Below are 72,089 nucleotides of genomic sequence, written 5' to 3' on the forward strand. Positions count from 1 at the left end.
TACACCCTGCTGGTCATTCTACCATCCACCAGGACATGGTATTCTGCGTTAGACTTCAATGGTGCCTTCTTCTGTGTTACATTCGTCCCACAAATGCTCTGCTGCCCTGGTAACCATATTTGGGAATGGAGAAATGCTGCCGCCTTGTGGCCGTTTCCCACAACAGCAGCTTTAAACCCAGTGCTAATGGTCACTAAATATTCACACTCATTTCAGCCTGTAGATGACACCTGCCCTCAAAAACAATCCTGGGGTCGAAAATTGACCAAAAAATGCAAAAGAGGGCAACCATCCAAGAAGACAATTTCAAGAGGTTAATTGTACTCTCCGTTTTTTTCTGTTTTTCTGTACCAGAAATTTAAAATGGCATGGAAAAATGCTGAACATTAAGAATAATTAAATATATGCAAATAAAAATTACAAAAACCTATCAGCTCACACCAGTCAGAATGGCCAGCGGCAAAAATTCTGCAAACAATAAATGCTGAAGGGGTTTTGGAGAAATGCCTACCCTTGGTTCAACGTGGGACATGGTAAGAGCCAGTAATGAAAACAAAAATGAGGTGCCTTGTAAAGGTAAATACTGAGCTACCATTCAATCAAGCATACCCGCTGCTGGGCCTTTCACCTGAGGGGATGAGAATCAAAAGGACACAGGCTGGGCCTCACTGGTGGCGCAGTGGTTGAGAGTCCGCCTGCCAATGCAGGGGACACGGGTTCATGCACCGGGTCGGGAAGATGCCACATGCCATGGAGCGGCTGGTCCCGTGAGCTATGGCTGCTGGGACTGCGCATCCGGAGCCTGTGTCCTGCAATGGGAGCGTCCACGGCAGTGAGAGGTCCATGTACCGCAAAATAAAAAAAGGACACCGGCTGGCAATCCTGTACTCCAGAAATATTTACCATAGCCAACATTTGGAAGCTACGAAAATCTCCATCAACCCAGGAATGCACAAAGAAGAAGTGGTCCATGTACACAATGGAATATGACTCCAATAAAAAAATATAAATTCAATTTTTAAAACAAACATAAGTAAGGAGACATTGGCTTTGGTGGGCACATTCCACTCTAATATATAACTGAGGAACACCACTACCAGGATGGTCTGTTTCCCTAGTTACCAGATTGGGAAAAGCAGAAATGCTGCCGCCCTCTGGTCGTTACCTGCAACAGCAGCTTTAAAACCTGTGCTAAGGGTCACTTCATATGCACCAGTACTGGAGGGCTGTAAATGAAACGTGCCCTCAAAATGTCTTAAGGGAGGTAACGGCCAAAATATCTCTAAATGTCACACATACTTCACGAAAACAATTTGAAGAGGTAAGCTGTACTCACAGTTTGAAGAAAAAAAGGACATGCCAGAAAGCTCAATTTCAAGGGATTATGAGACACATGCAAATCCAACCACAAAGTGGTATCAGCTCACAATACTCAGAATAAACTTCAGCACATAAAACTACAAACAAAAAATGCTGAAGCTGTTGTGGAGAACTGCATACCATCAACTTTAAGTGCGACGTAACCTGGTAAGAGCCACTAATGAGAACAGAATGGAGGTGCATCTACAAGGTAAACATTTTGCTACAATATGATTCAGGAGGGCCACTCCTGGGTCTATAAACTAAGAAGTCAGAATTGGAAAGACAGAGGCAGGCAAATGTGCATTGCTGCAGCATTACAATAGCCATGACATGGAAACAACCAAAGAGTCCATCAACAGATGAGTGGACAAAGAAGAACTGGTACGTGTACAGACAGAATATTAGCCAAGGATTAAAAGGACGCAATGCCATTTGCAGAACCGTAGATGAGTCTAGAGGTAATCACGTGACTTGTAGTAAGTCAGAAAGAGACAGACACATATCGTATGATATCACTTATTGGTGTTACCTAAACATTGATACCAGTTCAGATATTTGCACAGGGAAGGGCAATGACAGATTCATTAAACAAACTTATGGCTCACCAATGGAAAGGTGTGAGGATTGGATCCATTAGGATATTGGGGTTAACAGACATATACAAACACAGGTGAAATATATAATCACCAAAGACCTACGGAATACCACGAGAAGACTACTCAACATTCCGTCATAACGTACATGGGAAAAGGATCCCAGGAAGAACAGGCATATGTATATGTGTAAAGGAACCACATCTTGCACACCTACAGCAAGCCAAACATTGGAATCAAACTTGCTGTGATAAAAAATAAAAAATTAAATTTAAAAAACGAACAAGTAGTGAGACAAACTTAAGGGGCTTTCTCCTGGCACATTCCATTCTAAATGACAACCTAGAACACGACTTCCATTGAGGCTCTGTTCTCCTAGTAACCAGATTTGGTAAGGGAGAACTGCTGCCACCTTGTGGCCGTTTCACACAACAGCAGCTTTAACCCCAACGCTAATGGTCAGTGGATATTCAAAATCATTGCAGGCCTGTAAATGAGACCTACCCTGAAAACAAATCCTGGGATCATATATCGACCAAAAAATTCAAAAGACGTCCATATTTCAAAACGACAGTTTCAAGAGGCATATTTTACGCCCATTAGTGTTCTGCCTCTTTTTCTTTCTTTTTTGTTAAAAAAACGGGAATGGAAAAAGGCAACCCTCAGAATGGGCGAAAATATTTGCAAACGAATCAATGGACAAAGGTTTAATCTCCAATATATATAAACAGCTCATGCAGCTTAATATTAAAAAAAAACAAACAACCCAATACAAAACTGGGCAGAAGATCTAAATAGACGTTTCTTCAAAGAAGACACAGAGATGGTCAAGACACACATGAAAAGCTGCTCAACATCACTAATTATTACAGAAATGCAAATCAAAACTACAATGAGGTATCACCTCACACCTGTTAGAATCGGCATCATCAGAAAATCTACAAACAACAAATTCTGCGGAGGGTGTGGACCAAAGGATCCCTCTTCCACTCTTGGTGGGAATGAAAATGGATACAGTCTCTATGGAGAACAGTATGGAGGTTCCTTATAAAACTAAAAATAGAATTACCATATGATCCAGCAATCCCACTTCTTGGCATATACCCAGAGAAAACCATAAATCAAAAAGACACATTCACCACAATGTTCATTGCAGCCACTATTTACGATAGCCAGGTAATGGAAGCAACCTAAGTGCCCACAGACAGACGAATGGATAAAGATGTGGTACATATATAAAATGGAATATTACTCAGCCATAAAAAGGAATGAACCTGGGTCATTTGTAGAGACGTCGATGGATCTCCAGACTGTCATACAGAGTGAAGTAAGTCAGAAAGAGAAAAACAAATATTGTATATTAATGCATATATGTGGAACCTAGAAAAATGGTACAGATGAACCAGTTTGCAGGGCAGAAATAGAGACACAGAGGTAGAGAACAAACGTATGGACACCAAGTGGGGGAAGACATGGGGTGGTGGTGGTGGGATGAGTTGGGTGATCGGGATTGACCTGTATACAAGTATATGCATAAAATAGATAACTAATAATAACCTGCTGTATAAAAAAATAAAATTAAATTTCAAAATTTTTAAAAATAAAATTTAAAAATGAAACAGAAAAAATGTCTTCCCTTCACACAGATGTATTTATATGAATGAATTGTTTCCATCCTTATATCTATAAATACATAAAAGAGGAATAAAATCTAACTTGAATCAAAAAAAAAAAAACCTGAACCCAACAGTTATACAATGGAAAACCCTATCAGGGATCTTGTTCCAGAGGTAAACAATTCTGAAATTGGTCAGAGGTGGGGAATCATCTCCCATACAGCCAGCAGCACCCCCCCCCAACCCCCGCGAGGAGTGTCCTCATTGCAAAGCTAGGGGACCGTGCCGAGGCGTCTGTGAGTAAACGTGAGCTGAGCCCCAGGCCAGCTGCTGCTGGACCGTTCCCACCCTTCCCAGGTAAAACACCTGAATATGTACAAGGACTTGAAAGCCTAGAGGAAGGGCCGTGGAGCCACACCAGCGACAGCATGCAGGCCAACTTGGTGCCTGCAGGCCAGCCAGGATGGTCATGGCCCCGGGCGTTTTACTGGAAGCTTTCCATTTCCCTGCCTGAGACACCCCTCCTGTCCCGGCCCCCACTGCTTTTTTCCTTCCTCACCTCTGCCCAGAGAGAAATTCCAGCGGAAGTCATGGGTGACGCAGCCTCTTCTTTAGCAGGTGGCAGGCTGGCAACTACTGCAGAAAGTCCAGCAGAGCCCCACTCACACCGGGCCACCCACAAAGCCGTGGCCCCACACTCCCTCCCACCCGCACAGCCCCGAGACTGCTGATGGGGCAGAGAATATGGCGTCAGGCACAGCTGCAGGGGCTCTTGCTGCCTGGAGCGCTGTTTATATTGACCTCAACCCAGGCACACATGGGGAGGGCTGGCCGGCATGGTCAGGCTGCCGAGTTCAGCCAATCCTCACCCCTCAGGAACTCACATTGCAGAAAATGGACCTCGCTGAACCGGCCAGGTCCAAGGAACAGGTGTGGGCTCCTGAGAGTCAGGATAGTCAAGGGGCTGCAGCTCCGGCTTGTTTTCTAAACATTTTATCTGGCCCATGAGTGGGAGACAACTTCAAGAAGACCCTCTCCTAATGAGAGGAAGCCAGGAGTCAGGGAGAGGAGGGGTGATGGGTGGAGACACAGGCCTGGTGCCCCGGCTGCAGTGGAAGTCTCTGGAAGACCAGGCAGAGGGAGACTGCACAGAGTGATGCACAGGGTCACAGACCTGTCGGAGCTGCTGTTTGTTAGTTCAAGTCCTGCTCGGAGGTGCTCTGTGTCAGCTCTGAGTGACAGGAGATCTGGGGTGCTCTGAAATGAGGGCTATGTGCACGGTTCCTGTGTGCCCAGCCCTGCAGGGGTACCTGTCCAGGGGGACCTCCGTATCCCGGGAGGGGCCTGACCACGAGAGCCCCATGGGCTGCTGGGTAGTTGCACAGGTGAGCTCCATATCCTGGGAGTGGCCTGACCACGAGAGCCCCGTGGGCTGCTGGGGACCTGGTAAAGGATGTCAGGACAGTCAGTGAAGCCACCAAGGATATACATCCAGTAGTTCCTAATTCCTACACCCTGCTGGTCATTCTACCATCCACCAGGACATGGTATTCTGTGTTAGACTTCAATGGTGCCTTCTTCTGTATTCCATTCGTCCCACAAATGCTCTGCTTCCCTGGTAACCATATTTGGGAATGGAGAAATGCTGCCGCCTTGCGGCCGTTTCCCACAACAGCAGCTTTAAACCCAGTGCTAATGGTCACTAAATATTCACACTCATTTCAGCCTGTAGATGACACCTGCCCTCAAAAACAATCCTGGGGTCGAAAATTGACCAAAAAATTCAAAAGAGGGCAACCATCCAAGAAGACAATTTCAAGAGGTTAATTGTACTCTCCCTTTTTTTCTGTTTTTCTGTACCAGAAATTTAAAATGGCATGGAAAAATGCTGAACATTAAGAATAATTAAAGAGATGCAAATCCAAATTACAAAAACCTATCAGCTCACACCAGTCAGAATGGCCAGCGGCAAAAATTCTGCAAACAATAAATGCTGAAGGGGTTTTGGAGAAATGCCTACCCTTGGTTCAACGTGGGACATGGTAAGAGCCAGTAATGAAAACATAAATGAGGTGCCTTGTAAAGGTAAATACTGAGCTACCATTCAATCAAGCATACCCGCTGCTGGGCTTTTCACCTGAGGGGATGAGAATCAAAAGGACACAGGCTGGGCCTCACTGGTGGCGCAGTGGTTGAGAGTCCGCCTGCCAATGCAGGGGACACGGGTTCATGCACCGGGTCGGGAAGATGCCACATGCCATGGAGCGGCTGGTCCCGTGAGCTATGGCTGCTGGGACTGCGCATCCGGAGCCTGTGTCCTGCAATGGGAGAGTCCACGGCAGTGAGAGGTCCATGTACCGCAAAAAAAAAAAGGACACCGGCTGGCAATCCTGTACTCCAGAAATATTTACCATAGCCAACACTTGGAAGCTACGAAAATCTCCATCAACCCAGGAATGCACAAAGAAGAAGTGGTCCATGTACACAATGGAATATGACTCCAATAATAAAATATAAATTCAATTTATAAAACAAACATAAGTAAGGACACATTGGCTTTGGTGGGCACATTCCACTCTAATATATAACTGAGGAACACCACTACCAGGATGGTCTGTTTCCCTAGTCACCAGATTGGGAAAAGCAGAAATGCTGCCGCCCTCTGGTCGTTACCTGCAACAGCAGCTTTAAAACCTGTGCTAAGGGTCACTTCATATGCACCAGTACTGGAGGGCTGTAAATGAAACGTGCCCTCAAAATGTCTTAAGGGAGGTAACGGCCAAAATATCTCTAAATGTCACACATACTTCACGAAAACAGTTTGAAGAGGTAAGCTGTACTCACAGTTTGAAGAAAAAAAGGACATGCCAGAAAGCTCAATTTCAAGGGATTATGAGACACATGCAAATCCAACCACAAAGTGGTATCAGCTCACAATACTCAGAATAAACTTCAGCACATAAAACTACAAACAAAAAATGCTGAAGGTGTTGTGGAGAACTGCATACCGTCAACTTTAAGTGGGACGTAACCTGGTAAGAGCCACTAATGAGAACAGAATGGAGGTGCATCTACAAGGTAAACATTTTGCTACAATATGATTCAGGAGGGCCACTCCTGGGTCTATAAACTAAGAAGTCAGAATTGGAAAGACAGAGGCAGGCAAATGTGCATTGCCGCAGCATTACAGTAGCCATGACATGGAAACAACCAAAGAGTCCATCAACAGATGAGTGGACAAAGAAGAACTGGTACGTGTACAGACAGAATATTAGCCAAGGATTAAAAGGACGCAATGCCATTTGCAGAACCGTAGATGAGTCTAGAGGTAATCACGTGACTTGTAGTAAGTCAGAAAGAGGGCTTCCCTGGTGGCGCAGTGGTTGAGAGTCCGCCTGCCGATGCAGGGGACGCGGGTTCGTGCCCCGGTCTGGGAGGATCCCACATGCCGCGGAGCGGCTGGGCCCGTGAGCCGTGGCCGCTGAGCCTGTGCTCCGGAGCCTGTGCTCCGCAAGGGGAGAGGCCACAACAGTGAGAGGCCCGCCTACCGCAAAAAAAAAAAAAAAAAAAAAAAAAAAAAAAAAAAAAAAAAAAAAAAAGAAAGAGACAGACACATATCGTATGATATCACTTATAGGTGTTACCTAAACATTGATACCAGTTCAGATATTTGCACAGGGAAGGGCAATGACAGATTCATTAAACAAACTTATGGCTCACCAATGGAAAGGTGTGAGGATTGGATCCATTAGGATATTGGGGTTAACAGACATATACAAACACAGGTGAAATATATAATCACCAAAGACCTACGGAATACCACGAGAAGACTACTCAACATTCCGTCATAACGTACATGGGAAAAGGATCCCAGGAAGAACAGACATATGTATATGTGTAAAGGAACCACATCTTGCACACCTACAGCAAGCCAAACATTGGAATCAAACTTGCTGTGATAAAAAATAAAAAATTAAATTTAAAAAATGAACAAGTAGTGAGACAAACTTAAGGGGCTTTCTCCTGGCACATTCCATTCTAAATGACAACCTAGAACACGACTTCCATTGAGGCTCTGTTCTCCTAGTAACCAGATTTGGTAAGGGAGAACTGCTGCCACCTTGTGGCCGTTTCACACAACAGCAGCTTTAACCCCAGCGCTAATGGTCAGTGGATATTCAAAATCATTGCAGGCCTGTAAATGACACCTGCCCTGAAAACAAATCCTGGGGTCATATATCGACCAAAAAATTCAAAAGACGTCCATATTTCAAAACGACAGTTTCAAGAGGCATATTTTACGCCCATTAGTGTTCTGCCTCTTTTTCTTTCTTTTTTGTTAAAAAAACGGGAATGGAAAAAGGCAACCCTCAGAATGGGCGAAAATATTTGCAAACGAATCAATGGACAAAGGTTTAATCTCCAATATATATAAACAGCTCATGCAGCTTAATATTAAAAAAAAACAAACAACCCAATACAAAACTGGGCAGAAGATCTAAATAGACGTTTCTTCAAAGAAGACACAGAGATGGTCAAGACGCACATGAAAAGCTGCTCAACATCACTAATTATTACAGAAATGCAAATCAAAACTACAATGAGGTATCACCTCACACCTGTTAGAATCGGCATCATCAGAAAATCTACAAACAACAAATTCTGCGGAGGGTGTGGACAAAAGGAACCCTCTTCCACTCTTGGTGGGAATGAAAATGGATACAGTCACTATGGAGAACAGTATGGAGGCTCCTTAAAAAACTAAAAATAGAATTACCATATGATCCAGCAATCCCACTTCTGGGCATATACCCAGAGAAAACCATAAATCAAAAAGACACATTCACCACAATGTTCATTGCAGCCCCTATTTACGATAGCCAGGTAATGGAAGCAACCTAAGTGCCCACAGAGAGACGAATGGATAAAGATGTGCTACATATATAAAATGGAATATTACTCAGCCATAAAAAGGAATGAAACTGGGTCATTTGTAGAGACGTCGATGGATCTCGAGACTGTCATACAGAGTGAAGTAAGTCAGAAAGAGAAAAACAAATATTGGATATTAATGCATATATGTGGAACCTAGAAAAATGGTACAGATGAACCAGTTTGCAGGGCAGAAATAGAGACACAGAGGTAGAGAACAAACGTATGGACACCAAGTGGGGGAAGACATGGGGTGGTGGTGGTGGGATGAGTTGGGTGATTGGGATTGATCTGTATAAAAGTATATGCATAAAATAGATAACTAATAATAACCTGCTGTATAAAAAAATAAAATTAAATTTCAAAATTTTTAAAAATAAAATTTAAAAATGAAACAGAAAAAATGTCTTCCCTTCACACAGATGTATTTATATGAATGAATTGTTTCCATGCTTATATCTATAAATACATAAAAGAGGAATAAAATCTAACTTGAACCAAAAAAAAAAAAAAAAAACCTGAACCCACCAGTTATACAATGGAAAACCCTATCAGGGAACTTGTTCCAGCGGTAAACAATTCTGAAATTGGTCAGAGGTGGGGAATCATCTCCCATACAGCCAGCAGCGACCCCCCAACCCCCGCGAGGAGTGTCCTCATTGCAAAGCTAGGGGACCGTGCCGAGGCGTCTGTGAGTAAACGTGAGCTGAGCCCCAGGCCAGCTGCTGCTGGACCGTTCCCACCCTTCCCAGGTAAAACACCTGAATATGTACAAGGACTTGAAAGCCTAGAGGAAGGGCCGTGGAGCCACACCAGCGACAGCATGCAGGCCAACTTGGTGCCTGCAGGCCAGCCAGGATGGTCATGGCCCCGGGCGTTTTACTGGAAGCTTTCCATTTCCCTGCCTGAGACACCCCTCCTGTCCCGGCCCCCACTGCTTTTTTCCTTCCTCACCTCTGCCCAGAGAGAAATTCCAGCGGAAGGTATGGGTGACACATCCTCTTCTTTAGCAGGTGGCAGCCTGGCAACTCCTGCAGAAAGTCCAGCAGAGCCCCACTCACACCGGGCCACCCACAAAGCCGTGGCCCCACACTCCCTCCCACCCGCACAGCCCCGAGACTGCTGATGGGGCAGAGAATATGGCGTCAGGCACAGCTGCAGGGGCTCTTGCTGCCTGGAGCGCTGTTTATATTGACCTCAACCCAGGCACACATGGGGAGGGCTGGCCGGCATGGTCAGGCTGCCGAGTTCAGCCAATCCTCACCCCTCAGGAACTCACATTGCAGAAAATGGACCTCGCTGAACCGGCCAGGTCCAAGGAACAGGTGTGGGCTCCTGAGAGTCAGGATAGTCAAGGGGCTGCAGCTCCGGCTTGTTTTCTAAACATTTTATCTGGCCCATGAGTGGGAGACAACTTCAAGAAGACCCTCTCCTAATGAGAGGAAGCCAGGAGTCAGGGAGAGGAGGGGTGATGGGTGGAGACACAGGCCTGGTGCCCCGGCTGCAGTGGAAGTCTCTGGAAGACCAGGCAGAGGGAGGCTGCACAGAGTGATGCACAGGGTCACAGACCTGTCGGAGCTACTGTTTGTTAGCTCAAGTCCTGCTCGGAGGTGCTCTGTGTCAGCTCTGAGTGACAGGAGATCTGGGGTGCTCTGAAATGAGGGCTATGTGCACGGTTCCTGTGTGCCCAGCCCTGCAGGAGTACCTGTCCAGGGGAGCTCCATATCCTGGGAGGGGCCTGACCACGAGAGCCCCATGGGCTGCTGGGTAGTTGCACAGGTGAGCTCCATATCCTGGGTGTGGCTTGACCACGAGAGCCCCGTGGGCTGCTGGGGACCTGGTAAAGGATGTCAGGACAGTCAGTGAAGCCACCAAGGATATACATCCAGTAGTTCCTAATTCCTACACCCTGCTGGTCATTCTACCATCCACCAGGACATGGTATTCTGTGTTAGACTTCAATGGTGCCTTCTTCTGTATTCCATTCGTCCCACAAATGCTCTGCTGCCCTGGTAACCATATTTGGGAATGGAGAAATGCTGCCGCCTTGTGGCCGTTTCCCACAACAGCAGCTTTAAACCCAGTGCTAATGGTCACTAAATATTCACACTCATTTCAGCCTGTAGATGACACCTGCCCTCAAAAACAATCCTGGGGTCGAAAATTGACCAAAAAATGCAAAAGAGGGCAACCATCCAAGAAGACAATTTCAAGAGGTTAATTGTACTCTCCGTTTTTTTCTGTTTTTCTGTACCAGAAATTTAAAATGGCATGGAAAAATGCTGAACATTAAGAATAATTAAATATATGCAAATAAAAATTACAAAAACCTATCAGCTCACACCAGTCAGAATGGCCAGCGGCAAAAATTCTGCAAACAATAAATGCTGAAGGGGTTTTGGAGAAATGCCTACCCTTGGTTCAACGTGGGACATGGTAAGAGCCAGTAATGAAAACAAAAATGAGGTGCCTTGTAAAGGTAAATACTGAGCTACCATTCAATCAAGCATACCCGCTGCTGGGCCTTTCACCTGAGGGGATGAGAATCAAAAGGACACAGGCTGGGCCTCACTGGTGGCGCAGTGGTTGAGAGTCCGCCTGCCAATGCAGGGGACACGGGTTCATGCACCGGGTCGGGAAGATGCCACATGCCATGGAGCGGCTGGTCCCGTGAGCTAAGGCTGCTGGGACTGCGCATCCGGAGCCTGTGTCCTGCAATGGGAGCGTCCACGGCAGTGAGAGGTCCATGTACCGCAAAATAAAAAAAGGACACCGGCTGGCAATCCTGTACTCCAGAAATATTTACCATAGCCAACATTTGGAAGCTACGAAAATCTCCATCAACCCAGGAATGCACAAAGAAGAAGTGGTCCATGTACACAATGGAATATGACTCCAATAAAATAATATAAATTCAATTTTTAAAACAAACATAAGTAAGGAGACATTGGCTTTGGTGGGCACATTCCACTCTAATATATAACTGAGGAACACCACTACCAGGATGGTCTGTTTCCCTAGTTACCAGATTGGGAAAAGCAGAAATGCTGCCGCCCTCTGGTCGTTACCTGCAACAGCAGCTTTCAAACCTGTGCTAAGGGTCACTTCATATGCACCAGTACTGGAGGGCTGTAAATGAAACGTGCCCTCAAAATGTCTTAAGGGAGGTAACAGCCAAAATATCTCTAAATGTCACACATACTTCACGAAAACAATTTGAAGAGGTAAGCTGTACTCACAGTTTGAAGAAAAAAAGGACATGCCAGAAAGCTCAATTTCAAGGGATTATGAGACACATGCAAATCCAACCACAAAGTGGTATCAGCTCACAATACTCAGAATAAACTTCAGCACATAAAACTACAAACAAAAAATGCTGAAGCTGTTGTGGAGAACTGCATACCATCAACTTTAAGTGCGACGTAACCTGGTAAGAGCCACTAATGAGAACAGAATGGAGGTGCATCTACAAGGTAAACATTTTGCTACAATATGATTCAGGAGGGCCACTCCTGGGTCTATAAACTAAGAAGTCAGAATTGGAAAGACAGAGGCAGGCAAATGTGCATTGCCGCAGCATTACAATAGCCATGACATGGAAACAACCAAAGAGTCCATCAACAGATGAGTGGACAAAGAAGAACTGGTACGTGTACAGACAGAATATTAGCCAAGGATTAAAAGGACGCAATGCCATTTGCAGAACCGTAGATGAGTCTAGAGGTAATCACGTGACTTGTAGTAAGTCAGAAAGAGACAGACACATATCGTATGATATCACTTATTGGTGTTACCTAAACATTGATACCAGTTCAGATATTTGCACAGGGAAGGGCAATGACAGATTCATTAAACAAACTTATGGCTCACCAATGGAAAGGTGTGAGGATTGGATCCATTAGGATATTGGGGTTAACAGACATATACAAACACAGGTGAAATATATAATCACCAAAGACCTACGGAATACCACGAGAAGACTACTCAACATTCCGTCATAACGTACATGGGAAAAGGATCCCAGGAAGAACAGACATATGTATATGTGTAAAGGAACCACATCTTGCACACCTACAGCAAGCCAAACATTGGAATCAAACTTGCTGTGATAAAAAATAAAAAATTAAATTTAAAAAACGAACAAGTAGTGAGACAAACTTAAGGGGCTTTCTCCTGGCACATTCCATTCTAAATGACAACCTAGAACACGACTTCCATTGAGGCTCTGTTCTCCTAGTAACCAGATTTGGTAAGGGAGAACTGCTGCCACCTTGTGGCCGTTTCACACAACAGCAGCTTTAACCCCAGCGCTAATGGTCAGTGGATATTCAAAATCATTGCAGGCCTGTAAATGACACCTGCCCTGAAAACAAATCCTGGGGTCATATATCGACCAAAAAATTCAAAAGACGTCCATATTTCAAAACGACAGTTTCAAGAGGCATATTTTACGCCCATTAGTGTTCTGCCTCTTTTTCTTTCTTTTTTGTTAAAAAAACGGGAATGGAAAAAGGCAACCCTCGGAATGGGCGAAAATATTTGCAAACGAATCAATGGACAAAGGTTTAATCTCCAATATATATAAACAGCTCATGCAGCTTAATATTAAAAAAAAACAAACAACCCAATACAAAACTGGGCAGAAGATCTAAATAGACGTTTCTTCAAAGAAGACACAGAGATGGTCAAGACACACATGAAAAGCTGCTCAACATCACTAATTATTACAGAAATGCAAATCAAAACTACAATGAGGTATCACCTCACACCTGTTAGAATCGGCATCATCAGAAAATCTACAAACAACAAATTCTGCGGAGGGTGTGGACCAAAGGATCCCTCTTCCACTCTTGGTGGGAATGAAAATGGATACAGTCTCTATGGAGAACAGTATGGAGGTTCCTTATAAAACTAAAAATAGAATTACCATATGATCCAGCAATCCCACTTCTTGGCATATACCCAGAGAAAACCATAAATCAAAAAGACACATTCACCACAATGTTCATTGCAGCCACTATTTACGATAGCCAGGTAATGGAAGCAACCTAAGTGCCCACAGACAGACGAATGGATAAAGATGTGGTACATATATAAAATGGAATATTACTCAGCCATAAAAAGGAATGAACCTGGGTCATTTGTAGAGACGTCGATGGATCTCCAGACTGTCATACAGAGTGAAGTAAGTCAGAAAGAGAAAAACAAATATTGTATATTAATGCATATATGTGGAACCTAGAAAAATGGTACAGATGAACCAGTTTGCAGGGCAGAAATAGAGACACAGAGGTAGAGAACAAACGTATGGACACCAAGTGGGGGAAGACATGGGGTGGTGGTGGTGGGATGAGTTGGGTGATTGGGATTGACCTGTATACAAGTATATGCATAAAATAGATAACTAATAATAACCTGCTGTATAAAAAAATAAAATTAAATTTCAAAATTTTTAAAAATAAAATTTAAAAATGAAACAGAAAAAATGTCTTCCCTTCACACAGATGTATTTATATGAATGAATTGTTTCCATCCTTATATCTATAAATACATAAAAGAGGAATAAAATCTAACTTGAATCAAAAAAAAAAAAACCTGAACCCAACAGTTATACAATGGAAAACCCTATCAGGGATCTTGTTCCAGAGGTAAACAATTCTGAAATTGGTCAGAGGTGGGGAATCATCTCCCATACAGCCAGCAGCACCCCCCCAACCCCCGCGAGGAGTGTCCTCATTGCAAAGCTAGGGGACCGTGCCGAGGCGTCTGTGAGTAAACGTGAGCTGAGCCCCAGGCCAGCTGCTGCTGGACCGTTCCCACCCTTCCCAGGTAAAACACCTGAATATGTACAAGGACTTGAAAGCCTAGAGGAAGGGCCGTGGAGCCACACCAGCGACAGCATGCAGGCCAACTTGGTGCCTGCAGGCCAGCCAGGATGGTCATGGCCCCGGGCGTTTTACTGGAAGCTTTCCATTTCCCTGCCTGAGACACCCCTCCTGTCCCGGCCCCCACTGCTTTTTTCCTTCCACACCTCTGCCCAGAGAGAAATTCCAGCGGAAGTCATGGGTGACGCAGCCTCTTCTTTAGCAGGTGGCAGGCTGGCAACTACTGCAGAAAGTCCAGCAGAGCCCCACTCACACCGGGCCACCCACAAAGCCGTGGCCCCACACTCCCTCCCACCCGCACAGCCCCGAAACTGCTGATGGGGCAGAGAATATGGCGTCAGGCACAGCTGCAGGGGCTCTTGCTGCCTGGAGCGCTGTTTATATTGACCTCAACCCAGGCACACATGGGGAGGGCTGGCCGGCATGGTCAGGCTGCCGAGTTCAGCCAATCCTCACCCCTCAGGAACTCACATTGCAGAAAATGGACCTCGCTGAACCGGCCAGGTCCAAGGAACAGGTGTGGGCTCCTGAGAGTCAGGATAGTCAAGGGGCTGCAGCTCCGGCTTGTTTTCTAAACATTTTATCTGGCCCATGAGTGGGAGACAACTTCAAGAAGACCCTCTCCTAATGAGAGGAAGCCAGGAGTCAGGGAGAGGAGGGGTGATGGGTGGAGACACAGGCCTGGTGCCCCGGCTGCAGTGGAAGTCTCTGGAAGACCAGGCAGAGGGAGGCTGCACAGAGTGATGCACAGGGTCACAGACTTGTCGGAGCTGCTGTTTGTTAGTTCAAGTCCTGCTCGGAGGTGCTCTGTGTCAGCTCTGAGTGACAGGAGATCTGGGGTGCTCTGAAATGAGGGCTATGTGCACGGTTCCTGTGTGCCCAGCCCTGCAGGAGTACCTGTACAGGGGGACCTCCGTATCCCGGGAGGGGCCTGACCACGAGAGCCCCATGGGCTGCTGGGTAGTTGCACAGGTGAGCTCCATATCCTGGGAGTGGCCTGACCACGAGAGCCCCGTGGGCTGCTGGGGACCTGGTAAAGGATGTCAGGACAGTCAGTGAAGCCACCAAGGATATACATCCAGTAGTTCCTAATTCCTACACCCTGCTGGTCATTCTACCATCCACCAGGACATGGTATTCTGTGTTAGACTTCAATGGTGCCTTCTTCTGTATTCCATTCGTCCCACAAATGCTCTGCTGCCCTGGTAACCATATTTGGGAATGGAGAAATGCTGCCGCCTTGTGGCCGTTTCCCACAACAGCAGCTTTAAACCCAGTGCTAATGGTCACTAAATATTCACACTCATTTCAGCCTGTAGATGACACCTGCCCTCAAAAACAATCCTGGGGTCGAAAATTGACCAAAAAATTCAAAAGAGGGCAACCATCCAAGAAGACAATTTCAAGAGGTTAATTGTACACTCCGTTTTTTTCTGTTTTTCTGTACCAGAAATTTAAAATGGCATGGAAAATTGCTGAACATTAAGAATAATTAAAGATATGCAAATCCAAATTACAAAAACCTATCAGCTCACACCAGTCAGAATGGCCAGCGGCAAAAATTCTGCAAACAATAAATGCTGAAGGGGTTTTGGAGACATGCATACCCTTGGTTCTACGTGGGACATGGTAAGAGCCAGTAATGAAAACAAAAATGAGGTGCCTTGTAAAGGTAAATACTGAGCTACCATTCAATCAAGCATACCCGCTGCTGGGCCTTTCACCTGAGGGGATGAGAATCAAAAGGACACAGGCTGGGCCTCACTGGTGGCGCAGTGGTTGAGAGTCCGCCTGCCAATGCAGGGGACACGGGTTCATGCACCGGGTCGGGAAGATGCCACATGCCATGGAGCGGCTGGTCCCGTGAGCTATGGCTGCTGGGACTGCGCATCCGGAGGCTGTGTCCTGCAATGGGAGAGTTCACGGCAGTGAGAGGTCCATGTACCGCAAAAAAAAAAGACACCGGCTGGCAATCCTGTACTCCAGAAATATTTACCATAGCCAACACTTGGAAGCTACGAAAATCTCCATCAACCCAGGAATGCACAAAGAAGAAGTGGTCCATGTACACAATGGAATATGACTCCAATAAAATAATATAAATTCAATTTATAAAACAAACATAAGTAAGGAGACATTGGCTTTGGTGGGCACATTCCACTCTAATATATAACTGAGGAACACCACTACCAGGATGGTCTGTTTCCCTAGTTACCAGATTGGGAAAAGCAGAAATGCTGCCGCCCTCTGGTCGTTACCTGCAACAGCAGCTTTCAAACCTGTGCTAAGGGTCACTTCATATGCACCAGTACTGGAGGGCTGTAAATGAAACGTGCCCTCAAAATGTCTTAAGGGAGGTAACGGCCAAAATATCTCTAAATGTCACACATACTTCACGAAAACAATTTGAAGAGGTAAGCTGTACTCACAGTTTGAAGAAAAAAAGGACATGCCAGAAAGCTCAATTTCAAGGGATTATGAGACACATGCAAATCCAACCACAAAGTGGTATCAGCTCACAATACTCAGAATAAACTTCAGCACATAAAACTACAAACAAAAAATGCTGAAGGTGTTGTGGAGAACTGCATACCGTCAACTTTAAGTGGGACGTAACCTGGTAAGAGCCACTAATGAGAACAGAATGGAGGTGCATCTACAAGGTAAACATTTTGCTACAATATGATTCAGGAGGGCCACTCCTGGGTCTATAAACTAAGAAGTCAGAATTGGAAAGACAGAGGCAGGCAAATGTGCATTGCTGCAGCATTACAGTAGCCATGACATGGAAACAACCAAAAAGTCCATCAACAGATGAGTGGACAAAGAAGAACTGGTACATGTACAGACAGAATATTAGCCAAGGATTAAAAGGACGCAATGCCATTTGCAGAACCGTAGATGAGTCTAGAGGTAATCACGTGACTTGTAGTAAGTCAGAAAGAGACAGACACATATCGTATGATATCACTTATAGGTGTTACCTAAACATTGATACCAGTTCAGATATTTGCACAGGGAAGGGCAATGACAGATTCATTAAACAAACTTATGGCTCACCAATGGAAAGGTGTGAGGATTGGATCCATTAGGATATTGGGGTTAACAGACATATACAAACACAGGTGAAATATATAATCACCAAAGACCTACGGAATACCACGAGAAGACTGCTCAACATTCCGTCATGACGTACATGGGAAAAGGATCCCAGGAAGAACAGACATATGTATATGTGTAAAGGAACCACATCTTGCACACCTACAGCAAGCCAAACATTGGAATCAAACTTGCTGTGATAAAAAATAAAAAATTAAATTTAAAAAACGAACAAGTAGTGAGACAAACTTAAGGGGCTTTCTCCTGGCACATTCCATTCTAAATGACAACCTAGAACACGACTTCCATTGAGGCTCTGTTCTCCTAGTAACCAGATTTGGTAAGGGAGAACTGCTGCCACCTTGTGGCCGTTTCACACAACAGCAGCTTTAACCCCAGCGCTAATGGTCAGTGGATATTCAAAATCATTGCAGGCCTGTAAATGACACCTGCCCTGAAAACAAATCCTGGGGTCATATATCGACCAAAAAATTCAAAAGACGTCCATATTTCAAAACGACAGTTTCAAGAGGCATATTTTATGCCCATTAGTGTTCTGCATCTTTTTCTTTCTTTTTTGTTAAAAAAACGGGAATGGAAAAAGGCAACCCTCGGAATGGGCGATAATATTTGCAAACGAATCAATGGACAAAGGTTTAATCTCCAATATATATAAACAGCTCATGCAGCTTAATATTAAAAAAAAACAAACAACCCAATACAAAACTGGGCAGAAGATCTAAATAGACGTTTCTTCAAAGAAGACACAGAGATGGTCAAGACGCACATGAAAAGCTGCTCAACATCACTAATTATTACAGAAATGCAAATCAAAACTACAACGAGGTATCACGTCACACCTGTTAGAATCGGCATCATCAGAAAATCTACAAACAACAAATTCTGCGGAGGGTGTGGACAAAAGGAACCCTCTTCCACTCTTGGTGGGAATGAAAATGGATACAGTCACTATGGAGAACAGTATGGAGGTTCCTTAAAAAACTAAAAATAGAATTACCATATGATCCAGCAATCCCACTTCTGGGCATATACCCAGAGAAAACCATAAATCAAAAAGACACATTCACCACAACGTTCATTGCAGCCACTATTTACGATAGCCAGGTAATGGAAGCAACCTAAGTGCCCACAGACAGACGAATGGATAAAGATGTGGTACATATATAAAATGGAATATTACTCAGCCATAAAAAGGAATGAAACGGGGTCATTTGTAGAGACGTCGATGGATCTCGAGACTGTCATACAGAGTGAAGTAAGTCAGAAAGAGAAAAACAAATATTGGATATTAATGCATATATGTGGAACCTAGAAAAATGGTACAGATGAACCAGTTTGCAGGGCAGAAATAGAGACACAGAGGTAGAGAACAAACGTATGGACACCAAGTGGGGGAAGACATGGGGTGGTGGTGGTGGGATGAGTTGGGTGATTGGGATTGACCTGTATACAAGTATATGCATAAAATAGATAACTAATAATAACCTGCTATATAAAAAAATAAAATTAAATTTCAAAATTTTTAAAAATAAAATTTAAAAATGAAACAGAAAAAATGTCTTCCCTTCACACAGATGTATTTATATGAATGAATTGTTTCCATGCTTATATCTATAAATACATAAAAGAGGAATAAAATCTAACTTGAACCAAAAAAAAAAAAACCTGAACCCACCAGTTATACAATGGAAAACCCTATCAGGGAACTTGTTCCAGCGGTAAACAATTCTGAAATTGGTCAGAGGTGGGGAATCATCTCCCATACAGCCAGCAGCGCCCCCCCAACCCCCACGAGGAGTGTCCTCATTGCAAAGCTAGGGGACCGTGCCGAGGCGTCTGTGAGTAAACGTGAGCTGAGCCCCAGGCCAGCTGCTGCTGGACCGTTCCCACCCTTCCCAGGTAAAACACCTGAATATGTACAAGGACTTGAAAGCCTAGAGGAAGGGCCGTGGAGCCACACCAGCGACAGCATGCAGGCCAACTTGGTGCCTGCAGGCCAGCCAGGATGGTCATGGCCCCGGGCGTTTTACTGGAAGCTTTCCATTTCCCTGCCTAAAACACTCCTCCTGTCCCGGCCCCCACTGCTTTTTTCCTTCCTCACCTCTGCCCAGAGAGAAATTCCAGCGGAAGGTATGGGTGACGCATCCTCTTCTTTAGCAGGTGGCAGCCTGGCAACTCCTGCAGAAAGTCCAGCAGAGCCCCACTCACACCGGGCCACCCACAAAGCAATGGCCCCACACTCCCTCCCACCCGCACAGCCCCGAGACTGCTGATGGGGCAGAGAATATGGCGTCAGGCACAGCTGCAGGGGCTCTTGCTGCCTGGAGCGCTGTTTATATTGACCTCAACCCAGGCACACATGGGGAGGGCTGGCCGGCATGGTCAGGCTGCCGAGTTCAGCCAATCCTCATCCCTCAGGAACTCACATTGCAGAAAATGGACCTCGCTGAACCGGCCAGGTCCAAGGAACAGGTGTGGGCTCCTGAGAGTCAGGATAGTCAAGGGGCTGCAGCTCCGGCTAGTTTTCTAAACATTTTATCTGGCCCATGAGTGGGAGACAACTTCAAGAAGACCCTCTCCTAATGAGAGGAAGCCAGGAGTCAGGGAGAGGAGGGGTGATGGGTGGAGACACAGGCCTGGTGCCCCGGCTGCAGTGGAAGTCTCTGGAAGACCAGGCAGAGGGAGGCTGCACAGAGTGATGCACAGGGTCACAGACCTGTCGGAGCTGCTGTTTGTTAGTTCAAGTCCCGCTCGGAGGTGCTCTGTGTCAGCTCTGAGTGACAGGAGATCTGGGGTGCTCTGAAATGAGGGCTATGTGCATGGTTCCTGTGTGCCCAGCCCTGCAGGGGTACCTGTCCAGGGGAGCTCCGTATCCTGGGAGGGGCCTGACCACGAGAGCCCCATGGGCTGCTGGGTAGTTGCACAGGTGAGCTCCATATCCTGGGAGTGGCCTGACCACGAGAGCCCCGTGGGCTGCTGGGGACCTGGTAAAGGATGTCAGGACAGTCAGTGAAGCCACCAAGGATATACATCCAGTAGTTCCTAATTCCTACACCCTGCTGGTCATTCTACCATCCTGCAGGACATGGTATTCTGTGTTGGACTTCAATGGTGCCTTCTTCTGTATTCCATTCGTCCCACAAATGCTCTGCTGCCCTGGTAACCATATTTGGGAATGGAGAAATGCTGCCGCCTTGTGGCCGTTTCCCACAACAGCAGCTTTAAACCCAGTGCTAATGGTCACTAAATATTCACACTCATTTCAGCCTGTAGATGACACCTGCCCTCAAAAACAATCCTGGGGTCGAAAATTGACCAAAAAATTCAAAAGAGGGCAACCATCCAAGAAGACAATTTCAAGAGGTTAATTGTACTCTCCGTTTTTTTCTGTTTTTCTGTACCAGAAATTTAAAATGGCATGGAAAAATGCTGAACATTAAGAATAATTAAAGATATGCAAATCCAAATTGCAAAAACCTATCAGCTCACACCAGTCAGAATGGCCAGCGGCAAAAATTCTGCAAACAATAAATGCTGAAGGGGTTTTGGAGACATGCCTACCCTTGGTTCAACGTGGGACATGGTAAGAGCCAGTAATGAAAACAAAAATGAGGTGCCTTGTAAAGGTAAATACAGAGCTACCATTCAATCAAGCATACCCGCTGCTGGGCCTTTCACCTGAGGGGATGAGAATCAAAAGGACACAGGCTGGGCCTCACTGGTGGCGCAGTGGTTGAGAGTCCGCCTGCCAATGCAGGGGACACGGGTTCATGCACCGGGTCGGGAAGATGCCACATGCCATGGAGCGGCTGGTCCCGTGAGCTATGGCTGCTGGGACTGCGCATCCGGAGCCTGTGTCCTGCAATGGGAGCGTCCACGGCAGTGAGAGGTCCATGTACCGCAAAAAAAAAAAAAGGACACCGGCTGGCAATCCTGTACTCCAGAAATATTTACCATAGCCAACATTTGGAAGCTACGAAAATCTCCATCAACCCAGGAATGCACAAAGAAGAAGTGGTCCATGTACACAATGGAATATGACTCCAATAAAAAAATATAAATTCAATTTATAAAACAAACATAAGTAAGGAGACATTGGCTTTGGTGGGCACATTCCACTCTAATATATAACTGAGGAACACCACTACCAGGATGGTCTGTTTCCCTAGTTACCAGATTGGGAAAAGCAGAAATGCTGCCGCCCTCTGGTCGTTACCTGCAACAGCAGCTTTAAAACCTGTGCTAAGGGTCACTTCATATGCACCAGTACTGGAGGGCTGTAAATGAAACGTGCCCTCAAAATGTCTTAAGGGAGGTAACGGCCAAAATATCTCTAAATGTCACACATACTTCACGAAAACAATTTGAAGAGGTAAGCTGTACTCACAGTTTGAAGAAAAAAAGGACATGCCAGAAAGCTCAATTTCAAGGGATTATGAGACACATGCAAATCCAACCACAAAGTGGTATCAGCTCACAATACTCAGAATAAACTTCAGCACATAAAACTACAAACAAAAAATGCTGAAGGTGTTGTGGAGAACTGCATACCGTCAACTTTAAGTGGGACGTAACCTGGTAAGAGCCACTAATGAGAACAGAATGGAGGTGCATCTACAAGGTAAACATTTTGCTACAATATGATTCAGGAGGGCCACTCCTGGGTCTATAAACTAAGAAGTCAGAATTGGAAAGACAGAGGCAGGCAAATGTGCATTGCTGCAGCATTACAGTAGCCATGACATGGAAACAACCAAAAAGTCCATCAACAGATGAGTGGACAAAGAAGAACTGGTACATGTACAGACAGAATATTAGCCAAGGATTAAAAGGACGCAATGCCATTTGCAGAACCGTAGATGAGTCTAGAGGTAATCACGTGACTTGTAGTAAGTCAGAAAGAGACAGACACATATCGTATGATATCACTTATAGGTGTTACCTAAACATTGATACCAGTTCAGATATTTGCACAGGGAAGGGCAATGACAGATTCATTAAACAAACTTATGGCTCACCAATGGAAAGGTGTGAGGATTGGATCCATTAGGATATTGGGGTTAACAGACATATACAAACACAGGTGAAATATATAATCACCAAAGACCTACGGAATACCACGAGAAGACTACTCAACATTCCGTCATAACGTACATGGGAAAAGGATCCCAGGAAGAACAGACATATGTATATGTGTAAAGGAACCACATCTTGCACACCTACAGCAAGCCAAACATTGGAATCAAACTTGCTGTGATAAAAAATAAAAAATTAAATTTAAAAAACGAACAAGTAGTGAGACAAACTTAAGGGGCTTTCTCCTGGCACATTCCATTCTAAATGACAACCTAGAACACGACTTCCATTGAGGCTCTGTTCTCCTAGTAACCAGATTTGGTAAGGAAGAACTGCTGCCACCTTGTGGCCGTTTCACACAACAGCAGCTTTAACCCCAGCGCTAATGGTCAGTAGATATTCAAAATCATTGCAGGCCTGTAAATGACACCTGCCCTGAAAACAAATCCGGGGGCCATATATCGACCAAAAAATTCAAAAGACGTCCATATTTCAAAACGACAGTTTCAAGAGGCATATTTTACGCCCATTAGTGTTCTGCCTCTTTTTCTTTCTTTTTTGTTAAAAAAACGGGAATGGAAAAAGGCACCCCTCAGAATGGGCGAAAATATTTGCAAACGAATCAATGGACAAAGGTTTAATCTCCAATATATATAAACAGCTCATGCAGCTTAATATTAAAAAAAAACAAACAACCCAATACAAAACTGGGCAGAAGATCTAAATAGACGTTTCTTCAAAGAAGACACAGAGATGGTCAAGACGCACATGAAAAGCTGCTCAACATCACTAATTATTACAGAAATGCAAATCAAAACTACAATGAGGTATCACCTCACACCTGTTAGAATCGGCATCATCAGAAAATCTACAAACAACAAATTCTGCGGAGGGTGTGGACAAAAGGAACCCTCTTCCACTCTTGGTGGGAATGAAAATGGATACAGTCACTATGGAGAACAGTATGGAGGCTCCTTAAAAAACTAAAAATAGAATTACCATATGATCCAGCAATCCCACTTCTGGGCATATACCCAGAGAAAACCATAAATCAAAAAGACACATTCACCACAATGTTCATTGCAGCCCCTATTTACGATAGCCAGGTAATGGAAGCAACCTAAGTGCCCACAGACAGACGAATGGATAAAGATGTGGTACATATATAAAATGGAATATTACTCAGCCATAAAAAGGAATGAAACTGGGTCATTTGTAGAGACGTCGATGGATCTCGAGACTGTCATACAGAGTGAAGTAAGTCAGAAAGAGAAAAACAAATATTGGATATTAATGCATATATGTGGAACCTAGAAAAATGGTACAGATGAACCAGTTTGCAGGGCAGAAATAGAGACACAGAGGTAGAGAACAAACGTATGGACACCAAGTGGGGGAAGACATGGGGTGGTGGTGGTGGGATGAGTTGGGTGATTGGGATTGATCTGTATAAAAGTATATGCATAAAATAGATAACTAATAATAACCTGCTGTATAAAAAAATAAAATTAAATTTCAAAATTTTTAAAAATAAAATTTAAAAATGAAACAGAAAAAATGTCTTCCCTTCACACAGATGTATTTATATGAATGAATTGTTTCCATGCTTATATCTATAAATACATAAAAGAGGAATAAAATCTAACTTGAACCAAAAAAAAAAAAAAACCTGAACCCACCAGTTATACAATGGAAAACCCTATCAGGGAACTTGTTCCAGCGGTAAACAATTCTGAAATTGGTCAGAGGTGGGGAATCATCTCCCATACAGCCAGCAGCGCCCCCCCAACCCCCGTGAGGAGTGTCCTCATTGCAAAGCTAGGGGACCGTGCCGAGGCGTCTGTGAGTAAACGTGAGCTGAGCCCCAGGCCAGCTGCTGCTGGACCGTTCCCACCCTTCCCAGGTAAAACACCTGAATATGTACAAGGACTTGAAAGCCTAGAGGAAGGGCCGTGGAGCCACACCAGCGACAGCATGCAGGCCAACTTGGTGCCTGCAGGCCAGCCAGGATGGTCATGGCCCCGGGCGTTTTACTGGAAGCTTTCCATTTCCCTGCCTGAGACACCCCTCCTGTCCCGGCCCCCACTGCTTTTTTCCTTCCTCACCTCTGCCCAGAGAGAAATTCCAGCGGAAGGTATGGGTGACTCATCCTCTTCTTTAGCAGGTGGCAGCCTGGCAACTCCTGCAGAAAGTCCAGCAGAGCCCCACTCACACCGGGCCACCCACAAAGCCGTGGCCCCACACTCCCTCCCACCCGCACAGCCCCGAGACTGCTGATGGGGCAGAGAATATGGCATCAGGCACAGCTGCAGGGGCTCTTGCTGCCTGGAGCGCTGTTTATATTGACCTCAACCCAGGCACACATGGGGAGGGCTGGCCGGCATGGTCAGGCTGCCGAGTTCAGCCAATCCTCACCCCTCAGGAACTCACATTGCAGAAAATGGACCTCGCTGAACCGGCCAGGTCCAAGGAACAGGTGTGGGCTCCTGAGAGTCAGGATAGTCAAGGGGCTGCAGCTCCGGCTTGTTTTCTAAACATTTTATCTGGCCCATGAGTGGGAGACAACTTCAAGAAGACCCTCTCCTAATGAGAGGAAGCCAGGAGTCAGGGAGAGGAGGGGTGATGGGTGGAGACACAGGCCTGGTGCCCCGGCTGCAGTGGAAGTCTCTGGAAGACCAGGCAGAGGGAGGCTGCACAGAGTGATGCACAGGGTCACAGACCTGTCGGAGCTGCTGTTTGTTAGTTCAAGTCCTGCTCGGAGGTGCTCTGTGTCAGCTCTGAGTGACAGGAGATCTGGGGTGCTCTGAAATGAGGGCTATGTGCACGGTTCCTGTGTGCCCAGCCCTGCAGGGGTACCTGTACAGGGGAGCTCCGTATCCTGGGAGGGGCCTGACCACGAGAGCCCCATGGGCTGCTGGGTAGTTGCACAGGTGAGCTCCATATCCTGGGAGTGGCCTGACCACGAGAGCCCCGTGGGCTGCTGGGGACCTGGTAAAGGATGTCAGGACAGTCAGTGAAGCCACCAAGGATATACATCCAGTAGTTCCTAATTCCTACACCCTGCTGGTCATTCTACCATCCTGCAGGACATGGTATTCTGTGTTGGACTTCAATGGTGCCTTCTTCTGTATTCCATTCGTCCCACAAATGCTCTGCTGCCCTGGTAACCATATTTGGGAATGGAGAAATGCTGCCGCCTTGTGGCCGTTTCCCACAACAGCAGCTTTAAACCCAGTGCTAATGGTCACTAAATATTCACACTCATTTCAGCCTGTAGATGACACCTGCCCTCAAAAACAATCCTGGGGTCGAAAATTGACCAAAAAATTCAAAAGAGGGCAACCATCCAAGAAGACAATTTCAAGAGGTTAATTGTACTCTCCGTTTTTTTCTGTTTTTCTGTACCAGAAATTTAAAATGGCATGGAAAAATGCTGAACATTAAGAATAATTAAAGATATGCAAATCCAAATTGCAAAAACCTATCAGCTCACACCAGTCAGAATGGCCAGCGGCAAAAATTCGGCAAACAATAAATGCTGAAGGGGTTTTGGAGAAATGCCTACCCTTGGTTCAACGTGGGACATGGTAAGAGCAAGTAATGAAAACAAAAATGAGGTGCCTTGTAAAGGTAAATACAGAGCTACCATTCAATCAAGCATACCCACTGCTGGGCCTTTCACCTGAGGGGATGAGAATCAAAAGGACACAGGCTGGGCCTCACTGGTGGCGCAGTGGTTGAGAGTCCGCCTGCCAATGCAGGGGACACGGGTTCATGCACCGGGTCGGGAAGATGCCACATGCCATGGAGCGGCTGGTCCCGTGAGCTATGGCTGCTGGGACTGCGCATCCGGAGCCTGTGTCCTGCAATGGGAGAGTCCACGGCAGTGAGAGGTCCATGTACCGCAAAAAAAAAAGACACCGGCTGGCAATCCTGTACTCCAGAAATATTTACCATAGCCAACACTTGGAAGCTACGAAAATCTCCATCAACCCAGGAATGCACAAAGAAGAAGTGGTCCATGTACACAATGGAATATGACTCCAATAATAAAATATAAATTCAATTTATAAAACAAACATAAGTAAGGAGACATTGGCTTTGGTGGGCACATTCCACTCTAATATATAACTGAGGAACACCACTACCAGGATGGTCTGTTTCCCTAGTCACCAGATTGGGAAAAGCAGAAATGCTGCCGCCCTCTGGTCGTTACCTGCAACAGCAGCTTTAAAACCTGTGCTAAGGGTCACTTCATATGCACCAGTACTGGAGGGCTGTAAATGAAACGTGCCCTCAAAATGTCTTAAGGGAGGTAACGGCCAAAATATCTCTAAATGTCACACATACTTCACGAAAACAATTTGAAGAGGTAAGCTGTACTCACAGTTTGAAGAAAAAAAGGACATGCCAGAAAGCTCAATTTCAAGGGATTATGAGACACATGCAAATCCAACCACAAAGTGGTATCAGCTCACAATACTCAGAATAAACTTCAGCACATAAAACTACAAACAAAAAATGCTGAAGGTGTTGTGGAGAACTGCATACCGTCAACTTTAAGTGGGACGTAACCTGGTAAGAGCCACTAATGAGAACAGAATGGAGGTGCATCTACAAGGTAAACATTTTGCTACAATATGATTCAGGAGGGCCACTCCTGGGTCTATAAACTAAGAAGTCAGAATTGGAAAGACAGAGGCAGGCAAATGTGCATTGCCGCAGCATTACAGTAGCCATGACATGGAAACAACCAAAAAGTCCATCAACAGATGAGTGGACAAAGAAGAACTGGTACATGTACAGACAGAATATTAGCCAAGGATTAAAAGGACGCAATGCCATTTGCAGAACCGTAGATGAGTCTAGAGGTAATCACGTGACTTGTAGTAAGTCAGAAAGAGACAGACACATATCGTATGATATCACTTATAGGTGTTACCTAAACATTGATACCAGTTCAGATATTTGCACAGGGAAGGGCAATGACAGATTCATTAAACAAACTTATGGCTCACCAATGGAAAGGTGTGAGGATTGGATCCATTAGGATATTGGGGTTAACAGACATATACAAACACAGGTGAAATATATAATCACCAAAGACCTACGGAATACCACGAGAAGACTGCTCAACATTCCGTCATGACGTACATGGGAAAAGGATCCCAGGAAGAACAGACATATGTATATGTGTAAAGGAACCACATCTTGCACACCTACAGCAAGCCAAACATTGGAATCAAACTTGCTGTGATAAAAAATAAAAAATTAAATTTAAAAAACGAACAAGTAGTGAGACAAACTTAAGGGGCTTTCTCCTGGCACATTCCATTCTAAATGACAACCTAGAACACGACTTCCATTGAGGCTCTGTTCTCCTAGTAACCAGATTTGGTAAGGGAGAACTGCTGCCACCTTGTGGCCGTTTCACACAACAGCAGCTTTAACCCCAGCGCTAATGGTCAGTGGATATTCAAAATCATTGCAGGCCTGTAAATGACACCTGCCCTGAAAACAAATCCTGGGGTCATATATCGACCAAAAAATTCAAAAGACGTCCATATTTCAAAACGACAGTTTCAAGAGGCATATTTTACGCCCATTAGTGTTCTGCCTCTTTTTCTTTCTTTTTTGTTAAAAAAACGGGAATGGAAAAAGGCAAACCTCAGAATGGGCGAAAATATTTGCAAACGAATCAATGGACAAAGGTTTAATCTCCAATATATATAAACAGCTCATGCAGCTTAATATTAAAAAAAAACAAACAACCCAATACAAAACTGGGCAGAAGATCTAAATAGACGTTTCTTCAAAGAAGATACAGAGATGGTCAAGACGCACATGAAAAGCTGCTCAACATCACTAATTATTACAGAAATGCAAATCAAAACTACAATGAGGTATCACCTCACACCTGTTAGAATCGGCATCATCAGAAAATCTACAAACAACAAATTCTGCGGAGGGTGTGGACAAAAGGAACCCTCTTCCACTCTTGGTGGGAATGAAAATGGATACAGTCACTATGGAGAACAGTATGGAGGCTCCTTAAAAAACTAAAAATAGAATTACCATATGATCCAGCAATCCCACTTCTGGGCATATACCCAGAGAAAACCATAAATCAAAAAGACACATTCACCACAATGTTCATTGCAGCCACTATTTACGATAGCCAGGTAATGGAAGCAACCTAAGTGCCCACAGACAGACGAATGGATAAAGATGTGGTACATATATAAAATGGAATATTACTCAGCCATAAAAAGGAATGAAACTGGGTCATTTGTAGAGACGTCGATGGATCTCGAGACTGTCATACAGAGTGAAGTAAGTCAGAAAGAGAAAAACAAATATTGGATATTAATGCATATATGTGGAACCTAGAAAAATGGTACAGATGAACCAGTTTGCAGGGCAGAAATAGAGACACAGAGGTAGAGAACAAACGTATGGACACCAAGTGGGGGAAGACATGGGGTGGTGGTGGTGGGATGAGTTGGGTGATTGGGATTGATCTGTATAAAAGTATATGCATAAAATAGATAACTAATAATAACCTGCTGTATAAAAAAATAAAATTAAATTTCAAAATTTTTAAAAATAAAATTTAAAAATGAAACAGAAAAAATGTCTTCCCTTCACACAGATGTATTTATATGAATGAATTGTTTCCATGCTTATATCTATAAATACATAAAAGAGGAATAAAATCTAACTTGAACCAAAAAAAAAAAAAAAACATGAACCCACCAGTTATACAATGGAAAACCCTATCAGGGAACTTGTTCCAGCGGTAAACAATTCTGAAATTGGTCAGAGGTGGGGAATCATCTCCCATACAGCCAGCAGCGCCCCCCCAACCCCCGCGAGGAGTGTCCTCATTGCAAAGCTAGGGGACCGTGCCGAGGCGTCTGTGAGTAAACGTGAGCTGAGCCCCAGGCCAGCTGCTGCTGGACCGTTCCCACCCTTCCCAGGTAAAACACCTGAATATGTACAAGGACTTGAAAGCCTAGAGGAAGGGCCGTGGAGCCACACCAGCGACAGCATGCAGGCCAACTTGGTGCCTGCAGGCCAGCCAGGATGGTCATGGCCCCGGGCGTTTTACTGGAAGCTTTCCATTTCCCTGCCTGAGACACCCCTCCTGTCCCGGCCCCCACTGCTTTTTTCCTTCCTCACCTCTGCCCAGAGAGAAATTCCAGCGGAAGGTATGGGTGACACATCCTCTTCTTTAGCAGGTGGCAGCCTGGCAACTCCTGCAGAAAGTCCAGCAGAGCCCCATTCACACCGGGCCACCCACAAAGCCGTGGCCCCACACTCCCTCCCACCCGCACAGCCCCGAGACTGCTGATGGGGCAGAGAATATGGCGTCAGGCACAGCTGCAGGGGCTCTTGCTGCCTGGAGCGCTGTTTATATTGACCTCAACCCAGGCACACATGGGGAGGGCTGGCCGGCATGGTCAGGCTGCCGAGTTCAGCCAATCCTCACCCCTCAGGAACTCACATTGCAGAAAATGGACCTCGCTGAACCGGCCAGGTCCAAGGAACAGGTGTGGGCTCCTGAGAGTCAGGATAGTCAAGGGGCTGCAGCTCCGGCTTGTTTTCTAAACATTTTATCTGGCCCATGAGTGGGAGACAACTTCAAGAAGACCCTCTCCTAATGAGAGGAAGCCAGGAGTCAGGGAGAGGAGGGGTGATGGGTGGAGACACAGGCCTGGTGCCCCGGCTGCAGTGGAAGTCTCTGGAAGACCAGGCAGAGGGAGGCTGCACAGAGTGATGCACAGGGTCACAGACCTGTCGGAGCTGCTGTTTGTTAGTTCAAGTCCTGCTCGGAGGTGCTCTGTGTCAGCTCTGAGTGACAGGAGATCTGGGGTGCTCTGAAATGAGGGCTATGTGCACGGTTCCTGTGTGCCCAGCCCTGCAGGGGTACCTGTCCAGGGGAGCTCCGTATCCTGGGAGGGGCCTGACCACGAGAGCCCCATGGGCTGCTGGGTAGTTGCACAGGTGAGCTCCATATCCTGGGAGTGGCCTGACCACGAGAGCCCCGTGGGCTGCTGGGGACCTGGTAAAGGATGTCAGGACAGTCAGTGAAGCCACCAAGGATATACATCCAGTAGTTCCTAATTCCTACACCCTGCTGGTCATTCTACCATCCACCAGGACATGGTATTCTGTGTTAGACTTCAATGGTGCCTTCTTCTGTATTCCATTCGTCCCACAAATGCTCTGCTGCCCTGGTAACCATATTTGGGAATGGAGAAATGCTGCCGCCTTGTGGCCGTTTCCCACAACAGCAGCTTTAAACCCAGTGCTAATGGTCACTAAATATTCACACTCATTTCAGCCTGTAGATGACACCTGCCCTCAAAAACAATCCTGGGGTCGAAAATTGACCAAAAAATTCAAAAGAGGGCAACCATCCAAGAAGACAATTTCAAGAGGTTAATTGTACTCTCCGTTTTTTTCTGTTTTTCTGTACCAGAAATTTAAAATGGCATGGAAAAATGCGGAACATTAAGAATAATTAAAGATATGCAAATCCAAATTGCAAAAACCTATCAGCTCACACCAGTCAGAATGGCCAGCGGCAAAAATTCTGCAAACAATAAATGCTGAAGGGGTTTTGGAGAAATGCCTACCCTTGGTTCAACGTGGGACATGGTAAGAGCCAGTAATGAAAACAAAAATGAGGTGCCTTGTAAAGGTAAATACAGAGCTACCATTCAATCAAGCATACCCACTGCTGGGCCTTTCACCTGAGGGGATGAGAATCAAAAGGACACAGGCTGGGCCTCACTGGTGGCGCAGTGGTTGAGAGTCCGCCTGCCAATGCAGGGGACACGGGTTCATGCACCGGGTCGGGAAGATGCCACATGCCATGGAGCGGCTGGTCCCGTGAGCTATGGCTGCTGGGACTGCGCATCCGGAGCCTGTGTCCTGCAATGGGAGAGTCCACGGCAGTGAGAGGTCCATGTACCGCAAAAAAAAAAGACACCGGCTGGCAATCCTGTACTCCAGAAATATTTACCATAGCCAACACTTGGAAGCTACGAAAATCTCCATCAACCCAGGAATGCACAAAGAAGAAGTGGTCCATGTACACAATGGAATATGACTCCAATAAAAAAATATAAATTCAATTTATAAAACAAACATAAGTAAGGAGACATTGGCTTTGGTGGGCACATTCCACTCTAATATATAACTGAGGAACACCACTACCAGGATGGTCTGTTTCCCTAGTTACCAGATTGGGAAAAGCAGAAATGCTGCCGCCCTCTGGTCGTTACCTGCAACAGCAGCTTTAAAACCTGTGCTAAGGGTCACTTCATATGCACCAGTACTGGAGGGCTGTAAATGAAACGTGCCCTCAAAATGTCTTAAGGGAGGTAACGGCCAAAATATCTCTAAATGTCACACATACTTCACGAAAACAATTTGAAGAGGTAAGCTGTACTCACAGTTTGAAGAAAAAAAGGACATGCCAGAAAGCTCAATTTCAAGGGATTATGAGACACATGCAAATCCAACCACAAAGTGGTATCAGCTCACAATACTCAGAATAAACTTCAGCACATAAAACTACAAACAAAAAATGCTGAAGGTGTTGTGGAGAACTGCATACCGTCAACTTTAAGTGGGACGTAACCTGGTAAGAGCCACTAATGAGAACAGAATGGAGGTGCATCTACAAGGTAAACATTTTGCTACAATATGATTCAGGAGGGCCACTCCTGGGTCTATAAACTAAGAAGTCAGAATTGGAAAGACAGAGGCAGGCAAATGTGCATTGCCGCAGCATTACAGTAGCCATGACATGGAAACAACCAAAAAGTCCATCAACAGATGAGTGGACAAAGAAGAACTGGTACATGTACAGACAGAATATTAGCCAAGGATTAAAAGGACGCAATGCCATTTGCAGAACCGTAGATGAGTCTAGAGGTAATCACGTGACTTGTAGTAAGTCAGAAAGAGACAGACACATATCGTATGATATCACTTATAGGTGTTACCTAAACATTGATACCAGTTCAGATATTTACACAGGGAAGGGCAATGACAGATTCATTAAACAAACTTATGGCTCACCAATGGAAAGGTGTGAGGATTGGATCCATTAGGATATTGGGGTTAACAGACATATACAAACACAGGTGAAATATATAATCACCAAAGACCTACGGAATACCACGAGAAGACTACTCAACATTCCGTCATGACGTACATGGGAAAAGGATCCCAGGAAGAACAGACATATGTATATGTGTAAAGGAACCACATCTTGCACACCTACAGCAAGCCAAACATTGGAATCAAACTTGCTGTGATAAAAAATAAAAAATTAAATTTAAAAAACGAACAAGTAGTGAGACAAACTTAAGGGGCTTTCTCCTGGCACATTCCATTCTAAATGACAACCTAGAACACGACTTCCATTGAGGCTCTGTTCTCCTAGTAACCAGATTTGGTAAGGGAGAACTGCTGCCACCTTGTGGCCGTTTCACACAACAGCAGCTTTAACCCCAGCGCTAATGGTCAGTGGATATTCAAAATCATTGCAGGCCTGTAAATGACACCTGCCCTGAAAACAAATCCTGGGGTCATATATCGACCAAAAAATTCAAAAGACGTCCATATTTCAAAACGACAGTTTCAAGAGGCATATTTTACGCCCATTAGTGTTCTGCCTCTTTTTCTTTCTTTTTTGTTAAAAAAACGGGAATGGAAAAAGGCAACCCTCAGAATGGGCGATAATATTTGCAAACGAATCAATGGACAAAGGTTTAATCTCCAATATATATAAACAGCTCATGCAGCTTAATATTAAAAAAAAACAAACAACCCAATACAAAACTGGGCAGAAGATCTAAATAGACGTTTCTTCAAAGAAGACACAGAGATGGTCAAGACGCACATGAAAAGCTGCTCAACATCACTAATTATTACAGAAATGCAAATCAAAACTACAATGAGGTATCACCTCACACCTGTTAGAATCGGCATCATCAGAAAATCTACAAACAACAAATTCTGCCGAGGGTGTGGACAAAAGGAACCCTCTTCCACTCTTGGTGGGAATGAAAATGGATACAGTCACTATGGAGAACAGTATGGAGGCTCCTTAAAAAACTAAAAATAGAATTACCATATGATCCAGCAATCCCACTTCTGGGCATATACCCAGAGAAAACCATAAATCAAAAAGACACATTCACCACAATGTTCATTGCAGCCACTATTTACGATAGCCAGGTAATGGAAGCAACCTAAGTGCCCACAGACAGACGAATGGATAAAGATGTGGTACATATATAAAATGGAATATTACTCAGCCATAAAAAGGAATGAAACTGGGTCATTTGTAGAGACGTCGATGGATCTCGAGACTGTCATACAGAGTGAAGTAAGTCAGAAAGAGAAAAACAAATATTGGATATTAATGCATATATGTGGAACCTAGAAAAATGGTACAGATGAACCAGTTTGCAGGGCAGAAATAGAGACACAGAGGTAGAGAACAAACGTATGGACACCAAGTGGGGGAAGACATGGGGTGGTGGTGGTGGGATGAGTTGGGTGATTGGGATTGATCTGTATAAAAGTATATGCATAAAATAGATAACTAATAATAACCTGCTGTATAAAAAAATAAAATTAAATTTCAAAATTTTTAAAAATAAAATTTAAAAATGAAACAGAAAAAATGTCTTCCCTTCACACAGATGTATTTATATGAATGAATTGTTTCCATGCTTATATCTATAAATACATAAAAGAGGAATAAAATCTAACTTGAACCAAAAAAAAAAAAAAAAAACCTGAACCCACCAGTTATACAATGGAAAACCCTATCAGGGAACTTGTTCCAGCGGTAAACAATTCTGAAATTGGTCAGAGGTGGGGAATCATCTCCCATACAGCCAGCAGCGCCCCCCCAACCCCCGCGAGGAGTGTCCTCATTGCAAAGCTAGGGGACCGTGCCGAGGCGTCTGTGAGTAAACGTGAGCTGAGCCCCAGGCCAGCTGCTGCTGGACCGTTCCCACCCTTCCCAGGTAAAACACCTGAATATGTACAAGGACTTGAAAGCCTAGAGGAAGGGCCGTGGAGCCACACCAGCGACAGCATGCAGGCCAACTTGGTGCCTGCAGGCCAGCCAGGATGGTCATGGCCCCGGGCGTTTTACTGGAAGCTTTCCATTTCCCTGCCTGAGACACCCCTCCTGTCCCGGCCCCCACTGCTTTTTTCCTTCCTCACCTCTGCCCAGAGAGAAATTCCAGCGGAAGGTATGGGTGACACATCCTCTTCTTTAGCAGGTGGCAGCCTGGCAACTCCTGCAGAAAGTCCAGCAGAGCCCCACTCACACCGGGCCACCCACAAAGCCATGGCCCCACACTCCCTCCCACCCGCACAGCCCCGAGACTGCTGATGGGGCAGAGAATATGGCGTCAGGCACAGCTGCAGGGGCTCTTGCTGCCTGGAGCGCTGTTTATATTGACCTCAACCCAGGCACACATGGGGAGGGCTGGCCGGCATGGTCAGGCTGCCGAGTTCAGCCAATCCTCACCCCTCAGGAACTCACATTGCAGAAAATGGACCTCGCTGAACCGGCCAGGTCCAAGGAACAGGTGTGGGCTCCTGAGAGTCAGGATAGTCAAGGGGCTGCAGCTCCAGCTTGTTTTCTAAACATTTTATCTGGCCCATGAGCGGGAGACAACTTCAAGAAGACCCTCTCCTAATGAGAGGAAGCCAGGAGTCAGGGAGAGGAGGGGTGATGGGTGGAGACACAGGCCTGGTGCCCCGGCTGCAGTGGAAGTCTCTGGAAGACCAGGCAGAGGGAGGCTGCACAGAGTGATGCACAGGGTCACAGACCTGTCGGAGCTGCTGTTTGTTAGTTCAAGTCCCGCTCGGAGGTGCTCTGTGTCAGCTCTGAGTGACAGGAGATCTGGGGTGCTCTGAAATGAGGGCTATGTGCACGGTTCCTGTGTGCCCAGCCCTGCAGGGGTACCTGTCCAGGGGAGCTCCGTATCCTGGGAGGGGCCTGACCACGAGAGCCCCATGGGCTGCTGGGTAGTTGCACAGGTGAGCTCCATATCCTGGGAGTGGCCTGACCACGAGAGCCCCGTGGGCTGCTGGGGACCTGGTAAAGGATGTCAGGACAGTCAGTGAAGCCACCAAGGATATACATCCAGTAGTTCCTAATTCCTACACCCTGCTGGTCATTCTACCATCCACCAGGACATGGTATTCTGTGTTAGACTTCAATGGTGCCTTCTTCTGTATTCCATTCGTCCCACAAATGCTCTGCTGCCCTGGTAACCATATTTGGGAATGGAGAAATGCTGCCGCCTTGTGGCCGTTTCCCACAACAGCAGCTTTAAACCCAGTGCTAATGGTCACTAAATATTCACACTCATTTCAGCCTGTAGATGACACCTGCCCTCAAAAACAATCCTGGGGTCGAAAATTGACCAAAAAATTCAAAAGAGGGCAACCATCCAAGAAGACAATTTCAAGAGGTTAATTGTACTCTCCGTTTTTTTCTGTTTTTCTGTACCAGAAATTTAAAATGGCATGGAAAAATGCTGAACATTAAGAATAATTAAAGATATGCAAATCCAAATTGCAAAAACCTATCAGCTCACACCAGTCAGAATGGCAAGCGGCAAAAATTCTGCAAACAATAAATGCTGAAGTGGTTTTGGAGAAATGCCTACCCTTGGTTCAACGTGGGACATGGTAAGAGCCAGTAATGAAAACAAAAATGAGGTGCCTTGTAAAGGTAAATACAGAGCTACCATTCAATCAAGCATACCCACTGCTGGGCCTTTCACCTGAGGGGATGAGAATCAAAAGGACACAGGCTGGGCCTCACTGGTGGCGCAGTGGTTGAGAGTCCGCCTGCCAATGCAGGGGACACGGGTTCATGCACCGGGTCGGGAAGATGCCACATGCCATGGAGCGGCTGGTCCCGTGAGCTATGGCTGCTGGGACTGCGCATCCGGAGCCTGTGTCCTGCAATGGGAGAGTCCACGGCAGTGAGAGGTCCATGTACCGCAAAAAAAAAAGACACCGGCTGGCAATCCTGTACTCCAGAAATATTTACCATAGCCAACACTTGGAAGCTACGAAAATCTCCATCAACCCAGGAATGCACAAAGAAGAAGTGGTCCATGTACACAATGGAATATGACTCCAATAAAAAAATATAAATTCAATTTATAAAACAAACATAAGTAAGGAGACATTGGCTTTGGTGGGCACATTCCACTCTAATATATAACTGAGGAACACCACTACCAGGATGGTCTGTTTCCCTAGTTACCAGATTGGGAAAAGCAGAAATGCTGCCGCCCTCTGGTCGTTACCTGCAACAGCAGCTTTAAAACCTGTGCTAAGGGTCACTTCATATGCACCAGTACTGGAGGGCTGTAAATGAAACGTGCCCTCAAAATGTCTTAAGGGAGGTAACGGCCAAAATATCTCTAAATGTCACACATACTTCACGAAAACAATTTGAAGAGGTAAGCTGTACTCACAGTTTGAAGAAAAAAAGGACATGCCAGAAAGCTCAATTTCAAGGGATTATGAGACACATGCAAATCCAACCACAAAGTGGTATCAGCTCACAATACTCAGAATAAACTTCAGCACATAAAACTACAAACAAAAAATGCTGAAGGTGTTGTGGAGAACTGCATACCGTCAACTTTAAGTGGGATGTAACCTGGTAAGAGCCACTAATGAGAACAGAATGGAGGTGCATCTACAAGGTAAACATTTTGCTACAATATGATTCAGGAGGGCCACTCCTGGGTCTATAAACTAAGAAGTCAGAATTGGAAAGACAGAGGCAGGCAAATGTGCATTGCCGCAGCATTACAGTAGCCATGACATGGAAACAACCAAAAAGTCCATCAACAGATGAGTGGACAAAGAAGAACTGGTACATGTACAGACAGAATATTAGCCAAGGATTAAAAGGACGCAATGCCATTTGCAGAACCGTAGATGAGTCTAGAGGTAATCACGTGACTTGTAGTAAGTCAGAAAGAGACAGACACATATCGTATGATATCACTTATAGGTGTTACCTAAACATTGATACCAGTTCAGATATTTGCACAGGGAAGGGCAATGACAGATTCATTAAACAAACTTATGGCTCACCAATGGAAAGGTGTGAGGATTGGATCCATTAGGATATTGGGGTTAACAGACATATACAAACACAGGTGAAATATATAATCACCAAAGACCTACGGAATACCACGAGAAGACTACTCAACATTCCGTCATGACGTACATGGGAAAAGGATCCCAGGAAGAACAGACATATGTATATGTGTAAAGGAACCACATCTTGCACACCTACAGCAAGCCAAACATTGGAATCAAACTTGCTGTGATAAAAAATAAAAAATTAAATTTAAAAAACGAACAAGTAGTGAGACAAACTTAAGGGGCTTTCTCCTGGCACATTCCATTCTAAATGACAACCTAGAACACGACTTCCATTGAGGCTCTGTTCTCCTAGTAACCAGATTTGGTAAGGGAGAACTGCTGCCACCTTGTGGCCGTTTCACACAACAGCAGCTTTAACCCCAGCGCTAATGGTCAGTGGATATTCAAAATCATTGCAGGCCTGTAAATGACACCTGCCCTGAAAACAAATCCTGGGGTCATATATCGACCAAAAAATTCAAAAGACGTCCATATTTCAAAACGACAGTTTCAAGAGGCATATTTTACGCCCATTAGTGTTCTGCCTCTTTTTCTTTCTTTTTTGTTAAAAAAAACGGGAATGGAAAAAGGCAACCCTCAGAATGGGCGATAATATTTGCAAACGAATCAATGGATAAAGGTTTAATCTCCAATATATATAAACAGCTCATGCAGCTTAATATTAAAAAAAAACAAACAACCCAATACAAACCTGGGCAGAAGATCTAAATAGACGTTTCTTCAAAGAAGACACAGAGATGGTCAAGACGCACATGAAAAGCTGCTCAACATCACTAATTATTACAGAAATGCAAATCAAAACTACAATGAGGTATCACCTCACACCTGTTAGAATCGGCATCATCAGAAAATCTACAAACAACAAATTCTGCGGAGGGTGTGGACAAAAGGAACCCTCTTCCACTCTTGGTGGGAATGAAAATGGATACAGTCACTATGGAGAACAGTATGGAGGCTCCTTAAAAAACTAAAAATAGAATTACCATATGATCCAGCAATCCCACTTCTGGGCATATACCCAGAGAAAACCCTAAATCAAAAAGACACATTCACCACAATGTTCATTGCAGCCACTATTTACGATAGCCAGGTAATGGAAGCAACCTAAGTGCCCACAGACAGACGAATGGATAAAGATGTGGTACATATATAAAATGGAATATTACTCAGCCATAAAAAGGAATGAAACTGGGTCATTTGTAGAGACGTCGATGGATCTCGAGACTGTCATACAGAGTGAAGTAAGTCAGAAAGAGAAAAACAAATATTGGATATTAATGCATATATGTGGAACCTAGAAAAATGGTACAGATGAACCAGTTTGCAGGGCAGAAATAGAGACACAGAGGTAGAGAACAAACGTATGGACACCAAGTGGGGGAAGACATGGGGTGGTGGTGGTGGGATGAGTTGGGTGATTGGGATTGATCTGTATAAAAGTATATGCATAAAATAGATAACTAATAATAACCTGCTGTATAAAAAAATAAAATTAAATTTCAAAATTTTTAAAAATAAAATTTAAAAATGAAACAGAAAAAATGTCTTCCCTTCACACAGATGTATTTATATGAATGAATTGTTTCCATGCTTATATCTATAAATACATAAAAGAGGAATAAAATCTAACTTGAACCAAAAAAAAAAAAAAAACCTGAACCCACCAGTTATACAATGGAAAACCCTATCAGGGAACTTGTTCCAGCGGTAAACAATTCTGAAATTGGTCAGAGGTGGGGAATCATCTCCCATACAGCCAGCAGCGCCCCCCCAACCCCCGCGAGGAGTGTCCTCATTGCAAAGCTAGGGGACCGTGCCGAGGCGTCTGTGAGTAAACGTGAGCTGAGCCCCAGGCCAGCTGCTGCTGGACCGTTCCCACCCTTCCCAGGTAAAACACCTGAATATGTACAAGGACTTGAAAGCCTAGAGGAAGGGCCGTGGAGCCACACCAGCGACAGCATGCAGGCCAACTTGGTGCCTGCAGGCCAGCCAGGATGGTCATGGCCCCGGGCGTTTTACTGGAAGCTTTCCATTTCCCTGCCTGAGACACCCCTCCTGTCCCGGCCCCCACTGCTTTTTTCCTTCCTCACCTCTGCCCAGAGAGAAATTCCAGCGGAAGGTATGGGTGACACATCCTCTTCTTTAGCAGGTGGCAGCCTGGCAACTCCTGCAGAAAGTCCAGCAGAGCCCCACTCACACCGGGCCACCCACAAAGCCGTGGCCCCACACTCCCTCCCACCCGCACAGCCCCGAGACTGCTGATGGGGCAGAGAATATGGCGTCAGGCACAGCTGCAGGGGCTCTTGCTGCCTGGAGCGCTGTTTATATTGACCTCAAACCAGGCACACATGGGGAGGGCTGGCCGGCATGGTCAGGCTGCCGAGTTCAGCCAATCCTCACCCCTCAGGAACTCACATTGCAGAAAATGGACCTCGCTGAACCGGCCAGGTCCAAGGAACAGGTGTGGGCTCCTGAGAGTCAGGATAGTCAAGGGGCTGCAGCTCCAGCTTGTTTTCTAAACATTTTATCTGGCCCATGAGCGGGAGACAACTTCCAGAAGACCCTCTCCTAATGAGAGGAAGCCAGGAGTCAGGGAGAGGAGGGGTGATGGGTGGAGACACAGGCCTGGTGCCCCGGCTGCAGTGGAAGTCTCTGGAAGACCAGGCAGAGGGAGGCTGCACAGAGTGATGCACAGGGTCACAGACCTGTCGGAGCTGCTGTTTGTTAGTTCAAGTCCCGCTCGGAGGTGCTCTGTGTCAGCTCTGAGTGACAGGAGATCTGGGGTGCTCTGAAATGAGGGCTATGTGCACGGTTCCTGTATGCCCAGCCCTGCAGGGGTACCTGTCCAGGGGAGCTCCGTATCCTGGGAGGGGCCTGACCACGAGAGCCCCATGGGCTGCTGGGTAGTTGCACAGGTGAGCTCCATATCCTGGGAGTGGCCTGACCACGAGAGCCCCGTGGGCTGCTGGGGACCTGGTAAAGGATGTCAGGACAGTCAGTGAAGCCACCAAGGATATACATCCAGTAGTTCCTAATTCCTACACCCTGCTGGTCATTCTACCATCCACCAGGACATGGTATTCTGTGTTAGACTTCTATGGTGCCTTCTTCTGTATTCCATTCGTCCCACAAATGCTCTGCTGCCCTGGTAACCATATTTGGGAATGGAGAAATGCTGCCGCCTTGTGGCCGTTTCCCACAACAGCAGCTTTAAACCCAGTGCTAATGGTCACTAAATATTCACACTCATTTCAGCCTGTAGATGACACCTGCCCTCAAAAACAATCCTGGGGTCGAAAATTGACCAAAAAATTCAAAAGAGGGCAACCATCCAAGAAGACAATTTCAAGAGGTTAATTGTACTCTCCGTTTTTTTCTGTTTTTCTGTACCAGAAATTTAAAATGGCATGGAAAAATGCTGAACATTAAGAATAATTAAAGATATGCAAATCCAAATTGCAAAAACCTATCAGCTCACACCAGTCAGAATGGCAAGCGGCAAAAATTCTGCAAACAATAAATGCTGAAGGGGTTTTGGAGAAATGCCTACCCTTGGTTCAACGTGGGACATGGTAAGAGCCAGTAATGAAAACAAAAATGAGGTGCCTTGTAAAGGTAAATACAGAGCTACCATTCAATCAAGCATACCCACTGCTGGGCCTTTCACCTGAGGGGATGAGAATCAAAAGGACACAGGCTGGGCCTCACTGGTGGCGCAGTGGTTGAGAGTCCGCCTGCCAATGCAGGGGACATGGGTTCATGCACCGGGTCGGGAAGATGCCACATGCCATGGAGCGGCTGGTCCCGTGAGCTATGGCTGCTGGGACTGCGCATCCGGAGCCTGTGTCCTGCAATGGGAGAGTCCACGGCAGTGAGAGGTCCATGTACCGCAAAAAAAAAAGACACCGGCTGGCAATCCTGTACTCCAGAAATATTTACCATAGCCAACACTTGGAAGCTACGAAAATCTCCATCAACCCAGGAATGCACAAAGAAGAAGTGGTCCATGTACACAATGGAATATGACTCCAATAAAAAAATATAAATTCAATTTATAAAACAAACATAAGTAAGGAGACATTGGCTTTGGTGGGCACATTCCACTCTAATATATAACTGAGGAACACCACTACCAGGATGGTCTGTTTCCCTAGTTACCAGATTGGGAAAAGCAGAAATGCTGCCGCCCTCTGGTCGTTACCTGCAACAGCAGCTTTAAAACCTGTGCTAAGGGTCACTTCATATGCACCAGTACTGGAGGGCTGTAAATGAAACGTGCCCTCAAAATGTCTTAAGGGAGGTAACGGCCAAAATATCTCTAAATGTCACACATACTTCACGAAAACAATTTGAAGAGGTAAGCTGTACTCACAGTTTGAAGAAAAAAAGGACATGCCAGAAAGCTCAATTTCAAGGGATTATGAGACACATGCAAATCCAACCACAAAGTGGTATCAGCTCACAATACTCAGAATAAACTTCAGCACATAAAACTACAAACAAAAAATGCTGAAGGTGTTGTGGAGAACTGCATACCGTCAACTTTAAGTGGGACGTAACCTGGTAAGAGCCACTAATGAGAACAGAATGGAGGTGCATCTACAAGGTAAACATTTTGCTACAATATGATTCAGGAGGGCCACTCCTGGGTCTATAAACTAAGAAGTCAGAATTGGAAAGACAGAGGCAGGCAAATGTGCATTGCCGCAGCATTACAGTAGCCATGACATGGAAACAACCAAAAAGACCATCAACAGATGAGTGGACAAAGAAGAACTGGTACATGTACAGACAGAATATTAGCCAAGGATTAAAAGGACGCAATGCCATTTGCAGAACCGTAGATGAGTCTAGAGGTAATCACGTGACTTGTAGTAAGTCAGAAAGAGACAGACACATATCGTATGATATCACTTATAGGTGTTACCTAAACATTGATACCAGTTCAGATATTTACACAGGGAAGGGCAATGACAGATTCATTAAACAAACTTATGGCTCACCAATGGAAAGGTGTGAGGATTGGATCCATTAGGATATTGGGGTTAACAGACATATACAAACACAGGTGAAATATATAATCACCAAAGACCTACGGAATACCACGAGAAGACTACTCAACATTCCGTCATGACGTACATGGGAAAAGGATCCCAGGAAGAACAGACATATGTATATGTGTAAAGGAACCACATCTTGCACACCTACAGCAAGCCAAACATTGGAATCAAACTTGCTGTGATAAAAAATAAAAAATTAAATTTAAAAAACGAACAAGTAGTGAGACAAACTTAAGGGGCTTTCTCCTGGCACATTCCATTCTAAATGACAACCTAGAACACGACTTCCATTGAGGCTCTGTTCTCCTAGTAACCAGATTTGGTAAGGGAGAACTGCTGCCACCTTGTGGCCGTTTCACACAACAGCAGCTTTAACCCCAGCGCTAATGGTCAGTGGATATTCAAAATCATTGCAGGCCTGTAAATGACACCTGCCCTGAAAACAAATCCTGGGGTCATATATCGACCAAAAAATTCAAAAGACGTCCATATTTCAAAACGACAGTTTCAAGAGGCATATTTTACGCCCATTAGTGTTCTGCCTCTTTTTCTTTCTTTTTTGTTAAAAAAACGGGAATGGAAAAAGGCAACCCTCAGAATGGGCGATAATATTTGCAAACGAATCAATGGACAAAGGTTTAATCTCCAATATATATAAACAGCTCATGCAGCTTAATATTAAAAAAAAACAAACAACCCAATACAAAACTGGGCAGAAGATCTAAATAGACGTTTCTTCAAAGAAGACACAGAGATGGTCAAGACGCACATGAAAAGCTGCTCAACATCACTAATTATTACAGAAATGCAAATCAAAACTACAATGAGGTATCACCTCACACCTGTTAGAATCGGCATCATCAGAAAATCTACAAACAACAAATTCTGCGGAGGGTGTGGACAAAAGGAACCCTCTTCCACTCTTGGTGGGAATGAAAATGGATACAGTCACTATGGAGAACAGTATGGAGGCTCCTTAAAAAACTAAAAATAGAATTACCATATGATCCAGCAATCCCACTTCTGGGCATATACCCAGAGAAAACCCTAAATCAAAAAGACACATTCACCACAATGTTCATTGCAGCCACTATTTACGATAGCCAGGTAATGGAAGCAACCTAAGTGCCCACAGACAGACGAATGGATAAAGATGTGCTACATATATAAAATGGAATATTACTCAGCCATAAAAAGGAATGAAACTGGGTCATTTGTAGAGACGTCGATGGATCTTGAGACTGTCATACAGAGTGAAGTAAGTCAGAAAGAGAAAAACAAATATTGGATATTAATGCATATATGTGGAACCTAGAAAAATGGTACAGATGAACCAGTTTGCAGGGCAGAAATAGAGACACAGAGGTAGAGAACAAACGTATGGACACCAAGTGGGGGAAGACATGGGGTGGTGGTGGTGGGATGAGTTGGGTGATTGGGATTGATCTGTATAAAAGTATATGCATAAAATAGATAACTAATAATAACCTGCTGTATAAAAAAATAAAATTAAATTTCAAAATTTTTAAAAATAAAATTTAAAAATGAAACAGAAAAAATGTCTTCCCTTCACACAGATGTATTTATATGAATGAATTGTTTCCATGCTTATATCTATAAATACATAAAAGAGGAATAAAATCTAACTTGAACCAAAAAAAAAAAAAAAACATGAACCCACCAGTTATACAATGGAAAACCCTATCAGGGAACTTGTTCCAGCGGTAAACAATTCTGAAATTGGTCAGAGGTGGGGAATCATCTCCCATACAGCCAGCAGCGCCCCCCCAACCCCCGCGAGGAGTGTCCTCATTGCAAAGCTAGGGGACCGTGCCGAGGCGTCTGTGAGTAAACGTGAGCTGAGCCCCAGGCCAGCTGCTGCTGGACCGTTCCCACCCTTCCCAGGTAAAACACCTGAATATGTACAAGGACTTGAAAGCCTAGAGGAAGGGCCGTGGAGCCACACCAGCGACAGCATGCAGGCCAACTTGGTGCCTGCAGGCCAGCCAGGATGGTCATGGCCCCGGGCGTTTTACTGGAAGCTTTCCATTTCCCTGCCTGAGACACCCCTCCTGTCCCGGCCCCCACTGCTTTTTTCCTTCCTCACCTCTGCCCAGAGAGAAATTCCAGCGGAAGGTATGGGTGACACATCCTCTTCTTTAGCAGGTGGCAGCCTGGCAACTCCTGCAGAAAGTCCAGCAGAGCCCCACTCACACCGGGCCACCCACAAAGCCATGGCCCCACACTCCCTCCCACCCGCACAGCCCCGAGACTGCTGATGGGGCAGAGAATATGGCGTCAGGCACAGCTGCAGGGGCTCTTGCTGCCTGGAGCGCTGTTTATATTGACCTCAACCCAGGCACACATGGGGAGGGCTGGCCGGCATGGTCAGGCTGCCGAGTTCAGCCAATCCTCACCCCTCAGGAACTCACATTGCAGAAAATGGACCTCGCTGAACCGGCCAGGTCCAAGGAACAGGTGTGGGCTCCTGAGAGTCAGAATAGTCAAGGGGCTGCAGCTCCGGCTTGTTTTCTAAACATTTTATCTGGCCCATGAGTGGGAGACAACTTCAAGAAGACCCTCTCCTAATGAGAGGAAGCCAGGAGTCAGGGAGAGGAGGGGTGATGGGTGGAGACACAGGCCTGGTGCCCCGGCTGCAGTGGAAGTCTCTGGAAGACCAGGCAGAGGGAGGCTGCACAGAGTGATGCACAGGGTCACAGACCTGTCGGAGCTGCTGTTTGTTAGTTCAAGTCCCGCTCGGAGGTGCTCTGTGTCAGCTCTGAGTGACAGGAGATCTGGGGTGCTCTGAAATGAGGGCTATGTGCACAGTTCCTGTGTGCCCAGCCCTGCAGGGGAACCTGTCCAGGGGAGCTCCGTATCCTGGGAGGGGCCTGACCACGAGAGCCCCATGGGCTGCTGGGTAGTTACACAGGTGAGCTCCATATCCTGGGAGTGGCCTGACCACGAGAGCCCCGTGGGCTGCTGAGGACCTGGTAAAGGATGTCAGGACAGTCAGTGAAGCCACCAAGGATATACATCCAGTAGTTCCTAATTCCTACACCCTGCTGGTCATTCTACCATCCACCAGGACATGGTATTCTGCGTTAGACTTCAATGGTGCCTTCTTCTGTATTCCATTCGTCCCACAAATGCTCTGCTGCCCTGGTAACCATATTTGGGAATGGAGAAATGCTGCCGCCTTGTGGCCGTTTCCCACAACAGCAGCTTTAAACCCAGTACTAATGGTCACTAAATATTCACACTCATTTCAGCCTGTAGATGACACCTGCCCTCAAAAACAATCCTGGGGTCGAAAATTGACCAAAAAATTCAAAAGAGGGCAACCATCCAAGAAGACAATTTCAAGAGGTTAATTGTACTCTCCGTTTTTTTCTGTTTTTCTGTACCAGAAATTTAAAATGGCATGGAAAAATGCTGAACATTAAGAATAATTAAAGATATGCAAATCCAAATTGCAAAAACCTATCAGCTCACACCAGTCAGAATGGCCAGCGGCAAAAATTCTGCAAACAATAAATGCTGAAGGGGTTTTGGAGAAATGCCTACCCTTGGTTCAACGTGGGACATGGTAAGAGCCAGTAATGAAAACAAAAATGAGGTGCCTTGTAAAGGTAAATACAGAGCTACCATTCAATCAAGCATACCCACTGCTGGGCCTTTCACCTGAGGGGATGAGAATCAAAAGGACACAGGCTGGGCCTCACTGGTGGCGCAGTGGTTGAGAGTCCGCCTGCCAATGCAGGGGACACGGGTTCATGCACCGGGTCGGGAAGATGCCACATGCCATGGAGCGGCTGGTCCCGTGAGCTATGGCTGCTGGGACTGTGCATCCGGAGCCTGTGTCCTGCAATGGGAGAGTCCACGGCAGTGAGAGGTCCATGTACCGCAAAAAAAAAAAGACACCGGCTGGCAATCCTGTACTCCAGAAATATTTACCATAGCCAACACTTGGAAGCTACGAAAATCTCCATCAACCCAGGAATGCACAAAGAAGAAGTGGTCCATGTACACAATGGAATATGACTCCAATAAAAAAATATAAATTCAATTTATAAAACAAACATAAGTAAGGAGACATTGGCTTTGGTGGGCACATTCCACTCTAATATATAACTGAGGAACACCACTACCAGGATGGTCTGTTTCCCTAGTTACCAGATTGGGAAAAGCAGAAATGCTGCCGCCCTCTGGTCGTTACCTGCAACAGCAGCTTTAAAACCTGTGCTAAGGGTCACTTCATATGCACCAGTACTGGAGGGCTGTAAATGAAACGTGCCCTCAAAATGTCTTAAGGGAGGTAACGGCCAAAATATCTCTAAATGTCACACATACTTCACGAAAACAGTTTGAAGAGGTAAGCTGTACTCACAGTTTGAAGAAAAAAAGGACATGCCAGAAAGCTCAATTTCAAGGGATTATGAGACACATGCAAATCCAACCACAAAGTGGTATCAGCTCACAATACTCAGAATAAACTTCAGCACATAAAACTACAAACAAAAAGTGCTGAAGGTGTTGTGGAGAACTGCATACCGTCAACTTTAAGTGGGACGTAACCTGGTAAGAGCCACTAATGAGAACAGAATGGAGGTGCATCTACAAGGTAAACATTTTGCTACAATATGATTCAGGAGGGCCACTCCTGGGTCTATAAACTAAGAAGTCAGAATTGGAAAGACAGAGGCAGGCAAATGTGCATTGCTGCAGCATTACAGTAGCCATGACATGGAAACAACCAAAAAGTCCATCAACAGATGAGTGGACAAAGAAGAACTGGTACATGTACAGACAGAATATTAGCCAAGGATTAAAAGGACGCAATGCCATTTGCAGAACCGTAGATGAGACTAGAGGTAATCACGTGACTTGTAGTAAGTCAGAAAGAGACAGACACATATCGTATGATATCACTTATAGGTGTTACCTAAACATTGATACCAGTTCAGATATTTGCACAGGGAAGGGCAATGACAGATTCATTAAACAAACTTATGGCTCACCAATGGAAAGGTGTGAGGATTGGATCCATTAGGATATTGGGGTTAACAGACATATACAAACACAGGTGAAATATATAATCACCAAAGACCTACGGAATACCACGAGAAGACTACTCAACATTCCGTCATGACGTACATGGGAAAAGGATCCCAGGAAGAACAGACATATGTATATGTGTAAAGGAACCACATCTTGCACACCTACAGCAAGCCAAACATTGGAATCAAACTTGCTGTGATAAAAAATAAAAAATTAAATTTAAAAAACGAACAAGTAGTGAGACAAACTTAAGGGGCTTTCTCCTGGCACATTCCATTCTAAATGACAACCTAGAACACGACTTCCATTGAGGCTCTGTTCTCCTAGTAACCAGATTTGGTAAGGGAGAACTGCTGCCACCTTGTGACCGTTTCACACAACAGCAGCTTTAACCCCAGCGCTAATGGTCAGTGGATATTCAAAATCATTGCAGGCCTGTAAATGACACCTGCCCTGAAAACAAATCCTGGGGTCATATATCGACCAAAAAATTCAAAAGACGTCCATATTTCAAAACGACAGTTTCAAGAGGCATATTTTACGCCCATTAGTGTTCTGCCTCTTTTTCTTTCTTTCTTGTTAAAAAAACGGGAATGGAAAAAGGCAACCCTCAGAATGGGCGATAATATTTGCAAACGAATCAATGGACAAAGGTTTAATCTCCAATATATATAAACAGCTCATGCAGCTTAATATTAAAAAAAAACAAACAACCCAATACAAAACTGGGCAGAAGATCTAAATAGACGTTTCTTCAAAGAAGACACAGAGATGGTCAAGACGCACATGAAAAGCTGCTCAACATCACTAATTATTACAGAAATGCAAATCAAAACTACAATGAGGTATCACCTCACACCTGTTAGAATCGGCATCATCAGAAAATCTACAAACAACAAATTCTGCGGAGGGTGTGGACAAAAGGAACCCTCTTCCACTCTTGGTGGGAATGAAAATGGATACAGTCACTATGGAGAACAGTATGGAGGCTCCTTAAAAAACTAAAAATAGAATTACCATATGATCCAGCAATCCCACTTCTGGGCATATACCCAGAGAAAACCATAAATCAAAAAGACACATTCACCACAATGTTCATTGCAGCCACTATTTACGATAGCCAGGTAATGGAAGCAACCTAAGTGCCCACAGACAGACGAATGGATAAAGATGTGGTACATATATAAAATGGAATATTACTCAGCCATAAAAAGGAATGAAACTGGGTCATTTGTAGAGACGTCGATGGATCTCGAGACTGTCATACAGAGTGAAGTAAGTCAGAAAGAGAAAAACAAATATTGGATATTAATGCATATATGTGGAACCTAGAAAAATGGTACAGATGAACCAGTTTGCAGGGCAGAAATAGAGACACAGAGGTAGAGAACAAACGTATGGACACCAAGTGGGGGAAGACATGGGGTGGTGGTGGTGGGATGAGTTGGGTGATTGGGATTGATCTGTATAAAAGTATATGCATAAAATAGATAACTAATAATAACCTGCTGTATAAAAAAATAAAATTAAATTTCAAAATTTTTAAAAATAAAATTTAAAAATGAAACAGAAAAAATGTCTTCCCTTCACACAGATGTATTTATATGAATGAATTGTTTCCATGCTTATATCTATAAATACATAAAAGAGGAATAAAATCTAACTTGAACCAAAAAAAAAAAAAAAACATGAACCCACCAGTTATACAATGGAAAACCCTATCAGGGAACTTGTTCCAGCGGTAAACAATTCTGAAATTGGTCAGAGGTGGGGAATCATCTCCCATACAGCCAGCAGCGCCCCCCCAACCCCCGCGAGGAGTGTCCTCATTGCAAAGCTAGGGGACCGTGCCGAGACGTCTGTGAGTAAACGTGAGCTGAGCCCCAGGCCAGCTGCTGCTGGACCGTTCCCACCCTTCCCAGGTAAAACACCTGAATATGTACAAGGACTTGAAAGCCTAGAGGAAGGGCCGTGGAGCCACACCAGCGACAGCATGCAGGCCAACTTGGTGCCTGCAGGCCAGCCAGGATGGTCATGGCCCCGGGCGTTTTACTGGAAGCTTTCCATTTCCCTGCCTGAGACACCCCTCCTGTCCCGGCCCCCACTGCTTTTTTCCTTCCTCACCTCTGCCCAGAGAGAAATTCCAGCGGAAGGTATGGGTGACACATCCTCTTCTTTAGCAGGTGGCAGCCTGGCAACTCCTGCAGAAAGTCCAGCAGAGCCCCACTCACACCGGGCCACCCACAAAGCCGTGGCCCCACACTCCCTCCCACCCGCACAGCCCCGAGACTGCTGATGGGGCAGAGAATATGGCATCAGGCACAGCTGCAGGGGCTCTTGCTGCCTGGAGCGCTGTTTATATTGACCTCAAACCAGGCACACATGGGGAGGGCTGGCCGGCATGGTCAGGCTGCCGAGTTCAGCCAATCCTCACCCCTCAGGATCTCACATTGCAGAAAATGGACCTCGCTGAACCGGCCAGGTCCAAGGAACAGGTGTGGGCTCCTGAGAGTCAGGATAGTCAAGGGGCTGCAGCTCCGGCTTGTTTTCTAAACATTTTATCTGGCCCATGAGTGGGAGACAACTTCAAGAAGACCCTCTCCTAATGAGAGGAAGCCAGGAGTCAGGGAGAGGAGGGGTGATGGGTGGAGACACAGGCCTGGTGCCCCGGCTGCAGTGGAAGTCTCTGGAAGACCAGGCAGAGGGAGGCTGCACAGAGTGATGCACAGGGTCACAGACCTGTCGGAGCTGCTGTTTGTTAGTTCAAGTCCCGCTCGGAGGTGCTCTGTGTCAGCTCTGAGTGACAGGAGATCTGGGGTGCTCTGAAATGAGGGCTATGTGCACGGTTCCTGTGTGCCCAGCCCTGCAGGGGTACCTGTCCAGGGGAGCTCCGTATCCTGGGAGGGGCCTGACCACGAGAGCCCCATGGGCTGCTGGGTAGTTGCACAGGTGAGCTCCATATCCTGGGAGTGGCCTGACCACGAGAGCCCCGTGGGCTGCTGGGGACCTGGTAAAGGATGTCAGGACAGTCAGTGAAGCCACCAAGGATATACATCCAGTAGTTCCTAATTCCTACACCCTGCTGGTCATTCTACCATCCACCAGGACATGGTATTCTGTGTTAGACTTCAATGGTGCCTTCTTCTGTATTCCATTCGTCCCACAAATGCTCTGCTGCCCTGGTAACCATATTTGGGAATGGAGAAATGCTGCCGCCTTGTGGCCGTTTCCCACAACAGCAGCTTTAAACCCAGTGCTAATGGTCACTAAATATTCACACTCATTTCAGCCTGTAGATGACACCTGCCCTCAAAAACAATCCTGGGGTCGAAAATTGACCAAAAAATTCAAAAGAGGGCAACCATCCAAGAAGACAATTTCAAGAGGTTAATTGTACTCTCCGTTTTTTTCTGTTTTTCTGTACCAGAAATTTAAAATGGCATGGAAAAATGCTGAACATTAAGAATAATTAAAGATATGCAAATCCAAATTACAAAAACCTATCAGCTCACACCAGTCAGAATGGCCAGGGGCAAAAATTCTGCAAACAATAAATGCTGAAGGGGTTTTGGAGAAATGCCTACCCTTGGTTCAACGTGGGACATGGTAAGAGCCAGTAATGAAAACAAAAATGAGGTGCCTTGTAAAGGTAAATACTGAGCTACCATTCAATCAAGCATACCCACTGCTGGGCCTTTCACCTGAGGGGATGAGAATCAAAAGGACACAGGCTGGGCCTCACTGGTGGCGCAGTGGTTGAGAGTCCGCCTGCCAATGCAGGGGACACGGGTTCATGCACCGGGTCGGGAAGATGCCACATGCCATGGAGCGGCTGGTCCCGTGAGCTATGGCTGCTGGGACTGCGCATCCGGAGCCTGTGTCCTGCAATGGGAGAGTCCACGGCAGTGAGAGGTCCATGTACCGCAAAAAAAAAAAGGACACCGGCTGGCAATCCTGTACTCCAGAAATATTTACCATAGCCAACACTTGGAAGCTACGAAAATCTCCATCAACCCAGGAATGCACAAAGAAGAAGTGGTCCATGTACACAATGGAATATGACTCCAATAAAAAAATATAAATTCAATTTATAAAACAAACATAAGTAAGGAGACATTGGCTTTGGTGGGCACATTCCACTCTAATATATAACTGAGGAACACCACTACCAGGATGGTCTGTTTCCCTAGTTACCAGATTGGGAAAAGCAGAAATGCTGCCGCCCTCTGGTCGTTACCTGCAACAGCAGCTTTAAAACCTGTGCTAAGGGTCACTTCATATGCACCAGTACTGGAGGGCTGTAAATGAAACGTGCCCTCAAAATGTCTTAAGGGAGGTAACGGCCAAAATATCTCTAAATGTCACACATACTTCACGAAAACAATTTGAAGAGGTAAGCTGTACTCACAGTTTGAAGAAAAAAAGGACATGCCAGAAAGCTCAATTTCAAGGGATTATGAGACACATGCAAATCCAACCACAAAGTGGTATCAGCTCACAATACTCAGAATAAACTTCAGCACATAAAACTACAAACAAAAAATGCTGAAGGTGTTGTGGAGAACTGCATACCGTCAACTTTAAGTGGGACGTAACCTGGTAAGAGCCACTAATGAGAACAGAATGGAGGTGCATCTACAAGGTAAACATTTTGCTACAATATGATTCAGGAGGGCCACTCCTGGGTCTATAAACTAAGAAGTCAGAATTGGAAAGACAGAGGCAGGCAAATGTGCATTGCCGCAGCATTACAGTAGCCATGACATGGAAACAACCAAAAAGTCCATCAACAGATGAGTGGACAAAGAAGAACTGGTACATGTACAGACAGAATATTAGCCAAGGATTAAAAGGACGCAATGCCATTTGCAGAACCGTAGATGAGACTAGAGGTAATCACGTGACTTGTAGTAAGTCAGAAAGAGACAGACACATATCGTATGATATCACTTATAGGTGTTACCTAAACATTGATACCAGTTCAGATATTTGCACAGGGAAGGGCAATGACAGATTCATTAAACAAACTTATGGCTCACCAATGGAAAGGTGTGAGGATTGGATCCATTAGGATATTGGGGTTAACAGACATATACAAACACAGGTGAAATATATAATCACCAAAGACCTACGGAATACCACGAGAAGACTACTCAACATTCCGTCATGACGTACATGGGAAAAGGATCCCAGGAAGAACAGACATATGTATATGTGTAAAGGAACCACATCTTGCACACCTACAGCAAGCCAAACATTGGAATCAAACTTGCTGTGATAAAAAATAAAAAATTAAATTTAAAAAACGAACAAGTAGTGAGACAAACTTAAGGGGCTTTCTCCTGGCACATTCCATTCTAAATGACAACCTAGAACACGACTTCCATTGAGGCTCTGTTCTCCTAGTAACCAGATTTGGTAAGGGAGAACTGCTGCCACCTTGTGACCGTTTCACACAACAGCAGCTTTAACCCCAGCGCTAATGGTCAGTGGATATTCAAAATCATTGCAGGCCTGTAAATGACACCTGCCCTGAAAACAAATCCTGGGGTCATATATCGACCAAAAAATTCAAAAGACGTCCATATTTCAAAACGACAGTTTCAAGAGGCATATTTTACGCCCATTAGTGTTCTGCCTCTTTTTCTTTCTTTCTTGTTAAAAAAACGGGAATGGAAAAAGGCAACCCTCAGAATGGGCGATAATATTTGCAAACGAATCAATGGACAAAGGTTTAATCTCCAATATATATAAACAGCTCATGCAGCTTAATATTAAAAAAAAACAAACAACCCAATACAAAACTGGGCAGAAGATCTAAATAGACGTTTCTTCAAAGAAGACACAGAGATGGTCAAGACGCACATGAAAAGCTGCTCAACATCACTAATTATTACAGAAATGCAAATCAAAACTACAATGAGGTATCACCTCACACCTGTTAGAATCGGCATCATCAGAAAATCTACAAACAACAAATTCTGCCGAGGGTGTGGACAAAAGGAACCCTCTTCCACTCTTGGTGGGAATGAAAATGGATACAGTCACTATGGAGAACAGTATGGAGGCTCCTTAAAAAACTAAAAATAGAATTACCATATGATCCAGCAATCCCACTTCTGGGCATATACCCAGAGAAAACCCTAAATCAAAAAGACACATTCACCACAATGTTCATTGCAGCCACTATTTACGATAGCCAGGTAATGGAAGCAACCTAAGTGCCCACAGACAGACGAATGGATAAAGATGTGGTACATATATAAAATGGAATATTACTCAGCCATAAAAAGGAATGAAACTGGGTCATTTGTAGAGACGTCGATGGATCTCGAGACTGTCATACAGAGTGAAGTAAGTCAGAAAGAGAAAAACAAATATTGGATATTAATGCATATATGTGGAACCTAGAAAAATGGTACAGATGAACCAGTTTGCAGGGCAGAAATAGAGACACAGAGGTAGAGAACAAACGTATGGACACCAAGTGGGGGAAGACATGGGGTGGTGGTGGTGGGATGAGTTGGGTGATTGGGATTGATCTGTATAAAAGTATATGCATAAAATAGATAACTAATAATAACCTGCTGTATAAAAAAATAAAATTAAATTTCAAAATTTTTAAAAATAAAATTTAAAAATGAAACAGAAAAAATGTCTTCCCTTCACACAGATGTATTTATATGAATGAATTGTTTCCATGCTTATATCTATAAATACATAAAAGAGGAATAAAATCTAACTTGAACCAAAAAAAAAAAAAAAACATGAACCCACCAGTTATACAATGGAAAACCCTATCAGGGAACTTGTTCCAGCGGTAAACAATTCTGAAATTGGTCAGAGGTGGGGAATCATCTCCCATACAGCCAGCAGCGCCCCCCCAACCCCCGCGAGGAGTGTCCTCATTGCAAAGCTAGGGGACCGTGCCGAGGCGTCTGTGAGTAAACGTGAGCTGAGCCCCAGGCCAGCTGCTGCTGGACCGTTCCCACCCTTCCCAGGTAAAACACCTGAATATGTACAAGGACTTGAAAGCCTAGAGGAAGGGCCGTGGAGCCACACCAGCGACAGCATGCAGGCCAACTTGGTGCCTGCAGGCCAGCCAGGATGGTCATGGCCCCGGGCGTTTTACTGGAAGCTTTCCATTTCCCTGCCTGAGACACCCCTCCTGTCCCGGCCCCCACTGCTTTTTTCCTTCCTCACCTCTGCCCAGAGAGAAATTCCAGCGGAAGGTATGGGTGACACATCCTCTTCTTTAGCAGGTGGCAGCCTGGCAACTCCTGCAGAAAGTCCAGCAGAGCCCCACTCACACCGGGCCACCCACAAAGCCGTGGCCCCACACTCCCTCCCACCCGCACAGCCCCGAGACTGCTGATGGGGCAGAGAATATGGCGTCAGGCACAGCTGCAGGGGCTCTTGCTGCCTGGAGCGCTGTTTATATTGACCTCAACCCAGGCACACATGGGGAGGGCTGGCCGGCATGGTCAGGCTGCCGAGTTCAGCCAATCCTCACCCCTCAGGAACTCACATTGCAGAAAATGGACCTCGCTGAACCGGCCAGGTCCAAGGAACAGGTGTGGGCTCCTGAGAGTCAGGATAGTCAAGGGGCTGCAGCTCCGGCTTGTTTTCTAAACATTTTATCTGGCCCATGAGTGGGAGACAACTTCAAGAAGACCCTCTCCTAATGAGAGGAAGCCAGGAGTCAGGGAGAGGAGGGGTGATGGGTGGAGACACAGGCCTGGTGCCCCGGCTGCAGTGGAAGTCTCTGGAAGACCAGGCAGAGGGAGGCTGCACAGAGTGATGCACAGGGTCACAGACCTGTCGGAGCTGCTCTTTGTTAGTTCAAGTCCTGCTCGGAGGTGCTCTGTGTCAGCTCTGAGTGACAGGAGATCTGGGGTGCTCTGAAATGAGGGCTATGTGCACGGTTCCTGTGTGCCCAGCCCTGCAGGGGTACCTGTCCAGGGGAGCTCCGTATCCTGGGAGGGGCCTGACCACGAGAGCCCCATGGGCTGCTGGGTAGTTGCACAGGTGAGCTCCATATCCTGGGAGTGGCCTGACCACGAGAGCCCCGTGGGCTGCTGGGGACCTGGTAAAGGATGTCAGGACAGTCAGTGAAGCCACCAAGGATATACATCCAGTAGTTCCTAATTCCTACACCCTGCTGGTCATTCTACCATCCACCAGGACATGGTATTCTGTGTTAGACTTCAATGGTGCCTTCTTCTGTATTCCATTCGTCCCACAAATGCTCTGCTGCCCTGGTAACCATATTTGGGAATGGAGAAATGCTGCCGCCTTGTGGCCGTTTCCCACAACAGCAGCTTTAAACCCAGTGCTAATGGTCACTAAATATTCACACTCATTTCAGCCTGTAGATGACACCTGCCCTCAAAAACAATCCTGGGGTCGAAAATTGACCAAAAAATTCAAAAGAGGGCAACCATCCAAGAAGACAATTTCAAGAGGTTAATTGTACTCTCCGTTTTTTTCTGTTTTTCTGTACCAGAAATTTAAAATGGCATGGAAAAATGCTGAACATTAAGAATAATTAAAGATATGCAAATCCAAATTACAAAAACCTATCAGCTCACACCAGTCAGAATGGCCAGCGGCAAAAATTCTGCAAACAATAAATGCTGAAGGGGTTTTGGAGAAATGCCTACCCTTGGTTCAACGTGGGACATGGTAAGAGCCAGTAATGAAAACAAAATTGAGGTGCCTTGTAAAGGTAAATACTGAGCTACCATTCAATCAAGCATACCCACTGCTGGGCCTTTCACCTGAGGGGATGAGAATCAAAAGGACACAGGCTGGGCCTCACTGGTGGCGCAGTGGTTGAGAGTCCGCCTGCCAATGCAGGGGACACGGGTTCATGCACCGGGTCGGGAAGATGCCACATGCCATGGAGCGGCTGGTCCCGTGAGCTATGGCTGCTGGGACTGCGCATCCGGAGCCTGTGTCCTGCAATGGGAGAGTCCACGGCAGTGAGAGGTCCATGTACCGCAAAAAAAAAAAGGACACCGGCTGGCAATCCTGTACTCCAGAAATATTTACCATAGCCAACACTTGGAAGCTACGAAAATCTCCATCAACCCAGGAATGCACAAAGAAGAAGTGGTCCATGTACACAATGGAATATGACTCCAATAAAAAAATATAAATTCAATTTATAAAACAAACATAAGTAAGGAGACATTGGCTTTGGTGGGCACATTCCACTCTAATATATAACTGAGGAACACCACTACCAGGATGGTCTGTTTCCCTAGTTACCAGATTGGGAAAAGCAGAAATGCTGCCGCCCTCTGGTCGTTACCTGCAACAGCAGCTTTAAAACCTGTGCTAAGGGTCACTTCATATGCACCAGTACTGGAGGGCTGTAAATGAAACGTGCCCTCAAAATGTCTTAAGGGAGGTAACGGCCAAAATATCTCTAAATGTCACACATACTTCACGAAAACAATTTGAAGAGGTAAGCTGTACTCACAGTTTGAAGAAAAAAAGGACATGCCAGAAAGCTCAATTTCAAGGGATTATGAGACACATGCAAATCCAACCACAAAGTGGTATCAGCTCACAATACTCAGAATAAACTTCAGCACATAAAACTACAAACAAAAAATGCTGAAGGTGTTGTGGAGAACTGCATACCGTCAACTTTAAGTGGGACGTAACCTGGTAAGAGCCACTAATGAGAACAGAATGGAGGTGCATCTACAAGGTAAACATTTTGCTACAATATGATTCAGGAGGGCCACTCCTGGGTCTATAAACTAAGAAGTCAAAATTGGAAAGACAGAGGCAGGCAAATGTGCATTGCCGCAGCATTACAGTAGCCATGACATGGAAACAACCAAAAAGTCCATCAACAGATGAGTGGACAAAGAAGAACTGGTACATGTACAGACAGAATATTAGCCAAGGATTAAAAGGACGCAATGCCATTTGCAGAACCGTAGATGAGACTAGAGGTAATCACGTGACTTGTAGTAAGTCAGAAAGAGACAGACACATATCGTATGATATCACTTATAGGTGTTACCTAAACATTGATACCAGTTCAGATATTTGCACAGGGAAGGGCAATGACAGATTCATTAAACAAACTTATGGCTCACCAATGGAAAGGTGTGAGGATTGGATCCATTAGGATATTGGGGTTAACAGACATATACAAACACAGGTGAAATATATAATCACCAAAGACCTACGGAATACCACGAGAAGACTACTCAACATTCCGTCATGACGTACATGGGAAAAGGATCCCAGGAAGAACAGACATATGTATATGTGTAAAGGAACCACATCTTGCACACCTACAGCAAGCCAAACATTGGAATCAAACTTGCTGTGATAAAAAATAAAAAATTAAATTTAAAAAACGAACAAGTAGTGAGACAAACTTAAGGGGCTTTCTCCTGGCACATTCCATTCTAAATGACAACCTAGAACACGACTTCCATTGAGGCTCTGTTCTCCTAGTAACCAGATTTGGTAAGGGAGAACTGCTGCCACCTTGTGACCGTTTCACACAACAGCAGCTTTAACCCCAGCGCTAATGGTCAGTGGATATTCAAAATCATTGCAGGCCTGTAAATGACACCTGCCCTGAAAACAAATCCTGGGGTCATATATCGACCAAAAAATTCAAAAGACGTCCATATTTCAAAACGACAGTTTCAAGAGGCATATTTTACGCCCATTAGTGTTCTGCCTCTTTTTCTTTCTTTTTTGTTAAAAAAACGGGAATGGAAAAAGGCAACCCTCAGAATGGGCGATAATATTTGCAAACGAATCAATGGACAAAGGTTTAATCTCCAATATATATAAACAGCTCATGCAGCTTAATATTAAAAAAAAACAAACAACCCAATACAAAACTGGGCAGAAGATCTAAATAGACGTTTCTTCAAAGAAGACACAGAGATGGTCAAGACGCACATGAAAAGCTGCTCAACATCACTAATTATTACAGAAATGCAAATCAAAACTACAATGAGGTATCACCTCACACCTGTTAGAATCGGCATCATCAGAAAATCTACAAACAACAAATTCTGCCGAGGGTGTGGACAAAAGGAACCCTCTTCCACTCTTGGTGGGAATGAAAATGGATACAGTCACTATGGAGAACAGTATGGAGGCTCCTTAAAAAACTAAAAATAGAATTACCATATGATCCAGCAATCCCACTTCTGGGCATATACCCAGAGAAAACCATAAATCAAAAAGACACATTCACCACAATGTTCATTGCAGCCACTATTTACGATAGCCAGGTAATGGAAGCAACCTAAGTGCCCACAGACAGACGAATGGATAAAGATGTGGTACATATATAAAATGGAATATTACTCAGCCATAAAAAGGAATGAAACTGGGTCATTTGTAGAGACGTCGATGGATCTCGAGACTGTCATACAGAGTGAAGTAAGTCAGAAAGAGAAAAACAAATATTGGATATTAATGCATATATGTGGAACCTAGAAAAATGGTACAGATGAACCAGTTTGCAGGGCAGAAATAGAGACACAGAGGTAGAGAACAAACGTATGGACACCAAGTGGGGGAAGACATGGGGTGGTGGTGGTGGGATGAGTTGGGTGATTGGGATTGATCTGTATAAAAGTATATGCATAAAATAGATAACTAATAATAACCTGCTGTATAAAAAAATAAAATTAAATTTCAAAATTTTTAAAAATAAAATTTAAAAATGAAACAGAAAAAATGTCTTCCCTTCACACAGATGTATTTATATGAATGAATTGTTTCCATGCTTATATCTATAAATACATAAAAGAGGAATAAAATCTAACTTGAACCAAAAAAAAAAAAAAAACATGAACCCACCAGTTATACAATGGAAAACCCTATCAGGGAACTTGTTCCAGCGGTAAACAATTCTGAAATTGGTCAGAGGTGGGGAATCATCTCCCATACAGCCAGCAGCGCCCCCCCAACCCCCGCGAGGAGTGTCCTCATTGCAAAGCTAGGGGACCGTGCCGAGGCGTCTGTGAGTAAACGTGAGCTGAGCCCCAGGCCAGCTGCTGCTGGACCGTTCCCACCCTTCCCAGGTAAAACACCTGAATATGTACAAGGACTTGAAAGCCTAGAGGAAGGGCCGTGGAGCCACACCAGCGACAGCATGCAGGCCAACTTGGTGCCTGCAGGCCAGCCAGGATGGTCATGGCCCCGGGCGTTTTACTGGAAGCTTTCCATTTCCCTGCCTGAGACACCCCTCCTGTCCCGGCCCCCACTGCTTTTTTCCTTCCTCACCTCTGCCCAGAGAGAAATTCCAGCGGAAGGTATGGGTGACACATCCTCTTCTTTAGCAGGTGGCAGCCTGGCAACTCCTGCAGAAAGTCCAGCAGAGCCCCACTCACACCGGGCCACCCACAAAGCCGTGGCCCCACACTCCCTCCCACCCGCACAGCCCCGAGACTGCTGATGGGGCAGAGAATATGGCGTCAGGCACAGCTGCAGGGGCTCTTGCTGCCTGGAGCGCTGTTTATATTGACCTCAAACCAGGCACACATGGGGAGGGCTGGCCGGCATGGTCAGGCTGCCGAGTTCAGCCAATCCTCACCCCTCAGGATCTCACATTGCAGAAAATGGACCTCGCTGAACCGGCCAGGTCCAAGGAACAGGTGTGGGCTCCTGAGAGTCAGAATAGTCAAGGGGCTGCAGCTCCGGCTTGTTTTCTAAACATTTTATCTGGCCCATGAGTGGGAGACAACTTCAAGAAGACCCTCTCCTAATGAGAGGAAGCCAGGAGTCAGGGAGAGGAGGGGTGATGGGTGGAGACACAGGCCTGGTGCCCCGGCTGCAGTGGAAGTCTCTGGAAGACCAGGCAGAGGGAGGCTGCACAGAGTGATGCACAGGGTCACAGACCTGTCGGAGCTGCTGTTTGTTAGTTCAAGTCCCGCTCGGAGGTGCTCTGTGTCAGCTCTGAGTGACAGGAGATCTGGGGTGCTCTGAAATGAGGGCTATGTGCACGGTTCCTGTGTGCCCAGCCCTGCAGGGGTACCTGTCCAGGGGAGCTCCGTATCCTGGGAGGGGCCTGACCACGAGAGCCCCATGGGCTGCTGGGTAGTTGCACAGGTGAGCTCCATATCCTGGGAGTGGCCTGACCACGAGAGCCCCGTGGGCTGCTGGGGACCTGGTAAAGGATGTCAGGACAGTCAGTGAAGCCACCAAGGATATACATCCAGTAGTTCCTAATTCCTACACCCTGCTGGTCATTCTACCATCCACCAGGACATGGTATTCTGTGTTAGACTTCAATGGTGCCTTCTTCTGTATTCCATTCGTCCCACAAATGCTCTGCTGCCCTGGTAACCATATTTGGGAATGGAGAAATGCTGCCGCCTTGTGGCCGTTTCCCACAACAGCAGCTTTAAACCCAGTGCTAATGGTCACTAAATATTCACACTCATTTCAGCCTGTAGATGACACCTGCCCTCAAAAACAATCCTGGGGTCGAAAATTGACCAAAAAATTCAAAAGAGGGCAACCATCCAAGAAGACAATTTCAAGAGGTTAATTGTACTCTCCGTTTTTTTCTGTTTTTCTGTACCAGAAATTTAAAATGGCATGGAAAAATGCTGAACATTAAGAATAATTAAAGATATGCAAATCCAAATTACAAAAACCTATCAGCTCACACCAGTCAGAATGGCCAGCGGCAAAAATTCTGCAAACAATAAATGCTGAAGGGGTTTTGGAGAAATGCCTACCCTTGGTTCAACGTGGGACATGGTAAGAGCCAGTAATGAAAACAAAAATGAGGTGCCTTGTAAAGGTAAATACTGAGCTACCATTCAATCAAGCATACCCACTGCTGGGCCTTTCACCTGAGGGGATGAGAATCAAAAGGACACAGGCTGGGCCTCACTGGTGGCGCAGTGGTTGAGAGTCCGCCTGCCAATGCAGGGGACACGGGTTCATGCACCGGGTCGGGAAGATGCCACATGCCATGGAGCGGCTGGTCCCGTGAGCTATGGCTGCTGGGACTGCGCATCCGGAGCCTGTGTCCTGCAATGGGAGAGTCCACGGCAGTGAGAGGTCCATGTACCGCAAAAAAAAAAAGGACACCGGCTGGCAATCCTGTACTCCAGAAATATTTACCATAGCCAACACTTGGAAGCTACGAAAATCTCCATCAACCCAGGAATGCACAAAGAAGAAGTGGTCCATGTACACAATGGAATATGACTCCAATAAAAAAATATAAATTCAATTTATAAAACAAACATAAGTAAGGAGACATTGGCTTTGGTGGGCACATTCCACTCTAATATATAACTGAGGAACACCACTACCAGGATGGTCTGTTTCCCTAGTTACCAGATTGGGAAAAGCAGAAATGCTGCCGCCCTCTGGTCGTTACCTGCAACAGCAGCTTTAAAACCTGTGCTAAGGGTCACTTCATATGCACCAGTACTGGAGGGCTGTAAATGAAACGTGCCCTCAAAATGTCTTAAGGGAGGTAACGGCCAAAATATCTCTAAATGTCACACATACTTCACGAAAACAATTTGAAGAGGTAAGCTGTACTCACAGTTTGAAGAAAAAAAGGACATGCCAGAAAGCTCAATTTCAAGGGATTATGAGACACATGCAAATCCAACCACAAAGTGGTATCAGCTCACAATACTCAGAATAAACTTCAGCACATAAAACTACAAACAAAAAATGCTGAAGGTGTTGTGGAGAACTGCATACCGTCAACTTTAAGTGGGACGTAACCTGGTAAGAGCCACTAATGAGAACAGAATGGAGGTGCATCTACAAGGTAAACATTTTGCTACAATATGATTCAGGAGGGCCACTCCTGGGTCTATAAACTAAGAAGTCAGAATTGGAAAGACAGAGGCAGGCAAATGTGCATTGCCGCAGCATTACAGTAGCCATGACATGGAAACAACCAAAAAGTCCATCAACAGATGAGTGGACAAAGAAGAACTGGTACATGTACAGACAGAATATTAGCCAAGGATTAAAAGGACGCAATGCCATTTGCAGAACCGTAGATGAGACTAGAGGTAATCACGTGACTTGTAGTAAGTCAGAAAGAGACAGACACATATCGTATGATATCACTTATAGGTGTTACCTAAACATTGATACCAGTTCAGATATTTGCACAGGGAAGGGCAATGACAGATTCATTAAACAAACTTATGGCTCACCAATGGAAAGGTGTGAGGATTGGATCCATTAGGATATTGGGGTTAACAGACATATACAAACACAGGTGAAATATATAATCACCAAAGACCTACGGAATACCACGAGAAGACTACTCAACATTCCGTCATGACGTACATGGGAAAAGGATCCCAGGAAGAACAGACATATGTATATGTGTAAAGGAACCACATCTTGCACACCTACAGCAAGCCAAACATTGGAATCAAACTTGCTGTGATAAAAAATAAAAAATTAAATTTAAAAAACGAACAAGTAGTGAGACAAACTTAAGGGGCTTTCTCCTGGCACATTCCATTCTAAATGACAACCTAGAACACGACTTCCATTGAGGCTCTGTTCTCCTAGTAACCAGATTTGGTAAGGGAGAACTGCTGCCACCTTGTGACCGTTTCACACAACAGCAGCTTTAACCCCAGCGCTAATGGTCAGTGGATATTCAAAATCATTGCAGGCCTGTAAATGACACCTGCCCTGAAAACAAATCCTGGGGTCATATATCGACCAAAAAATTCAAAAGACGTCCATATTTCAAAACGACAGTTTCAAGAGGCATATTTTACGCCCATTAGTGTTCTGCCTCTTTTTCTTTCTTTTTTGTTAAAAAAAACGGGAATGGAAAAAGGCAACCCTCAGAATGGGCGATAATATTTGCAAACGAATCAATGGACAAAGGTTTAATCTCCAATATGTATAAACAGCTCATGCAGCTTAATATTAAAAAAAAACAAACAACCCAATACAAAACTGGGCAGAAGATCTAAATAGACGTTTCTTCAAAGAAGACACAGAGATGGTCAAGACGCACATGAAAAGCTGCTCAACATCACTAATTATTACAGAAATGCAAATCAAAACTACAATGAGGTATCACCTCACACCTGTTAGAATCGGCATCATCAGAAAATCTACAAACAACAAATTCTGCGGAGGGTGTGGACAAAAGGAACCCTCTTCCACTCTTGGTGGGAATGAAAATGGATACAGTCACTATGGAGAACAGTATGGAGGCTCCTTAAAAAACTAAAAATAGAATTACCATATGATCCAGCAATCCCACTTCTGGGCATATACCCAGAGAAAACCATAAATCAAAAAGACACATTCACCACAATGTTCATTGCAGCCACTATTTACGATAGCCAGGTAATGGAAGCAACCTAAGTGCCCACAGACAGACGAATGGATAAAGATGTGGTACATATATAAAATGGAATATTACTCAGCCATAAAAAGGAATGAAACTGGGTCATTTGTAGAGACGTCGATGGATCTCGAGACTGTCATACAGAGTGAAGTAAGTCAGAAAGAGAAAAACAAATATTGGATATTAATGCATATATGTGGAACCTAGAAAAATGGTACAGATGAACCAGTTTGCAGGGCAGAAATAGAGACACAGAGGTAGAGAACAAACGTATGGACACCAAGTGGGGGAAGACATGGGGTGGTGGTGGTGGGATGAGTTGGGTGATTGGGATTGATCTGTATAAAAGTATATGCATAAAATAGATAACTAATAATAACCTGCTGTATAAAAAAATAAAATTAAATTTCAAAATTTTTAAAAATAAAATTTAAAAATGAAACAGAAAAAATGTCTTCCCTTCACACAGATGTATTTATATGAATGAATTGTTTCCATGCTTATATCTATAAATACATAAAAGAGGAATAAAATCTAACTTGAACCAAAAAAAAAAAAAAAACCTGAACCCACCAGTTATACAATGGAAAACCCTATCAGGGAACTTGTTCCAGCGGTAAACAATTCTGAAATTGGTCAGAGGTGGGGAATCATCTCCCATACAGCCAGCAGCGCCCCCCCAACCCCCGCGAGGAGTGTCCTCATTGCAAAGCTAGGGGACCGTGCCGAGGCGTCTGTGAGTAAACGTGAGCTGAGCCCCAGGCCAGCTGCTGCTGGACCGTTCCCACCCTTCCCAGGTAAAACACCTGAATATGTACAAGGACTTGAAAGCCTAGAGGAAGGGCCGTGGAGCCACACCAGCGACAGCATGCAGGCCAACTTGGTGCCTGCAGGCCAGCCAGGATGGTCATGGCCCCGGGCGTTTTACTGGAAGCTTTCCATTTCCCTGCCTGAGACACCCCTCCTGTCCCGGCCCCCACTGCTTTTTTCCTTCCTCACCTCTGCCCAGAGAGAAATTCCAGCGGAAGGTATGGGTGACACATCCTCTTCTTTAGCAGGTGGCAGCCTGGCAACTCCTGCAGAAAGTCCAGCAGAGCCCCACTCACACCGGGCCACCCACAAAGCCGTGGCCCCACACTCCCTCCCACCCGCACAGCCCCGAGACTGCTGATGGGGCAGAGAATATGGCGTCAGGCACAGCTGCAGGGGCTCTTGCTGCCTGGAGCGCTGTTTATATTGACCTCAACCCAGGCACACATGGGGAGGGCTGGCCGGCATGGTCAGGCTGCCGAGTTCAGCCAATCCTCACCCCTCAGGAACTCACATTGCAGAAAATGGACCTCGCTGAACCGGCCAGGTCCAAGGAACAGGTGTGGGCTCCTGAGAGTCAGAATAGTCAAGGGGCTGCAGCTCCGGCTTGTTTTCTAAACATTTCATCTGGCCCATGAGTGGGAGACAACTTCAAGAAGACCCTCTCCTAATGAGAGGAAGCCAGGAGTCAGGGAGAGGAGGGGTGATGGGTGGAGACACAGGCCTGGTGCCCCGGCTGCAGTGGAAGTCTCTGGAAGACCAGGCAGAGGGAGGCTGCACAGAGTGATGCACAGGGTCACAGACCTGTCGGAGCTGCTGTTTGTTAGTTCAAGTCCCGCTCGGAGGTGCTCTGTGTCAGCTCTGAGTGACAGGAGATCTGGGGTGCTCTGAAATGAGGGCTATGTGCACAGTTCCTGTGTGCCCAGCCCTGCAGGGGTACCTGTCCAGGGGAGCTCCGTATCCTGGGAGGGGCCTGACCACGAGAGCCCCATGGGCTGCTGGGTAGTTGCACAGGTGAGCTCCATATCCTGGGAGTGGCCTGACCACGAGAGCCCCGTGGGCTGCTGAGGACCTGGTAAAGGATGTCAGGACAGTCAGTGAAGCCACCAAGGATATACATCCAGTAGTTCCTAATTCCTACACCCTGCTGGTCATTCTACCATCCACCAGGACATGGTATTCTGCGTTAGACTTCAATGGTGCCTTCTTCTGTATTCCATTCGTCCCACAAATGCTCTGCTGCCCTGGTAACCATATTTGGGAATGGAGAAATGCTGCCGCCTTGTGGCCGTTTCCCACAACAGCAGCTTTAAACCCAGTACTAATGGTCACTAAATATTCACACTCATTTCAGCCTGTAGATGACACCTGCCCTCAAAAACAATCCTGGGGTCGAAAATTGACCAAAAAATTCAAAAGAGGGCAACCATCCAAGAAGACAATTTCAAGAGGTTAATTGTACTCTCCGTTTTTTTCTGTTTTTCTGTACCAGAAATTTAAAATGGCATGGAAAAATGCTGAACATTAAGAATAATTAAAGATATGCAAATCCAAATTACAAAAACCTATCAGCTCACACCAGTCAGAATGGCCAGCGGCAAAAATTCTGCAAACAATAAATGCTGAAGGGGTTTTGGAGAAATGCCTACCCTTGGTTCAACGTGGGACATGGTAAGAGCCAGTAATGAAAACAAAAATGAGGTGCCTTGTAAAGGTAAATACTGAGCTACCATTCAATCAAGCATACCCACTGCTGGGCCTTTCACCTGAGGGGATGAGAATCAAAAGGACACAGGCTGGGCCTCACTGGTGGCGCAGTGGTTGAGAGTCCGCCTGCCAATGCAGGGGACACGGGTTCATGCACCGGGTCGGGAAGATGCCACATGCCATGGAGCGGCTGGTCCCGTGAGCTATGGCTGCTGGGACTGCGCATCCGGAGCCTGTGTCCTGCAATGGGAGAGTCCACGGCAGTGAGAGGTCCATGTACCGCAAAAAAAAAAAGGACACCGGCTGGCAATCCTGTACTCCAGAAATATTTACCATAGCCAACACTTGGAAGCTACGAAAATCTCCATCAACCCAGGAATGCACAAAGAAGAAGTGGTCCATGTACACAATGGAATATGACTCCAATAAAAAAATATAAATTCAATTTATAAAACAAACATAAGTAAGGAGACATTGGCTTTGGTGGGCACATTCCACTCTAATATATAACTGAGGAACACCACTACCAGGATGGTCTGTTTCCCTAGTTACCAGATTGGGAAAAGCAGAAATGCTGCCGCCCTCTGGTCGTTACCTGCAACAGCAGCTTTAAAACCTGTGCTAAGGGTCACTTCATATGCACCAGTACTGGAGGGCTGTAAATGAAACGTGCCCTCAAAATGTCTTAAGGGAGGTAACGGCCAAAATATCTCTAAATGTCACACATACTTCACGAAAACAATTTGAAGAGGTAAGCTGTACTCACAGTTTGAAGAAAAAAAGGACATGCCAGAAAGCTCAATTTCAAGGGATTATGAGACACATGCAAATCCAACCACAAAGTGGTATCAGCTCACAATACTCAGAATAAACTTCAGCACATAAAACTACAAACAAAAAATGCTGAAGGTGTTGTGGAGAACTGCATACCGTCAACTTTAAGTGGGACGTAACCTGGTAAGAGCCACTAATGAGAACAGAATGGAGGTGCATCTACAAGGTAAACATTTTGCTACAATATGATTCAGGAGGGCCACTCCTGGGTCTATAAACTAAGAAGTCAGAATTGGAAAGACAGAGGCAGGCAAATGTGCATTGCCGCAGCATTACAGTAGCCATGACATGGAAACAACCAAAAAGTCCATCAACAGATGAGTGGACAAAGAAGAACTGGTACATGTACAGACAGAATATTAGCCAAGGATTAAAAGGACGCAATGCCATTTGCAGAACCGTAGATGAGACTAGAGGTAATCACGTGACTTGTAGTAAGTCAGAAAGAGACAGACACATATCGTATGATATCACTTATAGGTGTTACCTAAACATTGATACCAGTTCAGATATTTGCACAGGGAAGGGCAATGACAGATTCATTAAACAAACTTATGGCTCACCAATGGAAAGGTGTGAGGATTGGATCCATTAGGATATTGGGGTTAACAGACATATACAAACACAGGTGAAATATATAATCACCAAAGACCTACGGAATACCACGAGAAGACTACTCAACATTCCGTCATGACGTACATGGGAAAAGGATCCCAGGAAGAACAGACATATGTATATGTGTAAAGGAACCACATCTTGCACACCTACAGCAAGCCAAACATTGGAATCAAACTTGCTGTGATAAAAAATAAAAAATTAAATTTAAAAAACGAACAAGTAGTGAGACAAACTTAAGGGGCTTTCTCCTGGCACATTCCATTCTAAATGACAACCTAGAACACGACTTCCATTGAGGCTCTGTTCTCCTAGTAACCAGATTTGGTAAGGGAGAACTGCTGCCACCTTGTGACCGTTTCACACAACAGCAGCTTTAACCCCAGCGCTAATGGTCAGTGGATATTCAAAATCATTGCAGGCCTGTAAATGACACCTGCCCTGAAAACAAATCCTGGGGTCATATATCGACCAAAAAATTCAAAAGACGTCCATATTTCAAAACGACAGTTTCAAGAGGCATATTTTACGCCCATTAGTGTTCTGCCTCTTTTTCTTTCTTTTTTGTTAAAAAAAACGGGAATGGAAAAAGGCAACCCTCAGAATGGGCGATAATATTTGCAAACGAATCAATGGACAAAGGTTTAATCTCCAATATATATAAACAGCTCATGCAGCTTAATATTAAAAAAAAACAAACAACCCAATACAAAACTGGGCAGAAGATCTAAATAGACGTTTCTTCAAAGAAGACACAGAGATGGTCAAGACGCACATGAAAAGCTGCTCAACATCACTAATTATTACAGAAATGCAAATCAAAACTACAATGAGGTATCACCTCACACCTGTTAGAATCGGCATCATCAGAAAATCTACAAACAACAAATTCTGCCGAGGGTGTGGACAAAAGGAACCCTCTTCCACTCTTGGTGGGAATGAAAATGGATACAGTCACTATGGAGAACAGTATGGAGGCTCCTTAAAAAACTAAAAATAGAATTACCATATGATCCAGCAATCCCACTTCTGGGCATATACCCAGAGAAAACCATAAATCAAAAAGACACATTCACCACAATGTTCATTGCAGCCACTATTTACGATAGCCAGGTAATGGAAGCAACCTAAGTGCCCACAGACAGACGAATGGATAAAGATGTGGTACATATATAAAATGGAATATTACTCAGCCATAAAAAGGAATGAAACTGGGTCATTTGTAGAGACGTCGATGGATCTCGAGACTGTCATACAGAGTGAAGTAAGTCAGAAAGAGAAAAACAAATATTGGATATTAATGCATATATGTGGAACCTAGAAAAATGGTACAGATGAACCAGTTTGCAGGGCAGAAATAGAGACACAGAGGTAGAGAACAAACGTATGGACACCAAGTGGGGGAAGACATGGGGTGGTGGTGGTGGGATGAGTTGGGTGATTGGGATTGATCTGTATAAAAGTATATGCATAAAATAGATAACTAATAATAACCTGCTGTATAAAAAAATAAAATTAAATTTCAAAATTTTTAAAAATAAAATTTAAAAATGAAACAGAAAAAATGTCTTCCCTTCACACAGATGTATTTATATGAATGAATTGTTTCCATGCTTATATCTATAAATACATAAAAGAGGAATAAAATCTAACTTGAACCAAAAAAAAAAAAAAAACATGAACCCACCAGTTATACAATGGAAAACCCTATCAGGGAACTTGTTCCAGCGGTAAACAATTCTGAAATTGGTCAGAGGTGGGGAATCATCTCCCATACAGCCAGCAGCGCCCCCCCAACCCCCGCGAGGAGTGTCCTCATTGCAAAGCTAGGGGACCGTGCCGAGGCGTCTGTGAGTAAACGTGAGCTGAGCCCCAGGCCAGCTGCTGCTGGACCGTTCCCACCCTTCCCAGGTAAAACACCTGAATATGTACAAGGACTTGAAAGCCTAGAGGAAGGGCCGTGGAGCCACACCAGCGACAGCATGCAGGCCAACTTGGTGCCTGCAGGCCAGCCAGGATGGTCATGGCCCCGGGCGTTTTACTGGAAGCTTTCCATTTCCCTGCCTGAGACACCCCTCCTGTCCCGGCCCCCACTGCTTTTTTCCTTCCTCACCTCTGCCCAGAGAGAAATTCCAGCAGAAGGTATGGGTGACACATCCTCTTCTTTAGCAGGTGGCAGCCTGGCAACTCCTGCAGAAAGTCCAGCAGAGCCCCACTCACACCGGGCCACCCACAAAGCCGTGGCCCCACACTCCCTCCCACCCGCACAGCCCCGAGACTGCTGATGGGGCAGAGAATATGGCGTCAGGCACAGCTGCAGGGGCTCTTGCTGCCTGGAGCGCTGTTTATATTGACCTCAAACCAGGCACACATGGGGAGGGCTGGCCGGCATGGTCAGGCTGCCGAGTTCAGCCAATCCTCACCCCTCAGGATCTCACATTGCAGAAAATGGACCTCGCTGAACCGGCCAGGTCCAAGGAACAGGTGTGGGCTCCTGAGAGTCAGGATAGTCAAGGGGCTGCAGCTCCGGCTTGTTTTCTAAACATTTTATCTGGCCCATGAGTGGGAGACAACTTCAAGAAGACCCTCTCCTAATGAGAGGAAGCCAGGAGTCAGGGAGAGGAGGGGTGATGGGTGGAGACACAGGCCTGGTGCCCCGGCTGCAGTGGAAGTCTCTGGAAGACCAGGCAGAGGGAGGCTGCACAGAGTGATGCACAGGGTCACAGACCTGTCGGAGCTGCTGTTTGTTAGTTCAAGTCCCGCTCGGAGGTGCTCTGTGTCAGCTCTGAGTGACAGGAGATCTGGGGTGCTCTGAAATGAGGGCTATGTGCACGGTTCCTGTGTGCCCAGCCCTGCAGGGGTACCTGTCCAGGGGAGCTCCGTATCCTGGGAGGGGCCTGACCACGAGAGCCCCATGGGCTGCTGGGTAGTTGCACAGGTGAGCTCCATATCCTGGGAGTGGCCTGACCACGAGAGCCCCGTGGGCTGCTGGGGACCTGGTAAAGGATGTCAGGACAGTCAGTGAAGCCACCAAGGATATACATCCAGTAGTTCCTAATTCCTACACCCTGCTGGTCATTCTACCATCCACCAGGACATGGTATTCTGTGTTAGACTTCAATGGTGCCTTCTTCTGTATTCCATTCGTCCCACAAATGCTCTGCTGCCCTGGTAACCATATTTGGGAATGGAGAAATGCTGCCGCCTTGTGGCCGTTTCCCACAACAGCAGCTTTAAACCCAGTGCTAATGGTCACTAAATATTCACACTCATTTCAGCCTGTAGATGACACCTGCCCTCAAAAACAATCCTGGGGTCGAAAATTGACCAAAAAATTCAAAAGAGGGCAACCATCCAAGAAGACAATTTCAAGAGGTTAATTGTACTCTCCGTTTTTTTCTGTTTTTCTGTACCAGAAATTTAAAATGGCATGGAAAAATGCTGAACATTAAGAATAATTAAAGATATGCAAATCCAAATTACAAAAACCTATCAGCTCACACCAGTCACAATGGCCAGGGGCAAAAATTCTGCAAACAATAAATGCTGAAGGGGTTTTGGAGAAATGCCTACCCTTGGTTCAACGTGGGACATGGTAAGAGCCAGTAATGAAAACAAAAATGAGGTGCCTTGTAAAGGTAAATACTGAGCTACCATTCAATCAAGCATACCCACTGCTGGGCCTTTCACCTGAGGGGATGAGAATCAAAAGGACACAGGCTGGGCCTCACTGGTGGCGCAGTGGTTGAGAGTCCGCCTGCCAATGCAGGGGACACGGGTTCATGCACCGGGTCGGGAAGATGCCA

The sequence above is a fragment of the Hyperoodon ampullatus genome, assembly GCF_949752795.1.
Source record: "Hyperoodon ampullatus genome assembly, chromosome: 4".
NCBI classification, from domain to species: Eukaryota; Metazoa; Chordata; class Mammalia; order Artiodactyla; family Ziphiidae; genus Hyperoodon; species Hyperoodon ampullatus.